Source organism: Amborella trichopoda, chromosome 2 (genome assembly GCF_054954075.1).
Source record: "Amborella trichopoda isolate Santa Cruz 75 chromosome 2, AtrichopodaSantaCruz75HAP2 v2.0, whole genome shotgun sequence".
Classification (NCBI taxonomy): domain Eukaryota; kingdom Viridiplantae; phylum Streptophyta; class Magnoliopsida; order Amborellales; family Amborellaceae; genus Amborella; species Amborella trichopoda.
In genome coordinates, this window is record NC_142337.1 from 49,990,510 (window position 1) to 50,051,185 (window position 60,676).

Genomic DNA, 60,676 nt, shown 5'->3' on the forward strand with positions numbered 1-60,676 from the left:
CTAAAACTTTGGACCTTCATGTACAAAACGTAGAAGAAAAAGTTTATATAAAGCCGAGGCTCTAAACAATTAAATTAAAACTTACCTAAAAAATTTCATTAGAAGAGAGCTTATTATGACACCTATATATCCTCAAATTAATCATCTCGACATCAAGATGAATGAACATGAAAACAAAATGAATTTCAAGTTTTGAAAATGGAATATCTTGCAATACATTTTTTGGACCGTTAGTTTTCAAGATTTTTAAATTTTTATAGATCTGCTTGATCTACATTATTTTTGAAGATTTCAATTTTATAATTAAAGATAAAAATTTATTTTAAGGCCATGACATAAATTTTCAATATTGAAAACACATATCTCGACAGTCGACACTATTTGAAGGTGTGCTTACTTCGATTGTTTAGAACCTTGGTTATATACAAACTGCACCCAAACATAAATCGTCGCAATCCGTATATTTAGGGATTCCTATATCAAATTTTGCGTATATAGTTCCGACTGCTGGTGCTGGGGCTTTCTACCGTCAACAATGTTGGAAGACGAAAACATAGAACCGACCACCATTCAAAGTGCTTCTAAAGAGGGGGAATATGCTGCTCTGTTTTGGCCTGCATTGAGATTTGATGAGCCTCCTCAGAGATTATACCATTTCCATCACCAGTTCAAACGTGCTTCTCATTCTAACAGTTTTCTGAAAGGGGTCAAATGGTGACTACATTTTATGACTAGTCATTTTTTGTGTTATTTTTATTGCATTTGTTTCTTAGTTTTTGGAACTCATAAGCGTGTAAAGTTTGAAACTGGAAATTGCTTTCCCATTGTTGGTCCAGGTCTCCAGATGGGTCGTTTTTCCTTACAAATTCGGACGATAATAAGCTTCGCTTGTTCGATTTGTAAGTATGGTTGCATCCATAATCTACCAGCATTTGTCTACCAGCATTTTTCATCCTTTCTATAATACCAATACATCATATACTGTGAAAGATAAATATGAGGACAATTATTTCGATGAATAATAGATATGAGGACAATCAAATGAGAACTGATGCATCAGCAAATAGAGTGATGTAGAAATTTTAGGTAATGAATGGTATCCTGCTCTGTTTGAATAGAACTAGTGATGTCGTAGATTATATCCTGAACTTGGCAAGATTTCTCCCGTTGAAGCCTTGGCTTATATTCATTGTGGTAATGGCAATAGATTTTTTCATCATTTGTCGTTATTTAATGTATCATTAATGGAAATGATTGTACTTTCAATTTTGATAACTATAATAATCTGATGATAAATATATACTTGAAATTCCTGATCAATGAAACGAACGATCCGAATAAAATGACTTTCTGGTTTATAAAGTATTCATTTGGTTGAGTTCTATTTCCAGTTCATAAAGCTTTATCCACCATTAAGAAGAAAAAAACTTATTTCGTGAGAGTTTAGAAATGCTTACTGCAGTGGATGAATCAACATCTGATGTTTTGATCAGGCCAACTAATCCTGATGGCAGTATTTCTGATCAATACAATACAACTGGCAGCACTTTGGTCTCTGCACCTTCTGATTCATATGATGCAAAAGTCATAGTGCATGAGGGAGAATCGGTGTATGACTATTGTTGGTACCCCTACATGAGTTCTTCAGGTAATTGCTAACTTGTTGCAACTAGCTGAGCCTACTAGTGACTCCAACCTCCAAAGTTAAATTTTTTTAATGTGATAGTTGGTAATTTGTCTCAACTGGGTTCAACCCTTTTTCCCTTGTTTGATCAGGAATTGTTACATTTTGAACTATCCATTCTGATTCATTGGTCCTCTGGATATTAACTTGTTGCAATTTTCAGACCCAACAACTTGTGTTTTTGCAACTACCACAAGAGACCATCCAATTCATCTCTGGGATGCCGTTTCTGGTCAGGTACTAAATATCAGATATTGATGAAAGTTTGTTGAATTTTAGCTACTGATAAATTCTTTTTGGATTTTTGTGCAAGTTATGGTCTGTTTTGGTTGTGATTTTGAATATTTTCAATAGAAATCCATTTTTTTCTGAACTTTTGTGATTTTTGATCGACAGCTTCGATGCACGTACAGGGCCTATGACTCTATGGACGAAATTGCGGCAGCTTTTGCAATTGCCTTTAATCCAGCAGGAACAAAGTATTTAGCATTACTTGTGTAGAAGCCCTTCTCCATTGCCTATGGTTCTCTGCTGTTTAAAGCCATGCACTGACATCTATAGTTTGAAACAGATCCTTAAGATTTTTATTGAGGAAAGAGAATTAGTTAGCATTGATGAAATTTAGTGACAAGCATATATGGACATTGATTTTTATATCTTTTCCTCGAAATATGTTGCTCAATAAGCCTTGCTATTGCCTTAATTGATAACCAACTTAGCGACGCATATTTATTTTCGTTTTAGTTATTAACCTTTTGGGGCAGGATGGTACTTCCCCCAGTTATTGTTCTACTATTTTTCAATCAGGTTATGGGTCAACCAATCCAGAAAAAAAAAAAAAGGAAGAAGAAGAAGAAAAACATTGAAGGAAAAAAAAACCGTCCTTGCAGAGTCAACACTATAGCTATTGAGTTAATGGAGATAATTGGCTGAAGGAAGTGCACACCTAGTTACACATAGAAATTCCAATATCAGGTTTTTTTCACTTAGTTACATGAACCTCATACTTGGGGTTGGTTCTTTGACAGCTTCCACTCTGTCTTTTTTTTTAGCATCCCACATGTAGGGCCTTAAAACACAATGGTTTACTTGTTTAAATCAGAACTACTTATTAGAAAATGTTCTTGAACTACTTGTTTCGGAAATAGTCCTAGTTGTTATCATGCTAGGCTGAAAGCTTAACTTAGAAATGAAGTAAGCTTTTCATGTTGCATTGGGCACAATCTTCACTATCCTAACCCATGAAATTGATATTGGGTGGTAATACCAGTTCTTGGACTTCAATTCACAACTGGGACAAATAACAAAAAAATCTTATCTATTAGTCCACGACTACTGCTGATCATCATCATCGTCATTAGAGCCTTATCCCCACTATTGCGGGTTGGCTACACGAATCTTGTTTTGCCATTTTGCTTTATCAAGGGCCATACCCTAGCAAGATCATAAGTCCCCATATCTTTTCTTGTTACTTCCATTCATGTCCTTTTGGGCCTTCACCTTGCCCTTTTAGAGCCTTCCACTTGAACCAAATCATACTTCTATTGATAATTTTCCATTTCTTTTCTCACTATGACTGATGGTTTTGCGTAATTTCAAGTTATTCATTATTTTGTTCATTCCAGTAAATGTACAGTTCTCCAATCTTTTTAATCCCTTCTAATAATATCAGTTAATCACCTCAACCAGAGCATGAGTACTATTCTATTTGGCTTTTCAATTGATTGAGTTGTTGCATGTGCTTTTACAATCCTAATAAATTGGTCTTTATTATTTGCATGGATGATTTGGCATTATAATAACCTGTCTGAACATTTTCATATTCTTGTAATATAACAATTTACATTGCAGGATTTTTGCAGGTTACAACAAGGCTCTAAGAGTGTTTGACGTACATCGGCCTGGCCGAGATTTTGAGCACTATTCAACTTTCACGAGCAATAAAGATGGACAGACAGGTACCTATCTGTCACTAGTTACACTTCAATTAAGTCCATCTTCAATAACACATTCATTGGTTTAGTTTTTTTTTTTTTTGGGTAATTCATTAGGGAAGATGGGCCCCTACCTGTTTTTTCAATAGATTGGGGAGTTACATTTTGAAGGTGTTAATTGGGGGTGTCAGCAGTAGGAATGGATACCATGATGTGGTTACTGGGTGTGGGGATGCTATTGGTTATGTTGCAGTTACTATTTAATAAACTAGCCAATATTTCCTGGAATACTTGCTTGGGCCCTCTGCTGATTTTTCTCTGCTACTATTGTCTTGAACTTGTACTGGTTTGGCTGGACTGAAAGGATCCTAGTACTGTCTTCTCCCCAGGCTGTTGATAGGAAGGAATTTACATTACTTTGGTTATGCATATTTTAGCAGTTGATATATACTATTGTCTTTTTGGAGGATTTTCACATCTTCAGAATCTAGGGCCATTCTATGATCTTTTTTAGTGCCAAGTTGCTGAAAAAATTGAGTAAAATTTTTTTTAGAAGAAATTATTGAGCAAAAGTTTCTGAAACCGGAATAATAAATACCTACAAAAAAATTTGAGTAATAAATAATAAATCCTTATTATAGTGGTCAGGCTTTTGAAACCTTTGACTGTAATGTTGCAGTCCATATCGCTTAACTACCAGCCAAGAAGCGGCACCCTAGATACTAATATACTCTATAAAAAGTTATACTTAATGATGACCATTGTTGTAATAAATAGCAGAATTCATTCATGAAAATAAGAATACATGTCAAAGACGAGTAGAAGTTGAGGAGCTGTCAAGGTGACATCTAAATTACCTTGATTCCTTTTTATACACAATGAATAATAATTTTGACATGCGAGAAAGTTTAGGTGTGGCACCAATAGTCGTTAAGATGAGAGAGAGCCACCTTAGGTGGGCTGGCCATGTGTGGCGCAGATCCAGTACAACACCTGTCAGGAGGTGTGAGTTGGTTCAAGTAGAAAGCTCAAAAAGGGACAAGGGGTAGGTCCTAAAGGACATGGTTGGAAGTCGTGAGAAAAGATATGGGGACTTATGGCTTCACTGAGGGCATGATCCTTAATATAGCAGAATGGCGGATTATGCTTCATGTAGCCAACCCCAATAAGTTGGAAAAAGGATTTGACGATGATGACATATGTAGTTTTCCTTTCTATAACTAATGAATATGTATTATGAGTTTCTTTTGGTAGAACTATTCCATAAGTTCTTGGAACACCTTTGCATAGATGTCCTTGCCTTCTTCTCGGAGTTTTATCATAGAGGGATAATTCATTGGGGGGTGAATTCACATTCATTGCCCTAGTACCTAAGGTAGGGGGAGAAAAAGAACTGAAAGATTTAAGACAAATAAACCTTCTCAATAGTTCTTGACTTCTTATCATATCCTATCTAGTGCTGGCTTCCCACCTACTGCAGGTGCTAAACCACGTCATCTCCCCCACCTAAGTTGCCTTTGTATAGGATCGACAAATTGCGCATGAATGCAATAATGCATTCATACCTGATCATAGGCACCGGAATTTTATGGCACTCGTTCCCGTCAAGTTAGATTCCAGACTCCATAGCATCAAATGTCGCGTTCATTTGTGCACAAAACCATGATTCCATTAATATGGAATCTCGCTTCCACCTTTGTAGAGTCTCCGATTTTTTTTGTAATCATGTACAAAGTAGACATCATGTCGGTATATATTTTTTTGAATCTGTTAACCATGTTGTAAAATAAATTGAGGGATTCTTACGCAATTTTCTTTTCTACTAGTAAAGAACTCACCGACTCTTTTTAAAGATAATTGAGAAAGAGTATTGGGTTTGATTCGATTCGCATGGATTACAACATAAAGCATCACAAAGACACAAAGTTTCATTTTCCAGTATATATATCTAAAAACAGAATCTCATTTTCAAGTATAAAGAAGATAATATTTCTATGGTTTGTAAATACAAACATGACTTCCCTAGTGGACTAGTGAAACATTCTGCTATTTCAAATTTATTATTACTTAATATATGATCATTGTTTAGGAACTCTAGGGGTGTCTGCAAACTGTGCTTAACATCATTCCCAAATTATGAGAGTCCAAAACAAATAACTTGTTTTTTAAAAATTACATTATTAACAAATAAAGTATTTTATGTTCTTTATTTAATCTAAAACCTCATTGAGGCCATTTAATATGTCAATTTCAATACCATGAGTTCAATACCATGAGACAATTGTTCTGGTCGTTAGGACCGTTGAGAACTTGATTCCAATACTAGGGGAGACCTGGCTAAATATCTAGAACCTCAAACCTTTTGCCTTATGAAACTTGTTTTGCTGCTCCAAGTGGTTGGGTGTGTGATTCCATAAAGGTAGGAACCTCAATTCCAACTTTGAACCTCGATTCCAAAACTTATGAATCTCGATTCCGTTTGGATTGTTTGTGGTTCCAAAAGGTAGGGATCTCTATTCAATTTGGGTTGGAGCGCGATTCCCAGAAAGTAGTCATTTCGATTCTCGCAATAGGCATTGTGCGGACAACGATTCCTACAATAGGAATTTTCTAGTCACCCGCACTTCCGATTCCTAAATCAATTCAGATTTTCAGCCGTTTCTAACAACTATGTGCCTGATGCCAGTAAAGAATCCCTGGTTGGTCCTTATGCTCAATTGGAAAAGGCGTATATCATGTTGAGTGGGCCATTCACGATCAAGTGTTAGACTTATTGGAGTTTGGAAGTAGATGGAGTTCTTGGATCAGGGGTTGCACACCCTCCCTAATGCTTTCCTTCTCTGGTGTCCCAATGTTATTTTCCTCCTCGCCTTGTCTCCTTTTTTGTTTTCGATCATTTTAGTGGGTTTTGGCAAATCTCTTTCAAACCTGCTTGGTCACAGTCTGCTCCAAGGATTCAAATCCTCTGCGTGGGGGCCATCTATCTTCTCCAACAACTTATGGCTGTTCCTTATTTGCTCCGAAGTATCTAGGGTCTGAAGATAAATCTGGCAAACTCATAGGGATTTGTTTAAGTTGTGAATTGGAGGTGGACAATAGGTTGGATTGTGTTACCGACTCTTTACCTAACAAGTACCTGGGCATCCCTCTTTGCATGGGAAAGCCACATAAGGTGGAATATGATGGTAGAGGATTCAAATGTAGACTAGTGGCATGGAAATGTATATCATCATCACTTGGCGGTATCACTCTATTAAAAGCAACTCTATCCAGTATTGCAGTGTTTCAGATGTTGTTTTACAAGATTTCCATTGTCAATCGACTAGAGCAAGAGATTTCTTGTGCTCTGGTGCTGGAGGTGGCGGTGAGTTCTACTTGGTAAATTGGGATGTTTTATGTATACTGAAAAGGTCTGGGGTCCTATGCATTAGGAACCTCAGATAATGTAACACAACACTACTTGGTGAGCAATGTTGGTGCTTTGTGAATCAAGAAGGCCATCCGTGGCAGCAATTAGTCGAGCATATGTAGGTTATTGGCAACTCCAGTTGGCTACCAAAGGGATCAGCCAATGCTCGTGCCTCTAGAGCATGGACGGGATGGTTTCATCTTACTCTATTTTTGCTAGTAAGATTCATTTCAAGGCTAAAACTGGGGAGCAGTTCAGTCTGTGTAAGTATCTTTAGGTGAGGGAGTTTACTTTGGAATTGCTCTTCCACGCTTAAACTCTATTGTCATGGACCAAGATGTCACTATGGCTCAATCTTGTAAAGTTACAGGAGGTCAGATGGTCTGGTCCCCTAGGTTTGGGATGAATATTTCAACCCTGAAATACCAGAACTGTGGCTCTGTGGACCTTATAAAAACGCAATGTATCCCTCAAATTGGTAGCAGTAAGTGCTGCTGGCCCCTGCCTCCTCTTGCTGTTTTTCAGCCTGCTCTCTTTTCCTTGCCCTTAAACCAATCAACAAGACCCTGTTGTAGCCAATAAGGACTAGTTCGTAGAAGCCCCTCCTAAGATCCAAGTTTTCAGTTGGTTAGTCCTATCCAAGAAAGCACTCATGGTCGATCATACCTAGAGGAGAGGAGTTCATCTACCCAATCATCACATCATGTGTTAAGAGTACAAAGAAATTATTGATCATATTTTTATCCACGGTTAGATGGTGAGCCATATATGTCCTCCCTTTGCCACGTTTTTGGTTGGGTGTAGATTATACCCCAAAAGGTTCAACAGTTTTCCGCAGTGTACTTTACCTCCCCCCCCCCCCCGTATCAGTCCTCATGGCCTTTACTTTGGTGGGCCTCCATCCTATCTATGATTTGGGCCATGTAATCGGAGTGCAATAGACGGATATTCGAGAGCCGAGTATCTTAAATTGATGGGGTCAAGGGATCGAATACCAACTGTGATCTTTTGCCCCCAGAATGGAAAAGAGTTTAGAGCCTTTCTAGCAGTGGGTTTCGTGCAAAATTGGAAATTGGATAGTTATTCTAGACTCCAGACCGTTGATTCTTCCAAGATCAAACTACTAATTACCACTTGAGCCCGTTGTTATCAAGATTAATTTTGATGGCTGTTTACTCAGAAATCCAGGACCAATGGGTGGGGGCTTATTTAGAAATAGCTCGGGTCCTCTTTTCTGCATATTCACGTCATATTGCTACAACTAACTCCACTTTGGTTGAGGCACAGCCTTATTGGTAGGGCCTAAAACTATTAAATACCAGTTGGGCCATCTTCTTCTCGTCAACTCCAAGAATGTTATTACTTTGGCATAAAGAGCATGCCTATGCCCCTGGAGATTGGAACCTATATTTGACCAAATATTCTTGTTTTGCAATGCTTTGCAACAATCTTTCAAGCTCTCTTGGCGAGGCTAATGCAGCGTTAGATACCCTTTCAAAGGAGGGCACAGTGGGCAAATATTTTTGATAAACATGCCCATCCATGACTAGGAAGTTTTGTGTCTTTTTGTATAAACGGCCTTTTAGTGTCTCATTTTTGGATCATATACAACTACATCTAATCTTTACTTCCTTATTGGAATTCATAAAAGCAAAATATATAATATATTGATGAAATTTAATGTCTATGTTTTGGGAATATATCGTAGTAGTTGGAGGCAGGAGTCGGGTTAGGAGCGAGCAATTGTTGCATGGTAGGAGTTCCCTAGTTTGGGAAGACCATGGTGGTGCCCATAAGATAAATATATAATAACTAGATAAGTTTTAAAAAATAAAGCTTAATGGCAGGCTTTTTGAAAATATTTATATGTAAAATTGACATAATAGAAATATATTTATTTGTGCTTATAATAAATTCACTCAAATAAAATTTAGAGTAATAACTCATCTATTTACTTGTCTTTTCATATCAAAGTCATTCACATATACCAAAGATATTTATTTGATCATAAATTGTAAATTATAATTGAAGGGTATTATTTTGGTCAAATCATATAAAGTTTTGTCGATTTTCCACCTATCCCATTACATATCAGTTTAAAAAAAAGGAAAAACAAAAGCATGAGATTGATCTAGCAAATAAATATAGAAATATAGAAAGAGATAGAAAGAGACTGGAGTGGACATGGGATATTAACCTTTTTCTCTTTCCCAACAACTATTTTTTCTTTCTTGTAGATAATAGTTACAATCTCCCTTTCTTTCTCTCAAAACCTAAGAAACTGGTAGAGGTCCAGCCTAAGACAAGGAAAAAGGCAAGGTAAGCAGGTTAAGTGAACAGAGTGGTGTTCCTGGTGAGATTTCTCCTTTAGTTTTTATGCATTAAGCATTATGATTTCACCCAATATACTTTTAAAGCATATACTTTCTCATATGTCGCATAACACTTGCTAGCAACTAACAATACCTATGTAATATTGAGATTTAGGGCTGCTCATGTGAGTGCGCAGGTTCCATATACTGTTACTGGTTTGACCTTGAACTCATTTAATGTACCAAGCATGTGCTAGAAATGCCTGTGGTTCCTAGTGTTACTCGGGAAAATTATTTTCTTTCTGTTGCATCCAAGTGTTTAACCCATTGTTTTTTTAAAACATAGTGTTTAACCATTTGTTTTGCTACTGCAAAACAAATGGTGAATAGGATTGAACTGGTACTGTGAATCGCAATTCCTGCTTTTGTACATTATTGTAGTATTGTTCTGTCGATTTGTGGTGTGGAGTGGTATGCGGAACTTGACAAGTTTGTGGTTTTACCGTATTAAAGAAATGTGTTAGTGGATGGTTTCATTACATAAATCTGATTGACATATTATATCTCATAGCTTCAAGCTTAAGATATGCACCTTGTTTGTAGAAATGTTATGTCATTAGGATGTCTTATATTTCCCTTTGTCAATCTATTTGAGGTTTATATATTAACCATTTGCGTTCTTTTTATTGCTTTCAGGCATTGTCTCCAGTATTGCCTTCAGTCCTGCATATAATGGGATGCTTGCAGCAGGATCCTACAGTCAAACTACTGCGATCTATGTGGAAGATAATATGGAGCTTCTATACCTTTTACATGGCCAAGTAGGTGGAGTCACACAGGTATTGGGACTATTTGGTGCCATTCTGTGCTGTCAAGCTTTATGATGATGCTTAATCTATTAGTTGATGACTTGATGCATTTGAAGAATGACCATGGGTATTACTTTTACAGGTCCAGTTTTCAAAGGATGGGAATTATCTATACACTGGTGGACGAAAGGTAAATTGGACCTGATGGTTGATTCAAGTTGCATCCTAATGGTTTCATTGATAAATCTTGAATGCATACATTCATTCATACATATTATTTTTTTGAGAAAAAAAAATTCTCACATTATATTACAAGCAACTAGTTAAAATATTAAGGCATAACAGGCTGAGATATAATATAACTAAGTACATGTTTAATATAACTAAGAATTTACCAAATTGTTGCCTATCGATAGCAGAAAATCCATTTTATCATTGTTTGTTTCAAAGATAATGAAGCAATCATTTAAACAGGGCATGAGTTCTTAGTTAGGATATGAAGGGTCCAGCACGAAGTTTAAGCCAACCTAACTATTAAAGGAGTACAAATGGATGAGTTAAGCTGATAGCACTGTTGAACTTTGGCTACAGAATGCCTATATACCATGAGTCCATGACAGATATTTTATGGTGTCTAGGTACTAACTTAAATAATTTTAGCTTGATGTTATTTTACCTTAACATATTGTCATGAAAGTATATCATTTTGCCATTTTGTCGCAGACTCCAGTTTTTGTGTCTTGATTGTTTAGCATTTATCAGCATTACTGTGTATCTGTCTAGATAATCTCATCTTTCATCTAAATTCTTTTTACCTGTTAAAGTCCTTAATCTAAATTCTCATCCTTAGCTGTTTGACTTCATGGCCCAAGTATTATAGAGAGGGTAGCATATGACCTTTCTTACTTCAATTTAATCTTTTTAATTGTACTATTAAATTACATTTTGTATCTTAAACTTTGTTGCATCTTAGATATGATGTTCGCATGTCTTTGTTGGTTGTCCATTGGCAAATCTTTTATATGTGTTATACCAGTTCCTTTTTGTGGTAAGCATTTTGAATATGTGCCCATGAAAATGTATAATTGGAGGATATGCTCATGCATGGATTCCACATAGATTTTAGGAGGTGGAGAAATGACCTCGAAATATGTGACCTATACTTTCTTTGGAACTTCTTTTTTTGTGCAATGGTGTATTCCCAACTGGAGGCTTATCTTCACAGCCAAAAAAATAACACAAAACAAAATGGTGTGTTCCTAAGTGGAGCCTTATCTTAACAGCCAAAGAAGAAAAAAAGAACCAGAGCCTTATCTTCTTATGTGCAAGATGTTTCGAATCAGTGTATTCATCCATAAACTAGAAGTACCCCTGAGCAAGACATCTTGCCTTTACTTTTTTGGCTGGACATCATGGTGTACCCCTAACTGAGCCTTATTCTCTTACTTGAGAGGTTTCCACTTTCCAAATAGCAAATGCATCCATAAATTAGAAGTATCACCCTGGCAGGATGTCTTGCTTTCCTTTTTGGTTTGTCCTCTAAATCATGCTTAAGGGGCATTATATAAATCTTTCTTCAAGACATTACTCAAATATCAGTTGGCTAAACTTCATACAAGTATCAACTGATATTCTATGAGAAGTTAATGCTTCAGTGGATCAGTCGAATGACTATGACAAAATATAAATAAAATCCAACTGAAATGTACATCAATCATTCGCATACTTAGCAATTACTTTCTGTGCTTGGGAATATGTTCCTTGCAAACTGTATTATATGTAGATGGCTATCTTCTTTCCAATTTTTATATTGCAAACTATATCATTTTAAGGTTGCCATGTTTTTTGCCAACATCATGTTGCTGTACCTTGTATGTCTTTTGCGGTTTCCTTTGAGATATTTAGTTTTGCTCAACTTGAGACTTTGTTTGTATTTTTGTTTTTTGGGTAGTTCAGCAGTAGGAATCGACTTGAGATGCAGCACCATTATTTCAAAAAGCGGACCGCCCAGCGTCTGGGCAGCCGCCCAGCGTCTGGGCAGCCGCCCAGGGCTTGTGCCCCACCCAGGGGCGGAACTGTGGCTCCTTGAGGGTATTTTTGGGTCTTTTTTTAATACTAAAGAGGCAAAATTGTGGGTTTTAGGTTCATTTGAAACCTAAAACCCATTAGAAGCTATTTTAGAGAGAGAAAACTCAAAAGAAAAATATTTTTATTGGGCCCCCAGGTTCTGGGCCCCCGCCTAGGCGCTGGGCGGCCTGGACCCCCCTGACCACCTAGGAGCCGCCTAGCGAGTTTTTAAACATTGTGCAGCACTGCTAAACATCAGCTGCCAACCACTCAAGCCCAAACCCGATTCCTACTCTCTGTTTGTATTTTGTAATTCAAATAATATGGTATCTCTCATACATTTCTGTTTATGACATGACTAGTTATGCAAATTCTTTGAAGGATCCCTATATATTATGCTGGGACGTTCGCAATACAGTTGACATTTTATACAAGTAAGTGGGCTCTTTATAGTCTTTTTTTTTTTACAGATCAAATCTTTTGGTCATTGTTGTTTTTCTTGCACAAGAACCTTATTCTCATAGTTGTTGGAAATGCCTGAGATTCTGAGTCATTTTAGGAATTGGAATTGCAAAATTGCGGTTGTCGGGAAGATTCCTGTTTTGGGAATCAACAACCATACAAAGGGAATTGCGCAAAACAAGATTCCAACTTTATAGGTACCGAGATTCGACCCAAATGGAATCGAGATCCCTACATGTATGGAATCGAGATTCCATCCTCTGTGGAATTGAGTTTCTAACCTGTTTGGAATCGACCCATATGGAATCAGGATTCCTTTGTATATGGAATCAAGATTCCGATATCTTTATAATCAAATTTCTGATTAGATGCTTCTCATAGGTTCTAAATTGTTTATTTTGTAGTTCATGGCCCTATATTTGTGTTTCTAATTTGATGGAGAGAGTATCATTATATGTGGAATCCAAATTCAACAAATGTAGAATTGAGATTCAACTATTGCAGAATCGAGAATCAATAAATATTAGAAACAATATTCTATAAGTGTTGGAATTAAGAATCCTAAAAATAAGGAATTGAGATTCTTTACTTCATGGAAATGGTTTCCATGAAGATTCCTTGTCGGAATCTCGTAATTGGGATTCCAAATCTGAATTGTGACCTTGGGTGAGAGATATAGTAACTATGCTTATTCTGCTTCAATCTTAGGTGAGAGATTATGGTAACTATGCTTATTGTACTTCAGATTTGCTTCATTGATTGGTTGCATTTGATAATTTGTACTTACAATGCATGTGTAATGATCGGTTAAGATAAGAATGTCGTTGCTTGGAGCCATAGAGGAGGTGGAGTGGGAGTGATGGATCAACATGCAGGAAGCTTCCTAGGTCGGCAGTGCATTCTGTAATATTTTTAATTAATAAGCAAAAAATGAAAATATAAGTTTCATTAAACAATTATGAAATCCAATAATCCCATAAAACACAATACAAAATGGGCAAACAAAAGAAAGGGCAAAAAAAGTAAATGATTTATTAACTAAACTTTGTTTAATTAATAAATGTATTTTTATATTCTTCTAAGGAAAAAATTATATAAGGTTGCAACCTTAAAATGTAGAATTAAGGTGCACCTCAAAAATCCATTATAAAAAGTTGTTTTGATGTTGGAAAACCGTCTAATTGATCATCTTGACATCAAGATGAATGAATATGAAAAGAATAAAGTATTTTAAGTCCTAAAAATAGTCTCTTGCAACATATTATTTGGATTGTTCATGTTCAAGATTTTCAAGTGTTTATAGACCTACTTGATTTGAACTATTTTTGGAGTTTAAGATTTTATAATTAGAGATGAAAATAAATTCTGAAGCCATACTAAAACGTTTTACACCAAAATTATATTTTATGATAAAATTTGTGGATGCGCCTTGATTTAATTGTTTAAGGTTGCAACTTTATACAAACCATACCTTTTTTTGAATGTGTAGGTTATATTAAGCAATAATCCTACAAATGCAATAAAGTAAATATTATGATGAGGCACATCGGGAGAACCGACAACAATACAAAGGAAGTTGATATTTATTGATAAAAATCCGCTTTGTTTACAATTTCACACTTTGATTTAAAAGCATAATAAACTACTTTATTTGCAATTTTACACTTTGCAACATCCAAAAGCATTAGAGAGAGAAAGTATGATAGCAGCTAAGATCCAAGTGAATCATCTTCTTGGTCTCTTGTCACCCGTTCGAGTGGCTAGGAGCGATTTCCAAAAGATAGGGATTGTGATCCCATGGAAATCATAGTCGGGAGTACTGGAGCGATCTTGGAGCGAGCATGACACCCAGGTTGGGTGATCCCAGTAACTATGGATGAGAATGCAAATATGTAGTCACAAAGTGGAATTTGCATTTGATAAGCCTTCATATGAAATACCAAATTGCTATAGATGATAAAGAATTGAATTTATAGATTTTGTGAAAACATGAAGAAGCGTAGTTAGGACGATGGTAGATATACTAATGAAATGTGCAGATGTCATCAAAGGTGAGTTTATTGATTTTGGCAAAACATGAGAACCTCAAGAGATTTAGATGATTTAACTATGAGATGGAGTTCGGCGGAGGAAGTATGGAGAAGTGTAGTGGGAAAAGATTGTACTTATGGAAACAGAAAATAAGGACTCAACCTCCTCTCAAAACAGATTGGGTGGAAAGACCACTAACAATTTCTTGGGTTTGACTTGAAACTTTTACCTAAATGGAAAGGAAAAATAGAAGAGAGTTCAAAAAATTTGCTTACTCTTATTGCATTGGAGAAATTTGATGAAAGAAGCTTGAGATATCAGGGAATGTTGAAACTGTTTGTAAGGTAGGTATTCCCAATGCTTATGTGCAGTTGTGCCCAGGGACGTCCGGGACTGCCTTAATTTTGTCAAAGCTTCCTTGATTGGCTGCTATATAGAATTGGTTTGACAGTCGATGCTGGAGTTGCATGATGGTATCAGTTTGGCTTCATTTTCCATAACCACAAAAATAATCTCAGAAAGCATTTTTTGGGTTAGTTGGAGAGGACTTTGACAAGTTGATCACTTTTCCACTGTTCTGTAGCTTTTAGCTGGTTCATTGTCAGTGCAGTTAGTGTTGGATGAATTGAAGGATTTAATGCGAACCTTCATGTAGAGGTGGCTTTTATCTACCCACCTCTGTCTCCTATTCTGTATCTTTCTTTGGGCAGATTAAGCAGAAGAGGAAAATAAGTTCCAATCAGCTGCAGTGCTTAAAATCATGTTGCAGCTGGAAGTCTTGTGACAGAGATCACGTAAAAATATGTATAGGACATCACATTGTGTGCATCCATATTTGAACTTTTGTAGAAAACTATTTTACATGGTAAAGTTATCCAAATGGTGAAATGAGAAAAATAAGTATTTAATAGGTTAAATAGTAGTGGTTAAAAGAGATCACTTCTTATGAATATCCTACCATGCAACTGGCCATGCATGATATGCTAGTTCCCACCTTACATTGCAAATTGTCTATTATTGTAGATCTCTAATGCAATTAGTTTCCCATTAGGAGAAAGGGCTAGTCGTTCATCATCTCAAATTTTTATCTGACGATGGTCTTTTTCTTTGATAGTAAAAATGTTTTTTTTTATAGTGATAATGAATGAAATGAAGTTCCAAATATCCTGGTATGAGCCTGTCTTACGTGGACCCATAGAAACATGCCCAGAATTCCAGTGGGAACTGCAGACCCGTATCCAAGATAAACAGAAGAAAAACTCAAAAAATGCAGAAACTGCAGTCATTTCTCAGTTTGACACATGCTATTTATGGAAGTGCTGCACCCATCTTTACCAATGATTTCTGTTTTCCTTTTTGTCAATTGTTGTCTATAGTTAACGAACAAGGGGAAATACAGAAAAAATATCTTTAGGAGCTTGACTTTTGAAATATGTTTGCTCTGTTTGGCAAAATACTCTCCCTCCATACTTCCAGCTTCTGCTTTTAATACTTTATATTGCAGTTTTTAGTTTGTGAATAATGAGAATTTCAAAGAAAATGCTCTTTCAGGAGCAACATATTGAGGTATGCTAAATATTTCGAGGATTTTGTAGGTTATACAGGTCATCAGAAAATACAAATCAGCGAATATCTTTTGACATTGAGCCTGGTGGGAGGCATCTTGGCACTGGTGGCCAGGTCGGTTACTTTCTAGGTTTGGTATCGTAGACTTTTATCATGCGTCAATGAGACTAAGTGACATTCTTTGTCATATTTCCTTTCAGGATGGACAAGTACACATATATGACCTTCAAACAGGAAACTGGACTGCAAGCTTTCAAGCTGCATCTGGTACATTCTTTCTCTTTGCTATTTGTAGTGGCAAAGCTATTGATGAGCTTATTGTATATGCAATACATAGCTTACCAAGTCATTTTTCTCTTAAATTCTTTAAGTTTATTTCATTGGTCTCTTTGGGCTTCTTTCAGATACTCTAAATGGGTTCTGTTTTCATCCATATTATCCAATGGCGGCTTCTTCATCGGGGCATAGGAGATTTGGGGTGCCAGACAGTGAAGAGGATCTATGTTTGAGTGGTAACGTGATGCCTTCTTATTTTATTTGAAAATATGCTTACCAATGCATGTGCATAGATACTATTAAGCATTCATAGGATATGAGCATTTATTTCTTGGAAATCTGTGCATGTGATCGCAGTACCATGGGCCAATAATCTTGGATGATTTTATTCTATAAATGTAACACTCGGCTTTTTAGTACAAATGGGATGATGTCCTTTGTTGCTTCATCTAATCCATAGTGAGGGCTAAAGTTCATTTTTCTTTTTTAGTTGGGTATTTGTAAAATTGATTTATTCCCATAATTCCATCTTTTATAATTAATCTCTTTTATTTTCTTTTTTGAACAGTTGAGGAAAATTGTGTGTCTGTGTGGAATTTCTCTTGCACATGGATTACAAACAATTCTGCATACAAAGACGATGAAGAAAATGGCATTCCAGTTGAACACGAGGACTTGGATTCCATCGATCAGAACCCTGATGTTTTGGAAGCCCATTGATGCAATGGTTCCATTTATACTGTCCTTATCAAGTGGCAAGGATTATTCAATTTTGTAATGTCATTTTCTCTTAATTTATTTGATGTGTGCTAATTCCCAATACCTGTGTACGGCGCCCAAGTTTTCACATATGATAATTAGGCAATAATTAAGCTTCTGGACTTAAGATCTCGTGGCCAACTTTCTTTGAAGTGGTTAATAAAATGCTCAAGAAATTGTGGATTCCATTTCTGTGCACCACTCGCAGGCTGTGGCTTCCATATCAAAAGATCCATTCAGATTTGAGGTGTTCAGCTTATATTTTGAAATGGATCTATGCATCTTCCCATTTACCTGACCTCAATTACTTTGCTTTGATGAACTTACTGTTCACAATTATTGGGAAATTTACGTACAAACCAGAAAATATATTTCTGGTATTACGATGCGGTATTTCACAAAATTTACGTGAAGGTGCCCTTGTCTTGAGATTTTCTTTTTTATGCAAATTTGGCCTCTTGGTTTGATGTTTCTAGTATCGGACGGGTTGATTATTTTTGTTTTTTATTTTTTGCTTTTTGTAGTTTTGTTATATCTTAAGTCCATCCAAAATGTCAAATACCTAACTGCCCAACTGCCCTAAACTTGTATTAAGGGCACATTGGTCTTAGTCAAGTATGTCAAATATCGAACAACTCCTCACTTTGAAATCTTTCTTTAGTTCTGAGTGGATATTTGTGACATTGGATAATAGTTAAATGTATTTTTTTTTCTTCTTACACTGTTTGATATTGCTGACATCTGACTTTTTCTTGTGACCAAAAAACCGGTCTTTGAAACATCTGGCAAGATGTTGGAAATGTTGAACAAGGTTTTAAACGAAAGCACAAAAAAAAAGGTCAGCCTGATGTTTCAAACGTAACGACACAAAGTGAGGGAATGCCAACTTTAGGGTATTTCAATATTTAAAACATTAGACCGGCACTAAAATGATCCAACCTTACGGACAACCCTCCACTTAAAATAAAAAAAGCGGTCCTGATGTTGCTATCATTGGATGCGGGCAATATTGGAAGAAAGAAGAGCTTGAAAGTAGGACTTCCACATAAATTTTGTGAAAATGTGGACCATATCGTAATGCTAGAAATATTTCCAGTTTGTATGTAAATTTCCCCATTATGATGGCCCTTAAATGCCATGAAATAGTAGAATCAAGTATTTTTTATTTTCTTTTCTAGCAAACCAGTACTCACTAAAAGAAAGAAAAAGCAACTGCACTGTCTCTCGCAAAACACTTGAGATTTATCTGATTAATCAGTGCCGTTTTCTCCTCAAATTTAGTTCTTTTGAGATAAATACTCATATTTATCTATTATGATTTCTGAAGGCCCTTTTTGTTTTGATTTCTAAAGAGAGCCTGTTTTCTAAAGGCCTCTTTTGTTTGCCCTCTTTCAGGTTTGTGTATCAAAGCGATTTGTGCCAGAAAACCTACTGAGATTTAAGTGATAAGCCATTTTGTAGGAAGACATACATCATTACATAATATACATACTATATTACATAACATGCTCATGGTTGAAGTTGGGGTGCTTTGCAGTGTTATTGTGGCCTTCATGGACTTGATAATGATGGGTCTTGCCCTTGTGGAAGTGGATACAATGGAGCTGGGAGAACCTTAAGCACTCCAGGCTGCTCTGCAAGGTTAGTTTTCTTTTCTTAAAGCTGGTCATAAAAGCCTAATCTATATTATGCCCTAATATATTTGATTATGGAACTTGTTATGAGACTCTGTAATGAAAAAAGTATACAATGAGACCATTTATCTTTAATACAAGGTGATCATAATTAATCTTGACCATTGGATGTGAAATTAGGTAGCTGCATTTATTGCATCAACCAAGCTCAAAGTTCAAAATAATTTTTGCGAACTTTATGGTACATCCAAGATATTAGATTTCACATCCGATGGTTATAAATAATTGTGATCTCTTTGTACTAAAAAATAAATGGTCTTATTCAGACGATGATATCTGAGCTAGCATCGGAAATTTTATGTCATTTTAGCTGATTTGTTGTAAGTTTATTTGGATCTTTGCAACTTGGGCAGAAAGTGCCACGGAACGCTATAGAAGGATGGGGATGGCAAAAATAGAGATGTGAAGATAAGGTAAAAACCAACATGATTGAAATCAGAGTGTCGATAAGATGGAAACCTTTCTATTCCTTCAATTGTGATTACATAAAGGAAAACGTTTATATAGAGCCGATGCTCTAAACAATCAAATTAGAGTTCACCTCAAATATTTCACTTGAAGAGGTTGTTTTGATGTCCGAATATTATCAAATTTATCATCTCGACATCAAGATGCATGGACATAAGAAAAAAATAGATTTCAAAATTTTAAAATAGTGCATCTTGTAAATGCATTTTTGGGCCGTCAATTTTCAAGGTTTTCAAGTTTTCATAGTTCGACTTGATCTACGCCATTTTTGAAGCTTTAAATTTTATATTTAAAAATGAAAATATATTTTAAAGCTATCACAAAGATTTCCGGTATTAAAACCACATTTCTCGACACTATTGAAGGTAGGCTCTATTTGGATTGTTTTGAGCGTCGGCTCTATACATACTGCACCTTTACATAAAATACGTCTCGGCCATCCGACTTGAAATGATGGCTAGGATAGCTTCAGTCATAATGTCACAATTTAGCCTCAATCTTTTGATCATCTTTTTTATTCTTTGATATGATGGTTCACATTATTTTTTTTATTTATTTATTTTACACAACATTATGAGATGAAATTTGGGTTACAAGAGCACATTGATCATTTTTATTACAGAAAATATTTTATTATTATTATTATGATTATGAGAAGGGAAGATGCTCTAAACCTCTTGACATTATAACTGAAGTTATCTCAACTGTTTATTTAGGTAAGAATAGGAGCCTCATATGTTTTATACATTGGTGGCGCTATATAGAAAGGTAACCTACATGTACTTATTCATTCATACATGAACAAATAGTCACTTTGTTCTTTCTCACAAATTTTCAGGTTACTGAATATTTTGTAATAAAGACCCAATGTAGTCTCAATATGGTAAAAGAATCTGGGATTTTGAGATTGCAAAATATAGCACTTCGTCATTAACAATGGCTCAAGGCTAGATGGTTAGGCTATTGTGGCAACTCAAAATAACATTTTGAGTTTCATTCTTACTATAGGTAAGCAACCGAATCCTGTACTACAAAAAAACAAAAAACAAAAAAAACAGAAAATACTTCGTCGTTTAAGTTGACTTACTAGAAAGAGCGGCAACTTGTGAGTCAGTGAGCATGGCGCTGAAACCATTGATGGTGTTCTTGTATGTATATATGATGGCTTTCCGCGCTGCCTCTTCACTGTCATTAAATCGGAGAGATTTTAATATCCGATTGCTTCTTTTTTTGATGTTTATTGATAGAAAATAAACTAGGAGCTACTTATTTATCTCAAATGATATCCCCTTCCCTTGGGAGTAAATTGTTCATTGGGTCCTTTGGCTAACACTAAATATAAAATGTTTTTTGGATTCCAATTGGGATGTATCCTCTTTAACCCGGCCATTAACTTCAAAAGAACAAAAAAAGAAAATGAAAATTCAACTGCATTTTGTGAAACTGAAAAAAAATAACTTCCTAAAATTGAATGTAGACTGTCGCGTATCAAAAACCTTTTTGGTTTTTGAAAATAATTATCATATATATATATATATATATATATATATAGATCTTATGAGATCTTCCCACACCCATATGTGTAGAACTCCAAATGTTCACCATTAAATTTAATACAGATCTCGAGAAAAGTCAAGTCTTACACTCATGTGATAACTTTTCTAGAGATCTGTACCAAATTTAATGGTGATCTTTTGAGATCCTACATACATGGGTGTTAGAAGGTGGTCTCATAGAATGATTACTCTCTCTCTCTCTCTCTCTCTCTCTCTCTCTCTTTATATATATATAAAAGGTTTCGGGTTCATCAAATCTCTACTTCTATCAAATTCTTAATTTGTTTAAGAGAAAAATCAGGTTTGTCATGTTCTTTTTCCATCTTGGTTGTTTGGTCTATACTGTACTAATAAGCCAATTTCTAATGAATAAAAAAACTCAAATTAAGGTTGCCATTGTTTATCTTTTCGGGAAATTGAGGCCACATTCTATTTCGGTTTTAAAAAAAGGAAAGAATATGAGATCTACCGTCATTTCTCCTTTCACTATATTATGATTCTTCTTTTCTTTTTCTTTTTTTTTTTTGTTTTTTGTTTTCAGAAGATATTCTACTCCCTCGGAAGTATATTGTTCATTGACTCTCGCGGATAAAACCCATTTAGAATTAATTTTAGGACCTCAAAATTAGGGCATATAACATCTTTAATACATATATTAATCTTAATAAAAAATAATTTCCTAATTGCACTATCTAAGAACTTAAAAAAAAATAATGTCTCAAGATTGAATAGAAACCGTTCAATTTTTAGAGGGTACGATTTAAGTGTTAAAAAACTCAAATTTTGTTGCGTTTGAGAATAATCATCTAGTGATTCTTAGATGATTTCCAAAATTTCAAATTGAAAAAATCCTTCCAACTAGGTCATCTATCAAAGGGAGTAGAAATAAACTATGACTTAAAGGAGCATAGTTTTTGTTTTTAATATTTTTCTCGATTCCCCCCTCTTTCTCTCTCACTCTCTCTCTGAGATTCACACACACTTTAGGTTCATTAGGGTATCGAAGGGGTTTCCAAAATGTTCATTAGGCAAAGCTAGACTCTCTCTCATCTCCAGTGCATCAAGTGAATAGACGGGAGTCCATCGGTGCATGATGCAAAGGGGTGGAAAATAACCATCGGGCTTTATGATAAAGTCTCTAACACCATCCTCATCATCAAAAGAGTTAGGCCCAAATCTCTAATAACTTACCCTTCAACTTAAAAAAATTAAAAAATAAAAAATAAAGTGAAGAGATGGCTGATACGTCGCTAACCTCCCAAGTATAGAAGCCAAGGCACGCAAGTGCTGCTGCACTTCTATTACCTGCGGATATCTTTCCATGAACACTATTTGCACTTTTGCCTCCTTCACTGACGAGCCCTACATACATGCACAATACCACCGCCAATTAGGTACAACCATCGATGTGAAATCTAATAGATTAGGTGTGTCATAAAATTCGAAAAAAAAAAAATTGAAGTTTGAGCTTGGTCGATAGAATAAATGCCGTAATTTATTTTCACATCCAATGATTAAGATTAATTGTGACTGCGTTATATTAAAGATGAATACTTTTCCATATATATATATATATATATAAGAGGTTTGATCATGGACATACCTGAGAGGGTGCTACTATCACAATGACAATGAACAAAGAAAATGATAAAAGCAAGGTGGTGGTGTTGTAAGCCATTCTTTCTTTGAGAGAGAGGGGAGAGAAGGAAAGTAGTAGTTGTAATTTGATGTTCGCCAACCTTAGCTTGGATTTATAGGGGAGGGGAGGGGAGGGGAGGGGAGGGAAGGGAAGAGGGAGACAGATAGAGATAGAGATAGAGATTAGTACAGGGAACCTTTTGAAGTGGCACCCACTACTAATATGGTATGCTGATTTTTGATAAATATATATAAAATAATAACTGAAAGCAGTCACTTGTGTGAGCCTCACATTTATCCTGCTCTGCTGCTATCTTTCAAGGGCATGTTTTTGCTATCCAAAAAGTATAGACAGTATAGGCTGCTCTTAAAGCCATTTATAAAACTCAAAGGGGGGAGGAGGAGTGGAATCTTGTGATTGTGCAAATGGGCCGGGTCTCGGCCACACCAGCCGTGGCCCTTGGTCCTGACCCGGCCCTCATCCTATGGGGCTGCCCCAAAGCCGCCAATGAAAATAGGGCCAAGCAGGGCGAAACCAGGCTGCTGTTGACCCTAGCCTGGTCCTTGGACCACTGTTTGTAGCCCAGGCACTACTTTTTTAGGGCCGGAGGCCGTACAGGCTTTGGCCGACTGGGCGGGGCTGGGCTGCCCTGCCCATTACCAGTCCTAAAATGTTGTTGCCAACAAAAATATTGACATGAGTGGGATAAGCATTACTAAAGCACTAGCATGGCGTGGTAAGTGTAGGGTCCAATGTGTGTAGGGTCCAATGTGTGTAGGTAATTTCAACTTTGCTTGATGACTAGGATAAATAAAGTGGTATATTTATATAAGAGCACCATGAGAAGAGGGCCTTTTCTTCGAAAGGTCTATGCGATATAAAGACAATTTCTTATTGGTCCTGTCCCACCCAATGTTTATGTTAGAAATGGAATCCGGATCTGAAACTTCAGGGTTCAGATAATCCCCACACTGGCCATTATGAATTTGATAAAATAAATAAACATCGAAACTTAAAATAGTATTTTTTGAAGATATTTTAAATTATTCATTTTACCTTTTGGGATCATCATATACCATTTTTGAACTGTAAAGGAAATAGGTCTATGCATTTTTCAATAATAATTTATTATGTGATTTGTTTCCTAAATCCATAAAAAACATGGGCGGAGTCATAATTCTAAAGACTTAATTAGGTTTTATCCATTTCTTATGGGGAACATGTTAACACCTCTTGAATTTTAGTTGAGGGAATTTCTAGAAACATGTAATCCTCGACTATAGGGACCGTACTAGACTAGTAAAACTTAGTGCAGCATACTCCTTGTCCATGATTCCTAGGAAAACCACTAAACCAATCTAAATCTAGTCAGAAGAACCTAAATCTCATTAAATCCCATTAAAGATATCCTGATTGATCTAGACTTATCCAAAACAATATAGAAAGTTAGAAAATTTGAACATTGAGCCCCAAATCAAGTTTAAATTCAACGGTGTAAAAAGAAAGTATATATTGTTTATCAGGTTAATATATAAGGTATACATTGTAATCAGAATATATGAGAATGATAGGTAGAATATCTTGTATTTTATGGTCAATCTGGGTATAGTATAGATGTGTGATTTATTTTTGTTATTGTCATATGTATTTGTCTATTTAAGACAAAGTTGTATATTCATATTGATTAATGGATACTGAAACTCTTTTGAAAAATTTGAGACTCTTCACATGGCATCACAATCAGATTTATCTTTGTTGTTTTCATTCATGTGAGATCAAGTCTGTTATTTTGTTACTCGATCTTCTTCTTTTAGGTGTGATCGAGTATGTTGTTATGTTACTCGATCATGTATGTCTGTCTGCGAGCTACTGAATCGATTACGGATGTGCACATAGTTCTGTTGGCTCTTCCAAGTGCCATTGTGTTTTCTTGGCTAACTCGGTTGTTTTTTTGTCTCTAGAGAAAATTTGAAGTTTTTGTCTGTTGCTCAAGCCTACTCTATTCAAGCCTTCTATTTTTTAGGGTTGTTGATCTGTCATTGCTTGAGTCTGCCCCTATTTTGTTGTTCTTATTTGCTTGTTAATCAAGCAATTTGAGCATGGCAACCATTGCTTTTACTGGTCATGCTATGCGCCTAAAGATTCAACTGCTCACTTTTGCAACTTAGGGTTCAAACTCCAACTGCTCTTTCATAGCATTTAAGTTTGAGAGGGAGTATGAAAAGAACATATATATTGTCTACCAGGTTAATATAGAAGGTGTATGTTGTAATCAGTATATATGAGAATGATAGGTAGAATATCTTGTATTTTATGGTAAGTCTGTGTATAGTATATGTGTATGATTTATTTATATTATTGTCATCTGTATTTGCCTATTTAAGACAAACTTGTATATTCATATTGATTAATGGATACTGAGTCTCCTCTAAAAAACTTGAGACTCTTCACGAGCTGGACTGCCACCACTGAATACAGTGGGAGATCCTGACCAATCTAGAGGAGAGTTTGGGACTAGCAGTATGCGTTGCTGCCTCTATATTCTTCCAAAAGGTTTTAGAAATTCTCTGGAGTTTGAGTCATTGTTGTGGTCAAAGATCCAAGTCATTCTGGATCAACTTGAGCAAAATTTTGACCGAGTTTTAACTAGAAATCCTAATCCTAAACTAGTTGTAAGTCTTAATCCTAATTAGATTAGAGCCTAATTAGAAGCCTATGTAAACCCGCGTCTACTGTCTTTTAGAACTCGGATCTTTAAGCCTAAGAGACCTTTAAAGATAAAATCGACGAGAAATTCCTTAGAAATTAGATAGAAAATCCCTTATACTAAAGAAACCATAGAGCTAGGAAATGGTAGAAAACCCTAGGAGAGTCAACCCTAAGCCAAATCCTAACTTAAAAATCCTAATCCATAAGCCTTAGAAAGGCAATATCCTAAGCATAATGTTGAACAAATATTCTGGAATTCAAAAACCATTGCTCTTAACTACCAGGGGATTTTCTATTCACTTTTAACATCATTTAATTGCATATATGGAACTCCCTACAACTAGCACCATATTACAACTAAAATCTTCTTCTGTTATTCTTAATACCAGTAGAATAGACATCACCTCCACCTCATTCGCCATTGCTACACCACATGGCCCTGTGAAAATCTAACCACCATATTTCCAATATGGTCTCAAATCAAACCACAAAAGCCAGCATTTTTGTGGTCTCCCAAAGAATTTCCATCGAAATTTAATTTTGTCAAACCATGAGGAGTCCTTGAGATTGCAAATTATATCTGATTCAAGATTCCCACGTCACAACTTCTTGACAGGCACCCATTACTAAACCTTATGTAGAATCCTTTAAACCACCTTCAAATGCCCTTTTGTTCATCTCTTTCTAGATCTCTCATAGAATCGTTCCCGAAAAGATTTCTAAATTATTTTTCCCATTGTTTATTAAAAAGGTAAGTCAAGATATTGTGAAATCCCAGCAAATTTTAAGGAAAATCCCAGCAAATTAAAGCCCACGTCCAAATTCCCAAATTTTGTAGGTAAATGAGCAGTCGAGGAATAAATGCTAGCCCATTTCTTTATAACCTTCACAAAGAATGCATATATTAACAATGGGTGCCGTTTGTATAGATCCTAGGCTCTAAACAATCAAATTAGAGCCTATCTTCAAATAATGTCGAGAAATGTGGTTTCAATGATAGCTTTAAAATATATTTTCATATTTATTTGTAAAGTTTAGAGCTTAAAAATAACGTAGATCAGATCTATGAAAATTTGAAAATATTGAAAATTGACGATTCAATCCAAAAATACATTACAAAATACACTATTTTCAAAACTTGAAGTCCATATTTTTCTAATGTCCAGGCATCTTGATGCTTAGATGATCAATTTGAAGATATTTAGCATCAAAACAACCTCTTCTAGCAAAATTTTTGAGGTAGGCTCAAATTTGATTGTTTAGAGCCTTGATTCTATATAAACTTTTCCCATTAACAATTAGGTTCCCCTTTTTACTCAATAAATCTACCTAAGTGCCACAGGAAACTGGCTTCAGGAAGTTCTTGGTTTTCAAAAAATGAGAACTTGCAGCTTTCATCTGCCGTGAAGTTCGCTTATCCTATTTTTTTAAGTTCCATACTTGATTTCTTTTTTTTGTTTTATGTATCCACTCTCTCCATCTCTCTCTCTCACTCTCTCCTATATTTTTTTGAGTAGTAATCAGTAACTATCCCTTCTCTCTCTCTAACTCTCTTTAAGTTTTTTCTCTCTAACCATGTCCTTCTTTCTAAATCCTCTCCAACAATACTAATCTTCTTTTTCTTTTTTCTTTTTTTGAGAAACAGTAACAATTTTATTTCTTCCTGTAGATCACTTTACATCAAAGGCTCATACAAACAACCAGAAATTAAAAAATTACAAAAAATTCCCGCAAAACAAATTACACGTGAGGCTACACAACTGCTCAACTATCAACAATTACTCCTGATTTAGCTAATCCATTCGCCTCCATATTACACTCTCTATATATCCATCTGCCTCCATATTACACTCTCTATATACATGACCGAAGGAACACTCTACCTCCTACCTTGTCTCTAACTCGTTTCTTTCTTTAAATGTGACATGTCTCTCTAATGACTTTCTCTCTCTAACTCCTCCCTTTCTAACCGTGTTTGAGAGGATGATCAGCCACACTGGGATTGAGACACAGCCCAGACTCTTACGGGAGGCAGCAGTAGGGAATTTTACACAATAGGCGAAAGCCCGACGAAGTAATGCCACGTGGAGGTAGAAGGCCCATGGATCGTGAACTTCTTTTTTCGGAAAAAAAACAATAACGGTATCCGAAAAATAAGCCGGTTATCTCTCTCTAACTCTCTCATGCCATACTCTCTCTCTTTCTAACCACGTTTCTCTCCGATTTTTCAACATGTAACCAATATAGATAAACATAATATGCATAGTATCCTATATCTCTATTTTTTATTCATCTGTGGCCAAATTCATATAAGCATTACTCTCTCTCTTCACACGTACACATAGACACATAAACTCACACACACATGCACACATGCCTTCACCTACTTCATTTTCCTTGATTCCATTTTCCCAATCCCATGAGAACCTGCCCTTCTATATAACTCAATTTTCTTTTTCTTTTACTTATTTTTATACAATTTCTTATTTATTACTTCAGATTTTCATAATTGGGCTCTCTATTTTCAAATTATTATTTATTTTTCTGTGCAATATTTTCATTATTATATTATATTTGTGCAGATACAGTATCCAATTTCATGAAGTTTGACCAAGCTTATATTCATCTTTTAAGGTATGTTGTAATAGCTCCTTTTTATTTGTCATTTAATTTTCTTCTTGTAGCTCGATGCTATAAGGTGTGCGGAGTTTTCAAGAAAAATCATATGCACAAGCCATACAGGAGTTTTACTTTCATGATCTTAGTACTATGATTTCTTTTGAAATAAATGACTTTCAATTAATGAATTTATTGGAGATTTGATACATCTTTTAAAAAAAATCATAATTAGCTTTTTTTTTTTTTTTTTAAGTGTCAAATCTATGCTGTCCAAATAAAATAAATAGTTTATATTAAAGCAACCTTACTTCCTCAAGTAGGGTTACAAATTTATATAAACTTTTTCTTTTTGGAAACTAACTCTCCTGCATAGACGGTTAAAAAACTTTATTTTAGAAAGGTGGAAATATTGGCTCCCAATATATATATATATATATATTTTTGACAAATATTCCTTATTTTATTAAACAAATCTATTCAAAAGAAATTATATCAGAAGAAATAGCTAGAGCGAGCAATGAAACCCCTCCTTTAGCAAGAGAGTCTGCCAAAGAATTCTCCTCACGATAAACATGACAAAACGAAATTGAGAGTGGAGCCACCAAATCCATAATCTGCAACCAACTAGACCTCAGTTTAGAGGAGTACACAGCTCCTTGCACCATCTAATTGCATTCAAAGAGTTCCCGTCAATAATGCAGCTACTCTCAAGGATTCTAGAGATAAAAATTTTAATTCCTTGGAGCAAAGCTAATAACTCTGATTGGTTAGCCGTGGCTAAACCAATAGGGTTAGCATATGAGAAGATGACCTCTCCCAAACAGTCACGCAGCATACCCCCAATGCCTGCCAAACCTAGATTACTTAAATAACTCCCGTCAAAATTTAACTTAAAACCCCCACTCTTTGGTGCCACCCAAATACTCCTAGGTTTCATCTTTACTTTACCCATCAAAAATAAATTCAGTAATTCAACATAACATCTGGTTGTAAAATCCATCAACGCTCCTTAGTAACCGAGAACCATGACCAAATAGACAATTTGACGTTGCTGAACAATCTATCAAAAGATAGACCATCTCCTTCAAAAGCCTGCCTATTTCTTTCCTTCCAAATTTCCCATAACATTGCCCCCCTCACTATTTTGCCAAACCAAAATACTCACAGAAAGGTAAAAAGGCAGTGAAGCATGAACGCCAAGTAAACCAAATAAATACTACCAAATTCTGGAGGCAATGTGGCAGTGGATGAATAGATGATCTCCAGTTTCCTCATCCGCTTTGGACATCAAACAAATGTTAGGTAAAATTTTACCCCTCCTAATCAAATTATCCACAATCAAACTTTTATTTTGGATAGCTAACCATAAAAATACTTGCACCTTATAGGGAACATATCATTTCCAATATAAAAACAAATTATACAGAGCTTTTGTTACATTCTCTTGTGGGAGCATATTGTGCACTTCAACCCGCATGCAAATGATCTATTTAGGTATTTTTCAATTTAAAATTTTGGAATCTGATTTAGATATACCATGTGAGTAATTCAAAAAAGAAAAAAAAAAGTTTCTTTACACTTAAGATTTGGTGGACAATATATATCCAAGACATAAATTGCGTAGCTTTTTCTCCATTCGTTTTCATTTTTCTTAGGACCGGTAAGGGTGACAACAGGCCAGGCTAGCCTGGCTCTGGCGCGGCCCTTGTCCCCATACAATCGGCCCAAGCCCGGTGCGGCCCAACATGGCAAGGGTCGTGTCGGGCCAAAAATAAATAAAAAATAAAAGAAAAAAAGATAGCCAGGTTGGACTAAACCAGGCGGGCACTTGCCCTAGTTAGCCCTCGGGCCACAGTTTGTTGCCCAAGTGCTACTCTTTTAGGGCCGGGCATACCAGGCCGAACTGAGCCCCGTGGCCCATTGCCAAGCCTTAAGACTGATAACTAGGTCTAGGAGGTTATATCTCCAAAATATGATAATTTAAAGAGAAAAGTTTATATAGAGCCGAGGCTCTAAACAATCAAATTTGAGCCTACCTCAAAAATTTCGTTAGAAGAGGTTGTTTTCATCACCAAATATCCTCAAATTAATCATCAAGATGCATGGACATAAAAAAAATGGATTTCAAGTTTTGGAAATACGGTATTTTGTAACGCATTTTTGGACCATCAATTTTCAAGATTTTTAAGTTTTCATAGATCTATCGATCTACACTGTCTTTTAAGCTTTAAAATTTATAAATAAATATGAAAATTTATTTTAAGGCTACCACAAAGATTTCTAGTATTGAAACCACATTTCTCGACACTATTTGAAGGCAGGCTCTAATTTGATTGTTTAGAGCCAGACTCTATACAAATCGCACCCTACTATAAAATACTTCTAAGAGTTCTAGATATAACTTTTCACTAGAGGGGACATATACCTAGAGGAGCATGTAATAAACTTGTATTATAGCATACGAGTGAATGAATGAAGATGAATATTTGCTGGACGTGAACCACTAGAGCGCTGTTTATGAAGGCATATACTGACTCTTGCCTATTACAAATTTAAGTTGGATTCTACATGAACTAACAAACATTTACATTTGGGAGTAGTTTGTATAAGGTATTAACCTTAAATAAAATGTAAATTTTTAAAGGAAAAAGTTTACATAGAGCTGAGGCTCTAAACAATCAAATTAGAGCCTACCTCAAAACTTTCACTAGAAGAGGTTGTTTTGCCCAAATATCCTAAAGTAGATCATCTCAACATCAAGATGCATGGACATGAGAAAAAAATGGAATTCAAGTTTTAGAAATAGTGAATCTTTTAACACATTTTCGGACTGTCAATTTTCAAGATTTTTAAGTTTTTATAGACCTGCTCGATTTACACTATTTTTTAAGCTTTAAATTTTTTAATTAAATATGAAAATATATTTTAGGGATATCACAAAGATTTGTAATATTGAAACCATATTTCTCGACACTATTTGAAGGTGGGCCCTAATTTGATTGTTTAGGACCTCGGCTCTATGCAAAACTGCACCCAATGTTAAACTCTAAAAAATGATGTACATTGAGTAGAACTATAAACACCTGAAAATCTTGAAAATAAATATTCCAGACAACATGTTACAAGATGTATAAATTTTAGAACTTGAAATCCTTATTTTTTCACCGCTATACATCGTGAAGCAAAGATGATCAACAGGGGGTTTTCTAGTGTCAAAACAACTTTTTTTTGATAAATTATTATGGTGCACCTTACTTTAGTATAAGGCATAAATCTGTTGCACTTTTGCCTTTTAAATGAAGCTCCAAACCACTTGAAGACAACAAGGAGAAAAGCCTTGAGATTCCATGCTTTTGAGTTAAAATGCTAGGACTGGGAAGGTTCATAGGTAAAGTTCTACCCTTTCTTAGTTAGAGGACTCAAGGTCTTCATAAATAATGAAGCCATCATGTTGATTAAATCATCTAAAAAATCAAAGGAATTTTATCAAATTACTTATGAGATGAACATTCAATATATTACCTATATTTGGATATTTAATTTTAAAATACCTATAAAAAAACATATGGTCTTGAGTTGGAATAGTTGTAAATGGATAAAATATTAAATACTTTATCTCTCAATAGTATTTTAATAAATTTCTCAAAATCAATTAAGTGGTTAAATAAATTTTACCAACATGGTGTTTATTCTTTAAAATCTTTTCATTTAGGCACGTCATATAGAATTTCGTCAAAAGCATGTCCAAATCATATTGTTGCATCACCAAGAATTTTGTCCAAATAAATGTATAAGTCCCTCTTTCCAAACCTGTTTTTACATGAAAATTCTCATTCAAGGTTAGGAACCTGTAATAAGTAGGGAATTTTGGTAATAGGGCTCAACTCACGAAGTCAGAAGGTTCCAAACCTAAAATGAATTGTGAAAAAAGCATGAAATGTGAAACAAGCAAGGTTAATCAGGTTATTTAGCTTGAGTAACTTAAGTGGTTAAATTACCAACAGCATGCCCTCATTGTTCAGGATTTCAATTAGGGGTGGCAATGGCTTTGATCCTGGCAGGATCCGGTTGAACTTGGACCCGGACCCGAATAGTATTTGGGTCTAGGTTTTGGACTTAGACCCGACCTTTTGGATCCAAAATTTGCACCTATATCCGGACCCGAGGTCGGGTCTACTCGTTCAATCTCGAGTCTGATCGGATCCATTGCCAATACCCATAAAATTATTGGTAACATCAATATTGCACAACATTTATGAATACCCACATTCTTAATTGTTTCTACCAGCATATACCTTATTGGCAACTTTTATGAATACCTACGCACACCTATGTTATTCGGGTTAGGTCTAGCTAGACCTGGACCTGAATAGTATTCGGGTCTAGATTTTCAGGTCCAAAATTTAGACCCATACCCAGACCCGAGGTCGGTCTACCCGTTAGGTCTAATGCCACCTCTAGTTTCAACCCGGAATAGCAACAGCTTTGGCTTTTCTCTCAAAATAATTGGTGAGGTACTTAAGTTTGATTTTCTGTTATTTTGAAGTGGTTTAAGCATTTCATTAGTATTTTTTCAAGATTTTTTCATTTAAATTAAATACTTTTATTTTTTTTCCAAATAATTTCTCAGTGGGAATATTATTCAAAGCAAGTTATAATTAACAGCAGTTTGCGTTAAAATTCTTAAGATTCTTATTTTTCTCTCCAAATTTCTCAAGGTCTCTCTCTCCCTCTCTCTCTCTCTTATTTTTTATATGTAGATCTAATGATAATGCTGAAAAAGGGTATCAATTTTAAATAATACTGAATGCGATAAGAATTAAATAATATAAAAATCGTAAATTTTCTATTGAATATTTTAAAAATTATTTTTTCAATGTTAATATTTTGAAGATCATTTTTTATCTAATCTCTTAATAGGCTAGAATGGCTATATTACCTATCCATTTCCTATACAGATTCCTAAGGAATTTTTTAGCCCGCTGCAATTTTTGTTCTTAAAACGTTTGGGTTCCTAAACGTTTTCAACAACTATGATTATAAGTAATTATGACTTCTTTTGACCGGAGGTAAAATGGTCTCATTGCATAAGTAATTATGACCTCCTTTGACCGGAGGTAAAATGGTCTCATTGTATGCAATGGCCACTATGTTTGCTCTATCTCACTCAAGGACAAAATCAATTAGGACTTCGTATTTTCCGTCTTTCATAAATCTTCATTCTTTGGGGGAGTGCTTGTTTTTTTTCTTTTTTTTTTTTTTTTTTAGGGTTAGCTAGTCCCTTAGGGGCCTAGTTTTTTTTTCTGAGCAGCATATCACACATTTGGTTGACTACCACAAATGCATCCAAAATAAATAACATGAGATATTAATTGCTCCATGGATTTCTAGTAGGAAAAAGTTTATATAAGGATGCAACCTTATAATGTAGAACTACAGATGCACCTCAAAAATCCATCAAAAAAAGTAGTTTTAATGTTGAAAAACTCTTTGATTGATCATCTCGATATCGAGATGTATGACCATGGAAATAAAAAGATTTTAAGTCTCAGAAATAGTACATCTTACAACATATTATCTACACGTCCATTTTCAAGATTTTCATTTGTTTATAGATCTACTTGATTTTAACCATTTTTTAAATTTAAAATTTTATAATTAGATATAAAAATAGAGTTTGAGATAATCCTAAAAATATTTTACATCAAAATTATATTCCATGATAAAATTTGAATGTGCACCTTACCTCTACAGCTACGGATGCATCCGTATGCCAACTGCACCCTTCCTAGTAACTAGCAATTTGTGAACCTTTTGTAGGATTGTTGGTAATGCCCACTTGTTAGAATCATTATATCCTTAAGGGCTAAATGATATAGGATATATGAGATCAAAGCATTTAATATTATATGCATGGGGATTAAGTTATTTATGTGCTAATTATGGTGTTGCTTAAGACGAGTATGAGTCATACGCTTTGTTGCTCATGTTGCTATGGTCCATTGCCCCTTCTAATCGATAACTCTTATTTTCATAAGAGGTCTTGGACAATGCTTTTGTTTGCAGAAATTTGTGCATCGCCATCTGAAGCTAGATATTTGTTTTCAAAGCTTCGATTTTATGAAAGGTATGGCTTGAAAGGAATAGACACACTTTTGAAGGAGTGAGTTTAGAGATGGTTGGTGTTAAGGACAAGATTATTCAAAATGTGTGGTTCTAGTTCTCTAATACAAAATAAGGTTTTGGTGTATCAAAGATAGATGTTTTTCTCAATCTTCATGATTTGATACATCAGTAGGTACACCGGCCTACAATTAGAAGTAGATAGACTCCTCCCCTCCACAAATGTGTCAAGCTTAACTTTGATGACAACTCTTTTGGGAATCCAGGCCGAACAGATTTTGGTGGTGCAGTTAGGGATCTTTTGGGTATGGAGATTTTCTCTTTCTTTTGGACCATGTGGGATAGCTACAAAAAATCATGCGAAAATGTTAACTATGTTACATGGATTAAAGTTGATGAAAGGATCGTTGTGTGAATTGGTGCTGTGAGTTGAGTAAACCCCCTTTAAATTTAAAATAGTATTGGTTGGAAGTATAGACATTTATCAGAATCGAGTGGTTACTTTCAACCATGTATATAATATAAGGAGGGGAATGATAGTGGTTACTTTCAACCATGTATATAATATAAGGAGGGGAATGATAGGGCTGACTATTTAGCAAAAGGGCACATGTTGATTGTATTTTTATATTTCCTTTATCTTTGTAACCACATCTCTATTTATTGATAATCAACTTGTCAAAAAGGAAAAAAGTTACGCAATCATGATTTTGGTGGACAATCTAAGAGACTTGTATATCTTCAATTGCTATTATTATGCTTGTAACCATATCCCGCATTTTGAAAGATTAAATAGACCGAAAAGTGGAAAGTTTGAGTTTACAAGATGACGAGCGACCTCTCTCTCTCTCGCACTCTCTCTATTAGTTAGTAATTCCTTTAATTTCCAAGTTCAGTGGGCCATGTATTAAGTTGCTTGGGCAACTATTGAGTTGACTTGCTTCGTCTGTGTTGTGGCATTAGTCGGTAACGAGACAACTGGACTCTGTGTGATGCATTAAGGAAAAAGTTCGTATAAGGTTGACACCTTCAAATGTAGAATTAAGGTGCTCTTCTAAAAATGGTTGTTTAGTTGGAATAACATCTAAATGACCATCCCGACAACAGGATGTATAAATACAAAAGAAAAGATTTCTAAATCTTAAAAATAGTACATCTTGCAATGTATTATCTAGACCGTCCATTTTCAAGAGCTTCGTGCCTTCATAGATCTGCTCAATTTGAACTTCTCTAATTGAAAATTTTATAGTCAGAATCCAAACTGGTCAATGTCTTTTTCAGTTAACATGGTCAACATTCTTTTCTAGCACTTGTAATTTTGGTCCTCCTTTTTTTCTTTTGTTCTTTTTTTACGCCCCTTCTTGCATCCAAAACCAAACGAATCTGGATTTTGTTAGCCATTTGTTGGCATTTTGCTAAGGGATAGATGGAGGACCTTGAAACACAGTGTCAGAAGGTTAGCGGTTAGTGGAAAGGGAACTAAACACATGAATGAAAATAAGAAGTGTGAAAGTCAATGGGAAATGGAAGAAAAAATCTGAAACTAGAGTGTTTTAAAACATGGATCGGGTGGCAGAGTTGGTCACCAGCAACGCTGATCAGGATCAGTAATTCCTATCTGGATCGGCCAAGTCGCCGGGGTCAAATAACAAAAGAACAAAATATAATAATAATAATAATGAAAAACAGTGGAAATTCCACTTGTCACCAAGAGGCCCCAAAGTATGGCTTCTTGATTATCAATCATGTGCTCTGTTCACTTGTAATCATCCTTTTTTAGCACTCAAATTGGGTTGTATCTATGTTACAATGAAAATAAGTCTTGGCAATCTAAACAAAAAGCCATATACTGATCCCACAACGAATAAACACCAACAATGTACACCATGAAATGCCGGCAAATTAACCCAATTTTCATTCCCCATCTACTAATACATTTGAAGCAATCGGAATAGAAAACTGACCTGCCTCTGAAAGGACCTAAAACAAGCAAAAAAAAAAGTCAAAAGAACCCAAGACCCACCTGCTTCTATCGTGATCCCAAAAGAGGAGACAACCCAACATCCCATTTTATCACAATCCTGAAAGAGGAGAAAGAACCACAGTGCCCACAACTATGGTAGATTTGATGAAAGATGGTATCAAGAGCCTGGTAGCTAGTGTTTCGGAAACATGCCTTGGGTCAATGATGAGAAATCATAGTCTTTAGTTGATTGAGCAGGCGAGCCAGCGGCAACAGGTGAAGCAGAAGGTGGCCTCATGTTGCTCCCATTAGAGTTGGAAGCAGGGGATGCACCCAAGATACCCGTAGACCAAGCTGGTCCGCCAGAGCTGGGCATTGCAGTGCCCATATTATACATGCTGCATAGAAAAAGGTATAAGAACTAAGTTTCTCTACATATGTTTGTGTACAGTATGCATGTGCGTGTGTGGGATTGTATATTATGGTACATGTATCATGCCAAAACTGTGGCATACAATCTCCACTGTCCATCTTCTGTTCGAGCAGACAGCATCAGACTTAAGCAGGCTCAATTTTTCTTTTGGTATGGATGGTGGAGGAGACATGTATCATAAGATACTTCCCATATTTATGTGTCGAATTCCAAAACGTTTTCAACTAGGAGAGCAAACCAAATTTCAGATTTAGACAAACTTAGACCAACTCCATCCATCCACCATGCAACATCGAGTTAGGAGAATTGGCCAAGATTTAGATCTTTAGTTGAGATTCAGACTCAAAAGTTCAAAAGAAAATTAGACTTCTGTTACATGCATCAGAAGAGCACTTATTTGAAACATCTGTTGATTTTGGCAAGGACCCATAGAAGATCCATCTAAAACTCAAATCTCCCAAACTAACATAGTCGTAGATCCATGCTTAAAGAAAGGATTAGTTCATTCTACCCAATCCCAGTTTTAGGGTTATGATAATAACTAGCCTCATGAATCATTGGGCGCCAATGCCAGCAGAGAATAATACCTTCCGAGGCCTCCACCTAAGAGTTCTGCTTCTTAATTACGAGCACAATCAAATTTTGTTTTTCTTTTGCCAGTTTCTGTTTTCCTTTTATTATTTCTGGCCATTGGCCACAAGCTATCTACAACGGGAAATCTAATATTGAGAAAAAGAATACCTTGTCGTAAACAGAGGGTTTGTATTCCCAAAAGAATTTGCAGGTGAGTTGTTTAACATCTGACCACAGGACGAGAGAACAACATGCCATGTAAATGTTAGTTAAATAAAATGAAAAGTTCCCAACCTAATAAACAGAGCATACTTTGCCTGGGGACCATTTTTAGTTAAGGCAAACAAGAGAGAGAATTCACAAAATATGGGTTCTAAGTGACAGAAAACGAATTGCTTTCAAGCAAATAACAGAGAATTGAATTTAAATAAAATGAATACTAAACAACTAAAACAGGTTCAATTCAAGCAAATATGGAAGTATCAATCCAAAAAATGGGTTCCAAGAACCTGAAACCAGGGAGCATTTTAAGTGAGAGAAACAGAGACAATACAAGAAATGGATCCTAAGCAACTAGAGTTCATAAAAAAGTGCCTGATTTGACGTGTGTTGGTCATTCTGTACAGAAGTTGGCATCTGCACTCCTTGAGCACGAAAATTGAGATTTGGCCAGCCTTGTAAAGGTGAGGTTCCCCCAAGTAAGTGGGTGTTGTTAGAATCAGGTAGAGGGTACATTCCGGAAGGTGTTGATGCCCCCCCATTAGTTGATCTTGCTGCAGCAGCCATGAGTAGAGATTGCTGTTGGGCCAAGAAAGCAAGCTGCTGCTGATGGATGGCAAATGGTGATACCATATTTGACTGCAGAAACCAACTGAAGAAAATGAGATATCAGGCATTGTAGCCTCAGCTTACTTGTACGAAATGTTTAGGGTAAACTATGAGAGTGTCAAGGCTTCTTCAAAGATAGTTCCAGAATTTCTCACAGTTTCATCCAAATTCATCAATCCCTGAATTAATTTATAAAAGTTATTACAAAAAATATGCATATTTGATGAAAAAACAATGTAGATAATACAAATTTCTCTCTGACATTGAGAGTAGGTTTGTTACTGCATGGAGCAGTAGGCAGTGACAGTTTACCGAAAAAACACAGTAGTTTGCACACACACGTGTAATTGGTGCATGTGTAGCCCACTCTCATGTGCTACTCATGTGGGTCAAACACAAAAGGCGTAATTCCTCTTTAAGACACCCAACAAACACAAATGATTCCCTCTCTCTCTCTCTCTCTCTCTCTCTCTCTCTCTCTCCTTCCATAGCCATATTCAGAATTCTCAATCTCCTTCCATAGCCATATTCAGAATTCTCAATACAGTAGCACTCCGTTCCTCTCAACTTTCCAAACTGAATAATTCAGATTTTTTTCCAAAACAAGCAACTAAATTCACAGAACAGAAAATGAGATATGGGTTAACGAGGGTAGTTGCGCTATCATTTTCTGAATGCTGGGATCTTTTTGTCATATATTTTAGAACCTTGGGTTTGTTTCTTCACTAGCAAAAAACTGGTGCTTAGCTCTACCTGTTGGCTAATCCAGAAAACCAAAGTTGATTTTCTGAACTCAGGTAGTCAGGTAGTTTCTATCCAATTATCATTTAAATAAAGCAATCATGCATTGATCTCTGCTGGTTTCAGTTGTAGAATATCAATCACACCTTTGTGACTATCCTTATCATCATCCGGGCCTTATCCCAACTATTTGGGGTCGACTACACGAATCATGTTCCGCCATTCTACTTTATCAAGATTCATACCCACAGTAAGACCATAAATCATCATATCTTTCCTCACTTCTTCCATCCATATCCTTTCGGGCTTTCCCCTTGCCTAGAGCCTTCCATTTGAACCAAATCTCACCTGTGTTATATTAAGCCTACAATGCACATTGCCAGTCTACCTAAGTCTGCTTTCCCTCATCTTACCGCCTATTGAAGCCACACGTAAATTTCCTCACATCTTTATGACCATATGAAAAGTAAAATACCATGCATGGAAGATGAGATCACACCTTTTCAAAAAGACTCATAATGTCATTCTTTACATCCTTCTGGGATTTCTCAGGAACAAGCGACATGGCAGAGATTGGGGGTGAATCCTTGAACAGATCCTCAACTCCAGACATGGATTGAGGCTTATTATCAACTGGGTTGGTGAGGCTAGGTTTCTCAGTCACCTCTGTAGCGTCGGCAGCTGCAACAAGAAAAAATAGCTAACTTGAAGTTCTTTACTCCATGGTAAGGGCATATAGTTTTCTGTACTGTCTTTTTTCTTTTTTAGGAAAGGAGTTTTCTATGCTTGCTATTTAATTTTTTTGAAATATGTAGAATTTTCATTAGAAATATCACCCTAATGTTTGATTATCTCAGAACAAATTATTTTGCTGGCACTTTCTTCCTTCATCTCATATACCATTCTTCAATTTATTTTATTTATTTTTAACTAATTCTTCAATTTATTTTATTTTTTTTTAACTAATTCTTCAATTTATTATTTTTCATATTATTTGTTTACAATGATACTTGTTCCTCCATTCTTTGTGTTTTCAGGAGTGCCAACAAATAGACCCCTGAAGTCATAATAACTGCAATAATTTGAAAACAACAGATGTTAGCTTCTATTTCAAATTACTAATTATAAAAATAAAAATAAAAATACCATATTTTAAACCTTAGTTTTATTTAGAAAATCCAGAATCTTGTTCGGAAGTATGGAACCTATTAATTCACTTAGAAACCCATTTATCACTTACATTGGAATCCTGCCCACAAATTATCATCTAGAGAAGATGCATCTGAGCCATTCTCAGCTGGGGGTTCTGTGGAAAGCATATCAAAAAGATCAGTGACCACATCAACTTTCTTAGATGCAGGATCGGCTGTAGAATGATCGGTTGGTGGTGAGTCCCCTTGTGGATGGTGGACAGCTTCAGCTTTTTGTTCAGAGGGGCTCTGTTTATGCAAAGAGAACATCAGCTAATCAAAGTTCTTCCAATTCACAAATCTCGATTTGCTGATGATCAGCCAGGAATACATAGAATAATATATCAACAAGCAAACATTCAAGCAGCCATAGCTGACTGGCAAGAAAAATCACTTTTGGACATAGACAAGTAGTTCTAATTTCTAAACTGTTCACATAGAGATATTTATAGATTGTAGAAATATAGATTGTAGAAATGTACTATGGCCCTCTGCTGTTTTCAACAATGGACTAAATGGCGAAATTATCTTCTTTTTTTATAATTTCATATCAAATTTAATAGGTTCTCTGGATTTGCTTTTCCAAAACTTTCAAGCATCTCTTGCCTTTAGGAAAGGAAAAAAATACAGCAAAGGACAATTTTTTTCCCCTTTCTTCAAACATCACTATTTAGCTGACTTGTTGCTTAAATTTGACAATGACAAATACTATCTGGGTAATAGGAATCACACTGAAGGGTAAAATTATTCTCTGGAGACATTTGTTATGAAACCTATGGAAGAGATTTAGGAGAATACATCGATACAGCCAATGAATCCATCAAGTTCAGTATAGAAATCATAAGATTAGTCAAAAGTCAGAAGTTGCACCCTAGCTATATAACAGTATCAGTTTATATAAGACAACTTAAGATGTACAGAACCAAGTGCATAGGCTATATCATTAATTTAAGAATGCCCCTTCTATCTACTGCATGAGCAAATATTGGTCACTTGAGAGCCATGACAATGTTAAATAGTATGTGCTTTAAGAGATCTAGGACATATGTCCATCGAAAGGTACCCCGATAGTCCCACAGTGCTTCCTACGCCAAAATGGCTATGATTATCAAAGAAGCTCCCATCAAAGTCAAGCTTAAAAGGACCTTATGGTAGAGGTCACTGAAATTGAGATCAAGGAGATGTTCAACAACCATTCATCACACCATTTACTATTCCTGCCAGATACAAGGTCTGACTCCCTTATAATTCTAGACTGATGAATGTTCCAAGAGACAATGGCATAGAGACTCTCTAACAAGTGGCCTCACTGTCGCTTAAGGTACCACAATGAATCTGTGCGGCCCCATTGCTTCAGAAGATGGTGTGAGGGCATATCTTCCAAATCAATCAACCACTCTGTAGGGCCCAATAGCTCATGAGTAGTGTGAATCACAACAACCAAAAACAGGGGAACCCAGAAAGCCAAGAAAGAAATACCAAACAGACTTGAAAAAAGTTCAATGCAGGAAGAGATGATCCTCAATTTCCTCAAACTCGATGCAATGGATAGATTGTTTTACTTTTAAAATGTGTGTGTCTGTATCAAATGTAGACACAACTAACCATGTGCCTACTGAATACTAAAGTTTTTTGTAAACATAATAATGTTCAAGAACTTGGCTCAGGCTCGGGATTCAGAGCTTGCAAAAGACAAGAGTAGTCTACAGGGCAGAAACAAATATTAAAAAATAAAAATTTAAATTTAAAAAAATTGTAAAAAATAAAATAAAGTAAACTAAAAACATTTAGAGTCCAAATAACATGGAAAAAAATATAAAGCATGGAATTAAAAAAAATCGATTTATAACTAGCAATGTTCATAAAGTCGGCCGCCCGACCGTTTAGGCGGCTTTCTGGAGAAAACGCCTAGGTGCTCTTAAGGTGGTCACTGTTAGGTGCCAGAACTAGACGCCCGCCTAGGGGGTCGGGCGGCCGATTAGGCTATTGAAAAGGCGGTAAAAGGCACCTGCCTAGGCGGCCTGCAGGAGTATGGCAGAAAAACAATTCGGGTTCTTTCCCCGAAAAACAATTTTAGCTAACTTTAGAGTGAGAAACAACTTGAAGAAAACTAAATTTGAAGATTTTTTGCAAGATCGAATTTTTTTCGAAATCCTCGAATAGTCACAATATTAAAGGATATTCAACCCCAATATTTTTTAGGCTTATAGGAGTTGTAAAAGGGGAGATTTGGGATCCCAAACATTTCGGTTTGGCCCGAAATCGAGTCCACTTCAAGAAGGTTGGTATATTTCAATAGTTTTCATTACGTTTTGTACTTTTTTCCCTTAATGTTTATTGTCTAATGATGTTATTTTTTGCTATTTGTATTTTTTATTTTATATTTTATAATTGTATGTGTAATGTGTTTTCTCAATGTATGATTCATAAAGCATAATTATTTTATTAGTTAGTTTAATATTTGCTTAATGCTTATTAAATAATTGCATGTGATATTCTTTTTCGATTTTGTGTTATATCATTGCAATTTTGATGTGTATGGTTTACCAAGATTTAAGTTTTTGGCTTAATAAGAAGCCAATACATTAAAGGGTCAATGTCACTTCCTATTTGTAATAAGAAGCCAATACCTACAAAACTTACTTATTGGGGGAGGTGTGGAGGATCCAAATTTTAAAAAAAAAATCATCAGCTTTTTTTGGGTCTGGGGGCCTGCCTGGACGGCCCAGCCCCCCACCGCCTAGGCGGCAACCTCCGACTCATTGAACATTGATAGCTGGAGATATTTCAGAAAAATCCCAAAAAAAAAAAAAAAGAGGAAAATATGAAAATAGGGCATATGACAAGCAACATTTACAAATCACAAAAAACATTAAAATTACATATAAAATATTTATACAGTGATTTTACAATTCATCATAATTTTTATGATTTATTTATTTTCTAAATTTATATATAACCCGAATATTTACCCGAGTATTGGCTTGGCAAGGAGCCGAATCCGAGTCAACCCAGCCAAGTTCTTGAACACTGACTGTAAGGATAATCTTGTCAATCTATAAAATTTGCAAAGATGAATGGGGGTTATGTTTCTAATTACTGAAAACAGGGCAAATATACCTCAGTGACTTAATTTCTGGAAACAACCAAATGGGAGAAATATCAGAGGCATCAATTTCTTAAAGGCAACTATTAAAATGAGAAAGTCATAACCATTTGAAAATTGAGAACAAACTAAAGGTCACCATAAATCATGTTGTGCATACTAAATTCCCACAAAAATACCATGCCATAAAAAGCTACATCCTGAAATCCAGATGCTTGCAAGCAATATTGCTTAATGTGTGTGTGTGTACCTCTAGGAGAATGCTTGTATACGTTTGTGCATGCATGAACTTGCATGCAAGTGTATATATGTATTCACATACATATATGTTATGTGTTCGTACATATTTGTGCAGCCATATGTGTACATATATAACATATCTATGCACAGGCCCCTATACATAGCTATAGCAATGGACAGAAGGAAGATAGGTGAAGATCCAAACATGAAAGAGTGGACAAATAAAGAATAGAGAGAATAGCAAAGAAATTACTAAGAATCCATTCACCTGGTCAGTTTTTCTGGAAGATCCTGAAGTTTGCTCTTTTGCAGTGTGAGCTGGAATGCTCTGAGCCTCTTCAGTAAAATGATCACGATTGTTTGTATTACCATAGGCACCTTTGTCAACAGGTCTCTGTCTAAAACCAGAGCCCTTCTCTCCCTGCACTTTCGAAGCAGGTTTTGATGGCGGATCTCTTGGAACCCATCTCTTCTCTTCGTACCTAACAAACCACACAAGTCATGGAATAATGAAATAAACTATAGTTTTTTAGTGATGGAATTCAAAGATCAATACCACAATTCAAAAAAATAACATCAGAGTAGTTGTATTTTATAGAGCAAACAGTTATCCCCAAATGACCATTTCTGGATAACTATACGTATTACATTATAATATCTGAGCCCACTCTTTATGGTGTATGCATGCATGCAGCAATGAAACAAGTAACCATTTCCTAGGAGAACCATACTTCGCACGAATGAAGTTCTCAATCCCAACTCTATCGTAATGAGGAGGAAGTTCTGCTTCCCAGTAACTATTCGCCTTTTCATTTCCCATTGCTACAACAAAGAAACCAGAAAGTTAAATCAAGAAATCTAATGTAAAGAGGTGTTTTCCAAAGTTACATGCAATTTAACTTCCTAAAATGGCATTGTACTTGAACATAAGAAAGGATTATCCGAACATACTTTGAATAAATGCCACCTGCTCGGGAAGCCATGTATCCAGTGTAGCAGATCGTACCTACATAATATATACAGTAGACAAGCAATCACTCATGTGGCAGACAAATTGAATGAAAGCAGATACCTAACTGTGCACCGTATCATACCCTATAGTTGACATATTATTGTAGAGGACCTAATTCAATCACTACAATGATTTAAAAGACAAACATAGGAAGTGATACAACTACTTTCTATATAAAATTTTGAAAATATAGAGAACAAGACTAGATTTTCCATGCAATTAAAGTCAAAAGCTCTACAAATGGATTACATAAATTCAGATTTCAAAAGTAGAGATTGAAAAGTAAATAGATTCGCAGTAGGATACAATTACCAATGTCCTCGCTGGAAAATAGGAGCTAAGTGCAATCACTTTGAACCATAAATACCAACTATTCTTAAGTCTACTACACTTTCACACATTCAAACTTAAAAACTTACTCAGATAACTCTTAAATATGGCAGTAAATATATTAAAAATATAAAAAAGTACTACGCGTATAAATATATCAATATTCAGACCTGTTTTCGATAGGTTAACATCTGATATTATACTATTTCAAGATTTAGCATTCCATATAGTATGGCAAATGAACCAAAAGTATGATGTTTTGTATTTATGAGGCCCATAAGAATATCAGGAATAACTAACACACAAGCCCGAGACAGAATTTGCAGTTGATAACTCATTATACCTTCCAGTTATTAAAGTTCAATATTTAATCTGAGAAATTTGAGTTTTTTCTCCCACACTCAATGGTTTATGAAAGCCAATCCAACTCTGTGCTACCTACCAGCTTCTAGCTGTGTCCATCTACATGCATAGACTGGGGGGCAGATTGCAGGCCAATACCCTTATAGGGTTGGCCTTAGGACAATTTAGTGGACTCCTCTAGTCTAATAAACAGCATGAAAGGATGATATGTCAGGGTGTGCTTACCCTTTTTGGCCAATCAACACCATTGCATCATATTTGCACGGCAAAGTGCCCAGATGAATGACATGTGTATATAACCTCCAATGAATCCAAGACAGAAGGGTTCGAGAGACCTATCTCAGAACAAGAAATCCAAAGGATGGTGGCCGAGCTGGGGCAGAAAAAAGTGCTGGGACCCAACAGCTTCCCTGTTGTTGTTTTCCAGAAGTTTTGGATACCTTGGTTCACGATATCCTCGCTTTGTTTGTAGAAATCTTCCACAAGAGGCACAATAAACGGGGTTACCTTCATTGCCCTTATGCCTAAGGCAAACAGAGCCCAAGAACTGAAAGATTTCGGGCCGATCAGCCTGTTAAACAATTGCTATAAAATACTTTCCAAGGTGCTGACCACTCACAAGCGTATGCCGCAAACAGATGTGGGCTAGACTAATCAGGCTGGCTCCCCAGTGGCACTGCATATGCACATGGCTCTGGCGCTTGGAAGGGGATGGTTTGGCCGTTGGCATACCTGCAGTTTACCTCAAATATAAGATTCAAGATCAGAATTTGGGATAGGGTTAGAATTGGTGGATTGGGAAAGCACTTAGGCTTCATTTTTCCACAACTATCCTATATAGCAGCTGATCAAGAGGCCACAGTAGCCCAATTCTATGAAATCACCAGAGAGCAGATGTGGTGTAGTCTCCAAGATTCAGAGTGAATCTTAGGCCCTGTTTGGATATCTGGAGAAGCATCTCCTAGAGAGATGACTACCCAGAGAGATGCCTCTCCTTTAACAAGTCTATCCTAGAAGATGGTTGTAAGGTTTTTAAATAACATCTACAAAAGAACCGGAGAGTCGCATCACCACTGTTTGGCTCATCTAGAACATACATTTCTCATAAATTGATTATATCCAAGTATTTAATTTTATTTTTTTCTCATTCTTGTTAAGTTAAAATAATTCTATACAAAATTGAATATTTTTTATGCAATTTTATACCATTTTTTTGCTCCCTCCCTCCCTCCCTCCCTCCCATATATAAATATGGTCTCTCTCTCTCTCTCTCTCTCTCTCTCTCCCCTTCCCCCTCCCTCACATATCTGAGTATGGGTTCAAAAATTAACAAAGATCTTAGTTGGGTGAGGCCACCATGTGTGAAGGCTGATGCACCACGCAAGGAGCATGTTCGGTCAGGACTTCGATAAAATTCCTTTCACTAGAAATTGTGGAAAGAATATTCCTTATATCTCCTTGTCCATTCTCCATTTCTATCGAAAGGAAATCACATTCGGTTGCACAGTTACAATTTCACTCTCCAAAAAACAGGGTAGCTTATGGTGACCTTTAATTCTTTCTATAACACATTTTCTAACTGAAAGCCTTTCACCCATACTTATACACTTTGACATGATTTGAAATTTAGGCATTTTGTGGATATGGACATGAATTTTTAGAATAATGCAAAGTGCGTATTTTGTAATAGTGATATTTTGGCAAAAGGATACTACATGATCTGGATCAGTATCTTTAACAAACAAATGTGGGTACATGATATTGTGGTATTATATGAATTTGAGAGAAAAAAGTGGGTGCATGGCCAATTTATGTGAGAGAAGACATGACAACCATGTCTTAGCTGGTTTCTAATTTCATGTCAACAAGAAAGAGAAAAAAAACAAATTTGAAGACGTTTATGTTTGGCTACTTGGACACTGGATGAGAGAGAGAGAGAGAGAGCAATAGTGCCTTGGAGGCATGTCAGCATAATGCTACTCTAAAAACAATAAACTAAAATAGGAAAGAGAAAGATGGATAAAATGGGGAGACAGAGAGAGAATGTTATCAGAAATGGTATAAAAAATGGCATTGATTAAAGGAGGAGAGTGAAAACCCCAAAGGAAAGTAAAAATGGCCTGTAACATTCTGTTACAGCTTTAAATCTAAATAAGTAAAATAAATGGAAAAGTGGCTGAATAGGTACTTCATAGCCAAGCTTCTTGGAGCTAGATGTCCTCTTCCTTGCAAGAAAGAAAGAGGAGCAAGGAGCAGGGGAGGTGCTTTTGCTTGGCTAGAGAGAGAGAGCTTTGCGTGGCAAGAGAGAGAGAGAGAGATGTTCTTTCTGCAACCTATGGTAGACAGCGAGAGAGACAAACAGGGGGTTCCTGCTAATATGGTGGAGTCACCTTTTTTATCAGGCTATATCCCTTCAGGATAAATTAAGATTGAAATTTCGGCTTGGGATGGAGATGGCTTTCTTGAAGAGGCATCTTCCAACTTTTTTCAAGAAGAACGGTCCCCTCAAATTTCGGCCCAAATTAGGGAGATGCCGCTCCACAGCGCCTTTGGGAGCCAAACACGGGAGATCGACGATCTTCATAGAGAGACCTCCTGGAAATGCATCTCCAGGTATCCAAATGGGTCCTTAAGGATAACAAAATTCAAGATATCGCTGCCCCATGCAATACCTTAAGATCCTTAATTATCTCTCACTTGTGGAGGGAAGGAGGGTCTGAATCCTGAGATTGACTGCCAGTGGTATTTTTCACTGTGGCTTCTTTCTAACATGTTCTCAATGCTCCAACCCTCCCTATTGAAGCGCTAATAAAACTTGGTATTCTGCTGCCCCTCTGAAAATACAAGCTTTTAACTAGGTGATCCTAGTCAAGACGGCATTCATTTCTGACCAGCTGCATCGGAGAGGCATCCCACTGCACACCGATTGTGCTATGTGTAACGAGGACAAGGATATGAAAGACCACCTTTTCTTACACTGCAAAGTGTGGAACAGTATTTCGGCCTCATTGCTGATGTGATTTGACTGGTTTTGGTTGATCCCCAGTCAGTTGAGCTTTATGGCTTTTGTCTTACCCCCTTTCCCATCCTCACACCTGTTTATTTGGTGAGCCACATTCTGGAGACCATCTGGCCCATATGGTTGTAGCGAAATGACAAAATATTTGAGATTCGTAAGAGGATACCAACTGTGTACTTGACCACATAATTACCAAGGCAATTTTTTGGGCTAGAAATCACAAGATATATTTCTCAATGGAGAACTTCATGAACAATTGGCAATCCATTCTCTACACTGAGTCCAAGCATACTCATCACTCCAATCTCTGGACCCCTCCAGAACCTGGCGTGATCAACTAGAATTCCGATCATTTCTCTCTTCAAAACCATGGCCATACGGGATCAGAGGTCCTTTAGAGACTTCTCTAGTCATGTCTTGCTCACATTTAAGGGTCCTACAGGGACTGCAGATAGAACCAAAGCTGAGACAATGGCCTTATTGGAGGGACTTACTAAGTTCAAAAGAAACTGGGCACCTTCCATTTTGTGGAGAGGGCCTGAGGGACACCTAAAACATTATTTCATACCAAGAACCACCCCTGTTCCCTGGATATTAGAGATGATTTATAACCAAGTGTTACAGTCACCAGTTCACTGCAATTAATCTTTAAGCACTCATGGATGGAAGAAAATGCAGAGGCAGACAGTTTGGCTAAGCAGGGAGCTGTGGGTGAGGCTTTGGCCATCCACAGACTGCTATTGCGGGACAATCTGGGTTGTTCTTGATTCTCTCTCTTCTCTCCTTTCTCATTTCCACTCCCTCTCTTGCTTTTTCAATCCCTCCCCCGCCCCCCAAAACCCCCCCCCCCCCCCCCCCCCCCCCCCCCCCCCCCCCCCCCCCTTCCCCAACCCAAAACTCCCTGCTTGCAGGTTAACAAGAACAAATATCAGGCTCGCAACTTCTGTGCCCAGATGCATGAAATAAGCCAGAAATTGAAGATTTTGGCGCCCTCAAAGTGCCAATGCTGGGTAAGCCAGTCAAAAATTGTTGACAAGGGACTACTTTGGGGGGTTGTTCTCTCTCTTCCTCTCTCCACTTATCTATCCTATCGTGTTTTTTCTCCCTCTCTCTCTATCCCTCTCCCTTTCACCACCTGTAAATCACTCTACCCGCCACCAACCCCCCCCCCCCCCTTTTTTTTTTATTTCCTCTTCTCCCCCCTCTTCTATGTCAAGGAACCATTTCGTGCCTGCATGCCAACCAAATAAGAAGCCACAATCAGCATGGCTTTTGCAGTTCCTCATTTATGCAGACACTCAACCGGGCTCATGCATACCCTGGTGCTTGGGACCTTTGATCGAGGTTCCCCCCCCCCAAGGGGGGGCATGTTTAGCACACCCCTTTTTTGGCGAGATTCCCACATGGCGCCCAAAAGGAGGGGTGCCAATCCCTTTTTGGCAAGAAAATAGTATTAGGTGGGCTGGTAATGTGCAGAGCAGACCCAGTACAGCACCTGTTAGGAGGTGCGAGTTGGTTCAAGTGGAAGGCTGAAAAAGGGAAAGGGGTAGGCCCAAAAGGGCACAGGTGGAAGTACTGAGAAAAAACATGGGTACTTATAGCCTCACTGAGGGTATGGTCCTTGAGAGAGCAGAATGATGGACCAGGATTTGTGGAGTCGACCCCAAATAGTTGAAAAAAGGCTATAATGACGATGATGATTCCCAAATTGGGCCCCTCAACCAAGATCAGTGTCCCATATGCGGTTAGCAGTAAATTAGGCTGAAGACATGCAGATCATGACTCCAGAAGGCAACTCAGCTCAAGAGTCGTCCAATTGGAGGATTTTTTTATCCTGCTCAGAACATCTTCTTGCCTATTCTTTCGCCTTTATTCCCCTCCACCTCGTTCGCTGGATTTCTAGTATGTTCTGCATTTTTGTCATGGAATGGACAAAAAGGCCCAACACAATTCTGTATAGCGGACAGTTTTTTTGGGGTAACCAGCAAAGTCCACTCCCTCTCTTTGTTTCTTGATCATACACCTTCTCCATTCTCCCTCAGGTCATTGGCCTTGGCCATCACCCCATCACAACTTTGCACTCACAGCAACTCGTAATCTGTAATTTAAGGTTCTATAACACAATACAAGCAATTCTTTCAAAAACGGATCCATGAGAAGACATTGTGTTTCTTGATTCATCTAAGTTTACACTTGAAGGGACAGTTTAAGTTTGTCCTCAGAAATATAGTCTGGGGACTAAATCTCCTTCGAATTTTTGTGTTCGAGTACAGTACCACGTACTGATGTGGCACGCATATGGAGTCCAAGATTGCACCTGTGATATTCTTGATTTCTTGATAAGTCCAAAAAGAAACTTACTCTAGGTTAAGTTGCATGTTGAGAAAAGGACGACCGAGAGGTTTTATAAGTTAGAACAAACCATAGGTTCATACATTGCTCTTCTCAGGTTGGATCTGCCAGTGTTTGTACCAAACATGTGAAGTGGACCAGCTTTATAGTATGGGGGACATTTTTCTATGTATATGTTTTTCTATCCTTAGGAATAACAAATATACAATAGCACTAAAACAATGTAGACTCTAATCGCTATAACCTTTCTGTTTGGTTGTGATTCCAACAAAACATTTCCTTATAAGCTAAAAAATTGACCCAAGTTCCAAGTATTCCTCTGCAGTTTCCCATAGCTAATGGCACCTATAGGCAATAATAGTTTAGACAAATGAACTGTCTTTTCACACTAGAGTCATTACAGTATCAACAAGCTCCTTCACTTATATAGTTAACATTGTGAATTACCATGAAAGCTCTCAGCATCTAAGTAGATCAAAGTAAATAATTTCTTACAGATTACAAATTCGAGTGACAAAAACACCTACGATCACTTAGATATGCTATGCAATGAGATCATATCTTTTCTTCATATTAGATTACTCGACGATCAGGCCAATAAAGTCCAAGTGCACCTACAATATTATTCTAATAATTACATGGTCAGTTTGTACGCCTTGATTACAATGATATTTATGGTAAACTATGCCCTGGTATTATGAAAGCAGACAAGATAAAAATTATTTTTGCAGAGCCAGAAAACAAAAATCTCACAACTATAATATTACATCACAATTTATCAAAGAAACTAAACCATCCGATCAATCAAACGACCATAATGATTTGAAAAAGTTCTTTGTGCATAAGAAACCAAATAATTCACCTTCGATATGTGTACCCCGAGACTTCTATGAATCCCAGAACATTGCATGCATATGAAGATTCCCAAGTTCACACTTGCCCATCGTGGACCCCTGCACAAAAGTAGAAGCTATGTCTAATTACATATTTCCAACAATTGATTATAGAATAAGGTCAGTAGTTCCCTATGAGGAAAATAACGACAGATTATTCACCAGGTGCCTAAATGGGATAATTTTTTGCACATTCAAGTATTATCATATAATGAGTGTCACAAACTCATAATGATATCGAAATCCATATTTCAAATGCGCAAGCATAGATCACAACTTCTGATACCGAATATGTCCCCTCCCAATTTAGAAAGAATGAAAGTCAGATTACGAGCTACAATTTGACTTATTTCGTTTCCAATAACTCGATTAACTGAGGCAAACCACTAGTCACCAGACACATTTTAGAAAATCCACATTAAGCTGTTTCTAAGCTCACCAACATCCAAAACATATTACGTTTCCCTCCCATATAACTTGGCAAATGCTTAGGAAAACTAAGGTGCTACAACCAGCTCGAATTGAACTACCCAAACAACTTTAAAAGCCTATGATCCTTACTAAAACGCTAACATCAATAGTTGTAAAAGATTCATGTCAAGAGGTCAATGAAACTTTAAAGCCTATGTATCCAAGAGTCGGAAACAATGCAGTAAAAATCGAACTAGGTGACATCCAATGCCGCCTCGAGGAGCAGCGTACTTAATCCACCTGACCAAGCCAAGTAAGCCCCTCATGAGGCAGGCGCCTGGTGCTTCGAACTCCTGCACCCTAAATGGCCCAACTTCACACAGATGCAAAAGTTTCCTTCGGTAGAGGTTTTTTTTTTGAGAAAAGTTTTTTTTTTTTTTGCCTTAGGTAGAGGTTATTCTTTTAAACTATCCATGTCCCGCACATGCACACACTCCTACGAACATGCGCATGCAGACACACACTCTAAATGGCCCAACTTCCCACAGATGTAGAAATTGTCTCAGATAATGGTTAATTCTTTTAAACTAGCCATTTCCCACACATGCGTGCGTGCACGCACGCACGAGCGCGCATGCACACACACACACTTCATTATTTTTTGTTTAGAGAAAAGCAGACTTATAGTCTGACTAAGGGTATGGCCTTTGATAGAGTAGAATGGCAAAACAAGATTAGTATAGTCGATCCCAAATAGTTAGCATAAGGCTCGGATGATGATGATGCTTGGATTAAGCCAATAATACTATCACCAATGTATCTTTTCCAATACCTCTTTCCGCTGATAGTATAAAAATACTTATAAGAAATCATTCCACGTGCTTTTATGCTGCAAAGTTTTTTACCCATGCAAATGAGGCATGAAGCATTGAGAGGCCCTGATAGCAATCCTAGGGTATCCTTTTACTCCCGAAATCACATGAATTTCAGACTTATCTTATATTTTCGTGCAAAGATCCCCAAATTTTCAAAGTCCTCATGGCAACAGAGGTATATAATGTATTGTCTTGGTCTCCCTTTATCCTTCCGAGTGTTAATAGCAATGGTTTTGAAATGTGTTCACTATTTAGGTACAAATATTTTCTTTTCAAAATATCAAAACAAGGTCCCATGCAAAACTGGTTCCCTGAAACAATCACATTATAGTGGCCCAAACAGAGGCAATAAACCTTCATTCATATCATAGAAAGGCTTGTAACAAAGATATCCCAACAATCCATCAATTAGTTGAATGAAATAGGACAATTTAAAACCATCTTAAGGTATCGAAACTTGGATCGACACTAACAAAAGCAATGAAGTGTTGGCCCAGGCTAAGTTAATTGCATGCCCCTTCCAGAGACCAAACAATGAAGAGTGCAAGTGAAAGCTGGAAGAAAATCTTCAATTGTCCACTTTTTTTGTATTTAAAATTGGCATTGTCTGCAAGGAAACCATTTACCTTTTGTACAAGGAGGTCAAAATCATTCTTGTCCTTTAAATTTCAAAATGGGTGGTTATTCCAAAAAACATATTCTCGGACTTCAAGCCATCCAATTTAACATCTAATAGAGTGGGAGTAGTTGTGACCTTCTTGTACAAAAGTAAATGGTCTCTTTGTAGACAATCCCTCTAAAGTTAACAAAATTATGCAATGGGTTTCACTACTATTGACATTTCAACCTTTTGCATAACAGTTCATTATTGTCACAAAATAGATAGTTTCTGCTACGAAAGTTTCACTAATTGATCTAGAAATCCAAATGATATCATTAATCGATGATACCATAAATGTTCAAAATGGCGGAGGTAGCCGCCTAGACGAGCACCCAAACACAAAGGCAGTGGTTTGTGTCACTGAGGGAAGAGGTGGGGCCATATGTTCTATGTGTATGTGTTTGTGAATGTGTGCGTGTATGTGTTTAGTGTGTGTGTGTGTGTATGTGTGTGTGTGTGAGGTCTCGCATGAAACTCTTAAAGATCATCCTCTTTCTTTCTTTTTCTGTTTTTTTTTTTGGATCTGTATTTGTGAGAGAGAGGTCTCAAACACTTGGAGGATATGGAGAGAGAGAGAGAGAGAGAGAGAGAGAAAGCAAGTCTGTGAGAGAGAGGGACCTTGCATCGAACACTTGGAGGCCATGCCATCTTCTTCTTTTTCTTCTTCTTACATTGAAAGAGGGAGCATATAGGTCCATGTGTATCTTAGTGTGTGTGTGTGTGTGTGTGTGTGAGAGAGAGAGAGAGAGGCCGTGCATCGAACTCTTGGAGTCCTTCTTCTTCTTCTTCTCATATGTAGAGAGAGCACATGGACCCAAGAGAGATAGAGAGAGAGAGAGAGTCCATCTTTTTTTCCTTTTTTTTTTAATTTAGGGATACCTGCCTAGGAGCCCGCCTAGACCCCACCGCCTAGGCGGTTTCTTGGCCAGGCCGCCTAGGCAGCAAGGTGGCTGAATTTTCGTTCATTGGAGACCATGCATAAAAGGATTCATGATTCATTTGTACAGTACGTATCCATGCGGGAGGCTACATTAGAGCTCTTGGCAAGTGGCCTGGTTGGTGGTATGTGGGTGTAACATCCCGCAATTGTGCATTCGAAATTTCGAACACCATGGGGCCATATCGCTCACAAGGTCGGTATAAGCTTTGATCTAACCCGAGAATATTATATTCTTCTGTGCCAATTTTGTGCACTCCAATTTTGCAAACTTAGACAGCTCTTTTTTTCTAAGAGGGCAAACTAGATGACTCAGCAGGCGTTAACAAAAAAATAATTTCATGATAGGTGCCGTAAGCACTGTAGCTTAAAAACCAGATCCTACAGATGGAACAAACATATATTTGACCAACAATGTAAAACATACGGCCTATCCACATTGTTCTCACGTGACTTTAGGGACCGCATAAAAGGCTAAAAGATTAATACAAGTTCGATAAAGAAATGGCATCACATTCATAAACATCTAGCATAGAGAGAAATTGAAAAAGAAATGGTCATAAACAAATATTACTTCCACAAATGCTACATATTCAGGAAGCATCACACCATACTGAAATTTTTAGGAATCAATTACCAATTAGGCAATAATCTAATCATGGGATTCTAGATAATCAAACCAAAATTCATAATTAATAGCTACTGCAGCTCCTGATATGAGAAAACATATGCTTACTTGCTCTTACAATCCACGCATTCCCTGTTCTCTGGCAGTTTTAGGAGCCCCTCCAATATCTAAAAAGAACAATACCCAAAGAATAATTAATTCTAAGTTATTCAACTTAAATTTGAGAATCAATAAGCTTTATCTGCTCAAAACGCAAAAAAGCTCTCTCCAAAAACCTCCGAACACCATGAAATATGAAAATAACAAAAACATAGAAGATTGAGCCCCATAAAGAATCCCAGGAAAATGAAACTGGCCAACATAAAACAAATTAGTAACAGATGTGGGCTTCTAATATGACAAAGTTAACAGCTTGACCTGAAAAGATCCCTGTTTCAAACTCCTATGTAACACCCTTCTCATCTTTTGGAACTTTACACATCAAATAAATCTTGACTAGATCAATAAATAGCAAATCACAAAAGCTCAAATGCAGATTTGATCATATGTTCAGCAATCTTAAATGAGAAACCTTTAATACTACATGATATGTGCAATATTTTCATAAACCCGCACAAATTCTTTCAAAACCTCATAAGATGAGATCAATAGACCCATTGGATTAAGAAAATCAGCAACTAAAATCAATTCCATTTTCAAATAATTTCGGCTCTGGCAATTTTACAGAGAGAGAGTAGGAAATCAAATGCAATACTAACAATAATTGTAAAACCAAAATGTTTTAATACTAACAATTTCCAATCTTTTTGGTAATGCTTAATACATGAAGACTCGAAAAAAACCAAGCTAATACATAAAAAACTGTAAAATAACAGTATCTGCCACTTGATCAGATTTGAAGACATACATGCCTTCCACCCATATTTTAATCAAATTCAAAATGAGAGGAAAAAAAGTAACCCAAAGTGATCAAATAATTCAATTCACATTAGTAAAATTGGGGATGACAAATGTAAAAATAAAGAAGAAAATAATACAAGGGAGAGCAATTTTACACTAATTGAAGGGAAAGGTAAATTAGGGAATACCTTCTTGTGTTTGGCATTAAGCTCCTTGGTTACAGAGGCCTTCTCGTTCATGCTTGCCTGAAATACAGAGAGATTTGGGAGCAGATGGCGAGCGAACAGAGAAAGAGGAAAAATAAATTCACCAAAAGAAATATATATGCTTTAGAGAGAGTGACAATATGAATCTAAGCTAGCCTGTGTCTGACTTTAGAGGCATTTGTAGGAGAAAATGACTATAAACCCCATCTGTCTTTCAAATGTCCCAGATAAAATGTTAATGCCAAATTTAGTAGCTCCTGTAATTTATTAAAAAATACATGAGGTGAACTTCATGATTTTATTTTTATTTTTTTGTTCGTATACAATTTAAAACATCTACCAAGGACACAATTGTAATAAGTAGTAATGGTCGATGGTGATACCTTTTTTATGCCACCTTTGATGCGAAGGGACAGCCAAGATAACTTCAGTTTTACTGTCAATCCTAGCTTTATTTTACTTGTAATATTTGCTATAGATCATCTTGGAATTAGGGATATGCTAATTCTAATATGGGTGCACACAATAGAAAAAATCTTTTTGATAACTTAAAATAACTAAAATGCCCCTATAAGGTATAAAAGCATTTTGATTATATTATTTTATTAAAGGGTTTTGTGAGGTGTGGTGGAGCCTGTACTCAATATTTTTTGATACTAAAATACATTTGAATTATAATACAAAATTTTTTAAGTAGAAGCATTTTTTGTCATTTGAAAGAGTAGAATGGATAGTTTTGTAAGAAAATAGTGGTATTTTATTAGTAGTTAAAAATAATTATTGCGGATGATGTCGCAAACTATATTGGTGATGTCATTGTTTAATAAATGATTTTGTTTCTATTAAAAATTTCTAGTTTACCTTTGTCTGATTACTTAAACGGAAAAATATCTCGATAGTTAGGTTTCATTTCACAATAGACCCAAAGCTTTAAAAGATATATTGAGACATAAAAATTGTAGATTTTATTTATTCAAACCTCTAAAAAGATTTTATTTATTCTAATGCTCTAAGATATTTTAAACTAATTTTTTTTAGATCAAACAAATCTAAAAAGACACGCCTTTTCTAAAAGTCATCTTTTCAAAGTTCTCTTCATCGCTTCGCACCCTTTCTCTCTCCCTCTATCTTTCCTATCTCTAACCCTTTACTCTCTCTCCTCCAAAGTTCTCTCTTTCTCTCTCCACATCCTTTTTCTCTCTCTGCCTCTTTTATCTCTAAGCCCTCACTCTCTCTCCCCCGCTTTCTTCATCTTTCTCATCTCTCTCCCCTCATTCTCTCTCGCCTCACTCTCTGTCCTCTCAACTACACAGTAAGTATACAGAGAGAAAGATAAGTATTTGGATAAACACGGTGAGAGAGTTTGTTTGGTGGTGAGAGGTTATCTGAATAAACACAAGAAATGGAGACAAAGAGGCGTTTGGATAAACATTAGAGGAGATAAATGCTTAGTGGTGAGAGGTCAGAAAAGAAATAGAAAGGTGTTTGGATAAATATGAGGAGATAGATATATTTGGATAAACACGCGAGGAGAGAGAAACTGAAATACATACCAAGAAAGATAAATAGAGAAGTTTGAGGTATATAAATGAAGAGAGAAGGGATTAGGTTTAAAAGTAGCATGTCTTTCTTACATTTGTTTAGGTTAAAAGATAGGTTTAAAGTGGCCACCGGGTTGGAAGTTATTTTTTGAAATATTTGGTTTATAAATAAATAAAATCTAAAAATAAGGGACATGTAGATATTTTCCCCACTTAAAATACTCTTAAACAAAAAGTTATTATACTATAGGATAAAGGTATTTAAATATTTAAAAATATTAAACACTTTGAAGGTCTACACCACAAGTAGTATAGCCTAACAAAACCTTTTATTGAAATATTTTTATTTTTTATTTGCACCCCTTATAAGAAATGGGCACATCTCAAAAAAAATTTCAATACAATTTATAAAGAATCAAAAAAAATATTTTCATCTATCTTGTTATTGATTATGATTGGATGGTCAGAGACTAACTTGTGATATTATGCTTGAAGCTATCCTGGTCATCTTTTTGGATCAGATAGCTAGGAAATGTGTAGCATATATAATTATCATAAATGGCATATAGAAAGGTTTCTCATTGATAAATGTATGACATGTTAAAGCGTTTGATATTTTTGATAAATTTTCTAATGCTTTATCATGAAATGGAAAATATTCCATGCTTCATATGCGTGCATATTAGGGAAAACAAGAATGGTAACGATGTCCTCCGGGAAGAATTTTAGTGCAAGTCCTTTAGTTACTGGGGTGCAGTTTGTATAGAGCCCGGCTCTAAACAATCAAAGTAAAACGCACTTCCAAATAATGTCGAGGTATGTGGTTTCAATATTAAAAAATTTTGTGATACCCTTAAAACATATGCTTATCTTTAAGTATAAAATTTAAAGCTTAAAAAATAGTAGATCAAACAGATCTATGAAAACTTTAAAATCTTGAAAATTTACGGTCTAAATATGCATTACAATATGCACCATTTTCAAAACTTGAAATCCATTTTTTTCTCATGTCTATACATCTTGATGTTGAGATGATCAATTTGATGATATTTGTGCATCAAAACAACAATCTTCTAATGAAATGTTTAATGTGAGCTCTAATTTGATTGTTTAGAGCCTCAGCTCCATATAAACTTTTTCCCTACTTAAAAGATGTTTGCTCATTGAGAAAATATTCCATTTTGGTATGTGTACATATTAGTATACTCGTACCTAACATCTATCGTCTATGGCTAGGACATGAGATGAAGGGTGGAAAATTCTTCAAATTGGGTCCGGATCCACTAGATCTGGGTTCGGATCTAAACCGTATACATCATCATATCTGGTCCAATCCAAAATATTTAGATCATAAACTATATATAGGATCCAGATCCGAATCCAAATATAGATCAACTATAATTTTGTATATTATAAAGTTAAAATATAATTTAAAAGTTAAAATATAATTTAAAAGTTAAAGTAATTATTTATATTATATATAAATTAATAATTACATAAATCATGTATATATATATATATATATATATATATATATATATATATATATATATATATATATATATATATATATATATATATATATATATATATATATATATGAGAAATGATCCTATAGGACCCTCCATCACCTATGTATGTAGGACCTCAAAGGATCACCATTAAATTTGACACGTATCTATAGAAAAGTCAAGTCCTACACCTACGTGATAACTTTTATAGAGATCTGTGCCAAGTTTAATGGTGATCATTTGGGGTCCTACACACATAGTTGGGGGAGGGTCCATTAGAATCATTACTATATATATATATATATATATATATATATATATAAATAGAGAGAGAGATAGAGAGAATAATATATATTTTTTAAAAAAATCAGGTCAGAGCCACATTAGATCCACTATACTTGGATTTGACCCGAATTACTATTTGGATCCAAATTTTATATTCGGATCCAAATATTAAATCCATATCCAGATCCGAATAAGATATGAATTTCAGATTTTGAATTCAGACCGGGTAAATTCTGAGCCCTAATGAGATGTCACCAATGTTTATAGCCCTCCTTGTTTGTTTAAGCTAAAATAGTTATTTGGACTATGTTGTCTAAATACATTATACTCGTATGAAATGTATTATTTAATCCCTTATTAAGAACATATTACATTGTATATAGTGTACACAATGTGTGCAGATGATGGTAGATCATATCGTATATTTTTTTTTTTCTTTTTTTTAAACATTAACACATGAGATCACATCATAGACCGTAGAGATGAATGGCTGCAAGGATATATCCCCATAGAGCGGCCAATGGTCGCGCTTGGGTAGGGCCAGCCTAGGCTCAGCTCTAATCCTACCAAGAAGTCCAGGGCCAGCTCTAAACCTGTTATGCCAGGCCAAGCCAAATATAATCAAAAAAATAAAATAAAAGACAAAGGAAACAAGGGTCGGGCTGGAACAAATTGGGCCAACCCTTACCCAAGCCTGACCCTGCCCTCACGCCACATTTTGTAGCCCTTGCCCTAGCTTTTTAAGGGTGGGCGTTGCCACCCCTATGGTCTCACATGCGCTCATCTATACATTATTTATGGGCAGTAAACGCATTCTAAGGAGCTATTTGGATGACATCTAATTTTATTTGCAATTCCCTATCTCATCTAAAATCAATATATTATGTACAAAATTATTTTAACTGTTGTTTGGTATGTACCTTTTATTATGTCTTATTATTTAAAATTTTAATGTTTTTAGCAGATTCTATCCATATTTAGTTATTTTTTATTAAAAACATAAGATTTTCAGCAAATTACTTTGGATAAAATAAAATTAATCATTCAAAAAGACAAATTTATATATAAAACTGCTTATAAATTTATCAAATATATGATGGACATTATCAAATAACAAATAATATATCATTAGGATTAATTTTATTGAATAACAATTTATCAGGGATAACAAGTACATTCAAATACGCCTAACTTTTTTTATGTGCTAGCTTACATTATTTTATTTTCTAAATGGATGTTAAATATTTGTTAACTTCCTAATTTTTTCTATGATGACGTGACCAGGGCACCTCTTGCTTGAAAGAATTTCTAAAGTTCAACTTGTTTGAGTTTTTTATTAAAGGTTGCGACCTTAAACAATCCAATTAAAGCGCACCTTAAAATTTTATCATAACATGTAATTTTGTTATAAAAAATTATTAATATTATCTTAAACTCTATTTTCATACATAATTAGAAAATTTTAAATTTAAAAAATGGTTAAAATCAGGTAGATCTATAAATATATGAAAATCTTGAAAATGGACGGTCTAGATAATGTGTTCCAAGATGCACTATTTAC

The 60,676-nt window shown here is 35.9% G+C and overlaps 3 protein-coding genes and 1 long non-coding RNA gene across 11 annotated transcripts; 2 read left to right on the top strand and 2 right to left on the bottom strand.

Annotated features, from left to right (window-relative positions):
* Nucleotides 1–351: 351 nt before the first annotated feature.
* Nucleotides 352–17,495, top strand: LOC18431621 (Transducin/WD40 repeat-like superfamily protein). 7 transcript variants are annotated; one of them, XR_016049479.1, is made up of 13 exons: nt 352–714; nt 837–899; nt 1,494–1,648; nt 1,848–1,921; nt 2,081–2,163; nt 3,536–3,642; nt 10,036–10,178; nt 10,291–10,338; nt 12,578–12,649; nt 16,304–16,388; nt 16,475–16,541; nt 16,679–16,786; nt 17,119–17,495. XR_016049479.1 is itself a non-coding variant. In XM_006841741.4 (13 exons), exons 1-13 carry the CDS (start codon nt 536–538, stop codon nt 17,268–17,270), a joined length of 1,317 nt encoding a protein of 438 aa, XP_006841804.1. In that variant the 5' UTR covers nt 352–535; the 3' UTR covers nt 17,271–17,495. The 7 variants fall into 7 exon arrangements, 4 of the variants coding, with proteins under 4 accessions (XP_006841804.1, XP_088714555.1, XP_020521143.1 ...); XM_006841741.4 differs by having other exon boundaries at nt 12,597–12,649; XR_016049481.1 differs by having other exon boundaries at nt 381–714; nt 1,463–1,648.
* A 1,227-nt stretch (nt 17,496–18,722) lies between these two features.
* On the bottom strand, nt 18,723–23,257 carry LOC105420430 (subtilisin-like protease SBT3.11). 2 transcript variants are annotated; one of them, XM_011624033.3, is made up of 4 exons: nt 22,631–23,257; nt 22,283–22,389; nt 20,559–20,656; nt 18,723–18,943 (listed from the first exon to the last, which is right to left on the bottom strand). In XM_011624033.3, exons 1-4 carry the CDS (start codon nt 22,703–22,705, stop codon nt 18,861–18,863), a joined length of 363 nt encoding a protein of 120 aa, XP_011622335.1. In that variant the 5' UTR covers nt 22,706–23,257; the 3' UTR covers nt 18,723–18,860. The 2 variants fall into 2 exon arrangements, with proteins under 2 accessions (XP_011622335.1, XP_011622336.1); XM_011624034.3 differs by having other exon boundaries at nt 18,723–18,938; nt 22,631–23,102.
* Nucleotides 18,847–20,275, top strand: LOC148783304 (uncharacterized). The gene is made up of 3 exons (XR_016049482.1): nt 18,847–18,950; nt 19,357–19,416; nt 20,188–20,275. It is a non-coding gene; the product is annotated as an uncharacterized LOC148783304 (long non-coding RNA).
* A 12,615-nt stretch (nt 23,258–35,872) lies between the features above and the next one.
* On the bottom strand, nt 35,873–55,918 carry AGD5 (ARF-GAP domain 5). The gene is made up of 11 exons (XM_006841740.4): nt 55,761–55,918; nt 54,781–54,839; nt 51,130–51,220; nt 44,143–44,197; nt 43,923–44,013; nt 43,460–43,673; nt 39,896–40,094; nt 39,155–39,336; nt 37,681–37,944; nt 37,255–37,313; nt 35,873–36,478 (listed from the first exon to the last, which is right to left on the bottom strand). The coding sequence occupies exons 1-11, from the start codon at nt 55,809–55,811 to the stop codon at nt 36,274–36,276; spliced, it is 1,470 nt and encodes a 489-aa protein (XP_006841803.1). The 5' UTR covers nt 55,812–55,918; the 3' UTR covers nt 35,873–36,273.
* Nucleotides 55,919–60,676: the final 4,758 nt, after the last annotated feature.

Excerpts from the sequence above, each read along its gene's own strand:
- AGD5 (XM_006841740.4), bottom strand. The coding sequence starts at position 55,811 with ATGAACGAGAAGGCCTCTGTAACCAAGGAGCTTAATGCCAAACACAAG. Across the intron at positions 44,198-51,129 it reads TCGGGGTACACATATCGAAG|GTACGATCTGCTACACTGGA; the intron begins GTGAATTATTTG and ends TATATTATGTAG. Across the intron at positions 44,014-44,142 it reads GCAGGTGGCATTTATTCAAA|CAATGGGAAATGAAAAGGCG; the intron begins GTATGTTCGGAT and ends TCTTTGTTGTAG.
- LOC18431621 (XM_006841741.4), top strand. The coding sequence starts at position 536 with ATGTTGGAAGACGAAAACATAGAACCGACCACCATTCAAAGTGCTTCT. Across the intron at positions 10,179-10,290 it reads AAGTAGGTGGAGTCACACAG|GTCCAGTTTTCAAAGGATGG; the intron begins GTATTGGGACTA and ends TTACTTTTACAG. Across the intron at positions 16,389-16,474 it reads ATCTTGGCACTGGTGGCCAG|GATGGACAAGTACACATATA; the intron begins GTCGGTTACTTT and ends ATTTCCTTTCAG.
- LOC105420430 (XM_011624033.3), bottom strand. The coding sequence starts at position 22,705 with ATGGCTTACAACACCACCACCTTGCTTTTATCATTTTCTTTGTTCATT. Across the intron at positions 20,657-22,282 it reads TTGGCTTCTATACTTGGGAG|TGAAGAGGCAGCGCGGAAAG; the intron begins GTTAGCGACGTA and ends ATTTAATGACAG. Across the intron at positions 18,944-20,558 it reads ACAAGTTGCCGCTCTTTCTA|AGCAGCCTGGAGTGCTTAAG; the intron begins GTAAGTCAACTT and ends CTAACCTTGCAG.